This window comes from Aotus nancymaae, unplaced genomic scaffold, assembly GCF_030222135.1.
Source record: "Aotus nancymaae isolate 86718 unplaced genomic scaffold, 86718_ANA_hifiasm-v0.15.2.pri h1tg000021l, whole genome shotgun sequence".
NCBI lineage: Eukaryota > Metazoa > Chordata > Mammalia > Primates > Aotidae > Aotus > Aotus nancymaae.
In genome coordinates, this window is record NW_026988433.1 from 19,033,923 (window position 1) to 19,094,870 (window position 60,948).

Consider the following 60,948-nt stretch of genomic DNA (forward strand, 5'->3'; position numbering starts at 1 on the left):
CCTGGTCTTGTGACATAATGTTGTCCATGCTCACCTGGGACTCTTGCTGTTCCATATCCATAATTGGCCTCTTACCTAAATGGTTTTGGCTTATAGTAGGAAATGTACTTGGCAATCACAGGGGTACTAAGTGGGTTTAGTGCCCCAGGACCTATAATTTAATGGAACTACTGGTGATAAGTTAACACTAACCTGGTTTAAATCAAATAATTCTTAATGAGCAGGAACTTAACCCAGAAACATTCTGCCCTTCCTAGGGAAGCTTAGTTATTGGTCAGTGAAGGTCACTTGTTGCCATGGTAACTTAGTCAACAGACAGCATCTACTAGTCATACGGAGACCAAGATGGAAGATGTCTAAGCGTCGGTTATTCCAGCCCCCTCATTGCATAAGCCAGGGATGCGATCGGTGAGATCTCCCAAACTTGAGCCACTTAGTCAAGGTCTCTGGCACTGTTTGATCACTAATCCTAGATTCTAGTGTCTAACTTGTATGATTAGGTGAGCTGAGAACCAAGGTGAAAAGTTGCAGTATGTCTATCCTGAAAGTACATGCTAAGCAATTGTCAAATCTCAGGTAAACTGTCTTCACTATAGCTCTAGCTACAGTGTAAAATAGCTTTTAAATCTGAAATCATGGTGTCATTCTGAGATCAGGTGCTTATGTGAGTATGATTGAGAAAGAAACATAGCTGTAAAAGTGTTTCTGCTTGTTTGAAACTTAAAACATCCCCAAAGTATCATGACACTCTCCTTGGTGACTGAAGCTAGGTAGTATGGCCTTGCCACTTGCAACAACAAAATGGTAAATCCCTTGACAAACTTAGGACTATGTAGATGCTTAATTACTCTAGTCAGGCTTCCCTCATCCTGCATGTTCTGATCTTAAAGCTTTGGTCCACATGAGCTCATAAACCCTAGGGACAGCTCGCAAACATTCCATAAACCTTTCCTCAAATATGACCCTAGATTTGGAGAAGTAACAAATACCTGTCTATTAGATATGACACTGTCCTCTGGGTCTCCTAGTCACCTGGACCACTATTGGACACTCTGAACATTGGGAGAAACGTCTTAAGGGAAGACTTGGGATAGGGCTAAGAATACCACCAGGGCTTTGTCTTCACTGGGTTTTTGAACTGTCCTCTATCCCTGGAAATGTTGGCAGCTTGTGAGCTCAAGCCTTGTATGCACCCAAAAAATTGGACATCTGGAAAGGCACTTGAACAAGAAGTCCATGGGACAGTTAATTCCATGATAGACAACTCCAAGGGAAAATAAGAATATCTCCTCAAATACCAAGTATCCTGAGTGGAAACTTCTCCATTTTTCTCAATCTTTTGGCATCTTCAAAGTTGCAAGAATGGATTTTAACTTCATGAACAAGTAATGACACTTGAGATACATGGGTTTCAATTCCTTGCAACATAAACTTGGCTACCACCCTTGATTATTCAGATGACGCCTTTACCTGGTGAGAGGGCTCAGACAATACAGTAAGGACTCTCGGTGCAAGAGTTCACTTTGGGTGGGAGAAACTGCATCTGCTTCAGGTTTTACTAGAAAAAGCTGTTTAAGCTACTGCACATTTTGTCCAGCCCCTTTCTCTGGACATCCTGGCTCCATAGAGAAGCCTGGGAGATCATGGGAAAGGCCAGTATGAGCTGCTTCAGGCTGATTCGTGCTGAGCGTGTTAGAGGGGTTCATGGTTGGAGTATTTCAAGAATAAAAAACTCCTTGGTCTTACCTAATTCCTTTCGTTGCTTTTTCACAACTCATGACCATGTTAGAGGAATGTAGCTGTTCTTATTCCTTCATTTTTAGAAATGTAGCTGTTTATTTCTTAAACAACTGTTCTTAATGGAGAGCCCAATTGCAGCTGGCATCTGAGTGCGAGGACGCTGGGGCTCAGAAGGGTAGAGGGGTAGCATCTGCCCGAGACTTGAGTATGGGAAACTGAACAGTTCCTTTGCCTGGCTCAAGCTCAGAACCAGTTGTTCGTATAACTGTCGCATGGATCATTCCCCACCTTCTGTTCTATAAAACATCATTTAGTAATCTCAAGGCAACTTCAGATCCAAATCCTGACCTTTTAATGTATATTCCCAGAGATGGATTCAGACATAGACTCATGCCTGTTCATTAAACAAATGAGCATGACGACTGTGTCTGCTGGTGTCTGGGCCATGGGTATCTTCAGAAGACTGAAACCTGCTCAGGAGAACATGGGATGAAGCTGAGGATACCTCCGGGGCTTTGATTCTCTAGCTAACCTCTGCTCTGAGGGCTTAACTGGCCCTTCCACTGTCCTCACTGCTGAGATTCTTGTGGGCTTAGGCCCTGTGAATAACAAAAGAATCAAAAGAACATGCCAGACAAGCCATCAAACAAGAGGGTCACAGCACCGTTAGAACCATCCTTCCACGTGGAACCCCCAACTTGCAACATCCATGCCCACAGGTTGATGGCTCCCACCCCATTGACAGAACTCTGCCTCCTTTTTTTTTGGCCTCTTCAAGGTCATGTGAAGCCCTTTCCTAAGTTTGGGAGCTCCCAAATGACAGGGAATGACAATTCAGATGTATATGGTCTTGATTCATGAGACAAAAGCTTAGCTATGTCACCCTTGACCATTGTGGCACTTCTTCAGTTAAGATTCTCCAAATACTATCTCCTGGAGCCCCCTCCTTTTGGTATGAGTTTCTCAAGTGGGAGAAACTGCATTCTAGCTTTTGACTTAAAGCTGAAGCTGCACTTACTTTCTTCTCTGGCTTCCTCCTGGTCGCCTTGGCATTGAACTAAGCTGCATCAGGTTGGATGGGGTCACATCTTGTTACACTCAGTCTAGAAGGGTAAGCAATGAAACTTTTTACTCTTATATCTTCAATATTCTACATCTATCTTCTGTGCTTGTTAAATCCTGAAACGTAGTTGTGTCCTTAACATAGAGACTAAGGAATTGCTCTCGGCATCTAGGCACAGGCTGAGGCTCAGAAGGGGTAGCATCTGCCTGAGACCCCAACGTGAACCTCAGGACTCATAGTGCAGAAAAAGGGCTGTTATAGTCTCACCTGACCAGTCTCTCCGGGTCCCCTTGTTTCTTAGAAATCTTAAACTTAAGTAATTTGGCTACTAAGGGCATGAACATTGACCCACAGGAACTACAGGGCTCCTGTGTACTGTGCCTCTGTCACTGGGTACCACTGCTCTTTGCGTTCTCTCTCCCACTTTGTGGAATCCACCTGTGGGTACAGAATTGGCAGAAGCTACCTGTCGGGCAGGTCTATCACTTATGGCAGCACTGTTCAGGCTGGATTTCTCCTACATGAGGTAGGACACCTTGTCCTTACCACTGTGTCGGATGGGCTGGATGATGAATGTTCATGGACAACTCTTCTGGTTTGCTTTTGCTTTGCCAGCAGAAATGAACACCCATGAATAGGAGTCCCTATCTGATGCTCTGGACACTGTTAATAACAGCAAACAGTACTGTCTAAGGCTGCATTTTAATACAGAATGTCAATATTGAACTCGTGCAACACTGGGGAGGTGGCCATTTCCTTAAGGTTAATAGCAAAATAGATAAGTCATAACCTCAAGAAAGGCAATGTTCTGGGGGGCTTGTACAAAACTAGGTGGGGTTACATGATGCACTGGGCCACTGGGTGACCTGAAAAGGGTCCTGGGATGACTTGACATACTCTTGTAGAAGACATCAACCACATAGAACAGAAGCTCTACGCCTCAAGTGAGCCCGACTCATAGCCAGTGGTTGACTCATTTTTTTAATCTATTGTAAGCTGATCATAATCATAGTACCTTTTGGCACATGAAAGAATTTCGCTAACCTTTTCGGTATGAAATATCCTGTAAATAGTCAAATTGTTACAAGTGTAATTCTCCTGGACTACTTTAATCAGGATCTGAATTGCCCATATCTGTGGCTGGTTCCTATGACAAATGTCCCTTTTAAATCAGTTTTCATCTTGTTTCCTGGCTATGCTACTTCCTAAAAAAAAATGGCTGATACTCTGCAGATAGATCTCTCATCCCTGCAGTGGCCCATGTTCCTCTGCTCCATATGTCCCTCTAAAGATGTATCTTCACTATTTCCTGGAATAGGCAGGTGTCTTGCTCTGTTTCAGCTTTTTTTCATTTGAGAATATCTTCACCACCCAAAACTCGGAGGCTGGATACAGTGGCTCATCCCTGGAATCTGCTGCTTTGGGAGGCCAAGTCGGGAGAATTGCTTGAGCCTAAGAGATCATGATCAGTCTGGACAAAGTAGTTGAAACCTGTCTCCACCAAACACCTAGCTGGTTGTGATGACATGTACCTGTAGTCCCAGTTACTTGGAAGGCTGAACTAAAAAGATCACTTGAGCCCGGGGTTGAGGCTGCCCTAAGCTATGATCATGCTGTTACACTCCAGCCTGGGCAACAGCAAGACCCTATGTCAAACTTGGAGTAACACAGGGACTCCATCTAGAACCCAGACAATACTTCCTATGGACTTGTGGCACTGAGTACTGGGATGAAAATAGGATGAGTCACCAGGTACCATCTTTGCAAAACAATGAGTTAGCTGCAGGTGCTTCAATTGTAGCTGTGAACTTGGCTGCAACCTCAGTGCCCTTCTGACTGTCTTTTCCTTTCCTAGACCCTCTCAATACAGGAGGCTTCCCCTTAAATCTGACTCTTAATATTGAGCACAACTTACTGGCCTTAGGTAAGGGTGAGGAAAGTGTATGTGGAAACAGGAAAGCTCAGTCTCCCTTGACACTGACCTGATCATGTACCTGATACCCCTCAGGTGAGCCCCTCATCCACCTGTGACCTCTAGGAGACACGTGTAGTATCACATACTATCCTGAGCCAAATATTTCTGGAATCAAGACAAATAACAGCTGAGGATGCCACTGTAGGGTTTCTAATTTGTTCTCCTTCTTGAAGGTGATGTCTGAGTGGCCCTCAGAATGAGGTCCTTTCAACCTGGGGGTCAGGTAGGCAGCCGTTAGACTTCTTAGCCATCGTGAGCTTTTCAGAGCCAGTTTTTAATTACTCACCCCTAGGGCTGTCCCTGAATGGCCATCTCTAGATATATGGGGTATTGCTTTCAAATATGAATACTTAAATGTAATTACAACCGAGTCTTTCCAGCATGGGGGGTAGTCACAAGTCTGAGCACCTCCATAAAGATCCCCGTGTTAGCTCATCAGAACTGGCTAGAAAGGGGTATCTTGCAATTCAACCTTGCATCAAGTATCCTCTTATTTCCTGTATCTGCCATGGCCCTGTTCTTTGAAGCTTCCTGGAGATGAACTCTTCTGTTCACAACAGTCAAGATTCAAAAACTAAACCTCTATCCCAACTGCAGATCCCTGGAGACCATTTGGGGAGATCACTCTATGGAAGACAAAGTGCTGGAATGTCCACCCCTCCCAACCATGCAGGATGAAAATCCCAAAGAATGGATGCTACATCAGACACTGCCTCTCCTCCCTGTTGGTGGGGGAATACATTAGCTCAGGTGCTACTTAAAATTCTTGTTAGCCTGTCAAGGCAAGGCAAACAAAAGTGACACATCAGATGACTTTGATCTCAACATGAGGGCTGAGGATCTTGTGGTGAAATAAGCACTCACAGGCTTTATTGCTTGCTTCTCTAACAATGACATAAGGAAGCCTTGAAAGGCCAAACCATGATAGAAGGGCCTGTCTCATTGCAGCCTCAGTTCACAGTGGAGAATCTTTCTGAAGAATAGCAAGGTGCACTTGGGCTTGTTTGAGCTTGGAGCAGGATGCGAGGTTGGGGCCTTGGGCCAATAAGCCAACCCTGGCACTGCCAGAGTCTGGTCTTGGCTCATCATGATTATGTGCTCTGAGAATCGGATGATGGGGCCTTGAAATACCACAGCTGCCCCACAGAGCCCCATTATTCAAAATGCTTGGCCAATAAAAGGTCTTTTATCTGTATGGAGGTGGTATAAACAAGGCATACTGACTTCAGCCAGGTAGGGTCTTCACCTCTAACTTCCAAGCACTTCTGCCACCTATAAAAACAGGATTGGGTTCTGATGGTTGAATAGAATCTGACTTGGCACAGGAGAGTGAGTTCCTAGCGAAAGGACTCTGACCCTGGACTCCACTGGTTCCTTGAGTGCAGGCCCTGGTAGAACAGCAGCTATTAAATGTGTTCAAGATCGGAGTGAGATGAAAGCATCTAGCGAACTGCTACTTTCATAGCTCATATAGATGAGCTGGGTGTTCGGCCAGCCTTAATCGGGCTTTGGCATTGTCTGATCTGCTATCTAGGCTCTCTTTGCCCTACAGCATCCGGTATGGTGGCAGCCACATCAGAGTTGCACTAAGCATCCATCCTGAGACCGATGACTGAGAAACTGACTCTTAAAAACCTAGTCAAACTTCTGTTGACCCTACAGGCCTAGATCTGAAAAGGCCACGGCTTTCTCACCCACCTGTACCTGGGCTACGATTTTATGGCCTGGCGTTCATATGCAGGAAACCTTGCTTTGCACTAGCAAGAACAAGTCTCAATGACCTCAGCATTATTCCTCAGTAACATCAGCGAATTTCTCTGTAGGAATAAGCTTCCCTCGAATATGAGGCCATATAGGGTGAGGCTGGGTGTCCCTTGCCCGACTCGGGCTCAACCAGCTGGTGACATCAGACACTGTCATTTCCCAACTGCTATTCAAAACCTTGATCTGGGTGAACTAGGATGTATGAGCCAGAAATACCATCTTCTGTCTCAAGGGATTATATTAGACAAGTGCCTGTTTGCTATAGACAGCATGGCATGGTCCAGGTCCACTGGCTTCTTGGGTCGCTTGGGCTCTTTTTTTGAACACAGGAACAACTTGCTCAAGGAGAGAATCGGGATAGCTGTGAAGACACCTGGGGCTCCATGTGGCTGGTAGAGATGTGAACTCGCAAGGCTCAGCTACCTCCATGTTCATCCTTGGTGTCGGCTGCTGAAGAAGCGCTATGCATTAGGTTGGCACAAAATAGTCAGGAGTTTTGTCCCATTACTTTCAATGGCAAAAGCCACAACTGCTTTTGCACCAACTTGAAACCTAAATGGCCAAGAGACTCGGTCCGGACATGTAATGGGATAAGAGGTCCATGGGCCACAGGTCATCTTTCCACATTGAATTCCCAATGCAGGGAGCCTGGGAACCTCTGCCTAAGGGTAGAGTTTCCTCTTACATTGAAAGATGCTCTGCCTTCTGTGTCTCTATAGTCAGACCTGCAAGGTCACAAGCAGTCCTGCAGCTTTACCCATGTTCAGAGGTGGAGCTTCTGAACAAAAGGTAATGACAGAGCAGACACAGATCTTCCATTCCCTGCAGGCCAGTGAATTCTCTCCTGCCACCATGGCCACTGAGGAAGCCAAGGGTTTTCTCTAAAGAACAGAGATCTGGGAGACAAAGTTGAGGGACTTGGAAAAAGAACTTGCTTCAGGGGAACAGAACTGCCTGTATTATGATCTAGGTTTTGACTTAAGCTGCTATTCTACATCCCAGGCTTCTCTCGATTCCTCCTGGCTCCTGGAGGGTGAAGCCTTGGGAGCCTGATAGGAGGCCAACAGGGAACTTTTAAGCCAATCAAAACTGAGTCACGAGTGGGAGTTGTGGCGCATGACTGTCAGCCTAAAGTGTAGGGAATGAAGCATCTTGCATTCTTCTCTGTGCTTAGACGATCTTGTCAAAAACAGAGCTGTGTGCTTAGTAGAGGCTAGTGAGGAACTGCCCTTGGCATCTGAGTACAAGCAGAGGGTAGTGTCTGCCTCAGACCCCAGCAGGGGAAACAATCTCAGGCCCTGGAGTCCAAAATAATGCCACAGACTCATCTGACTGGTTCAGGAGGATCCCTCTGCAGTTCCTTCGGAGAAAATTTGAACTCCTTCCATAGGTAAGAGAGTTAGCAACTAGGAGTGAATGTGGAAATCTGTCACTGGAGTGCAGGGCTCCAGAGTCCTTCTGGACACCCACTTCCTAGGATGTCCTTGTGGGTGCCATTGCTTTATTCTTCACCTGGACTCTGGAGTCTCACTGGGTATGTGGACTTCATGGACACTTCCTAGTTTTGTCGGGCAAGGAGCTTGCTGGCTTAGCACTGTCGTCCTGGATTAGATTCCCCACCCTATTGGATACGAGGATACTTCTTCACAACCACTGTTGCCTGTGTCAGTGGACCTGCTGCTGAATGTCAGTGAAGTACTCCTGAGTTTGACACTGCTGCTCCCAATGTAAATGCAGACTTGTAATGAGTGGGAGCCTTTAGCTGGCCCTTTGGGCACCAATTAGCAAAACCTTCAGAATAAAGCAATATATTCATGTAGAAAGTCAATGTGACATTCTTGCTACATCCAAGATTTCCCTTTCCTTGAACTAAGTGACATGGACTAGTCAGTACCATAAAACAGTAAGACTTGCATAAAACTACGTGGACTACAGGGCACACTGGTCTTTTGAGTGACTTGGAAAGTGTCTCTAGCTCTTTTACAGAAAAAAACAGGACAGGAGCTTTAGTCTTCATGTATTCTACAAGTAACTCATGGCAAGTGTTACATGCTTCTACCCACTCCTATTCCTGTGGCATTTTTGCAAACACCTGACCTCAAATTTAGGAATGCATCATATGTACATGTGATGTTTTGAGTTACTAAAAGACAGCGCTTCGATCAAACTGAGCCCCATTATCACTAAACTTATGAGTCCTCAAACTTCCAATTCTCAAGCATCAGAACTCTTGACTACACAAATGAGGATCCAAGTGTCACAACATTTGTGGCTAGTCAGTATCACAAGTGTCCTTTAAATCAGTTTTTTTAATCCCAGTCTTATTCTTCCTATATAGGATGGGTGACATCGTACATATGCCCACAGCTCAGAGGCTTCCTGCTCCTGTTCACATGTCCTCCCAAAAGTTCTGTCTCCCAGCCGTGAACAATGGAGGATAAATACTGCTTCATACACTCTTTCCTCCAACCTCCTGAGAAGTATGTGATCTCAGTTACCACTCAATGCCTCTGTGGCTATTCCACCAATGCAAATTGAGAAGTAGCTGATGTGTAAAAAGATGAAATAGATTAACAGAACGGAAGCCTTGCAGTGAAATGAAAGTTCTCAATAGACTTCTCTAGTCTGTCCTTAACTTTTCCGAGAATTCTAGAAGGTAAAGCCAGGTGACAGCATGAAGACTAAAGCCTGCTGTCCTGATGTGGGTTCAGCTCAGAGGAGAGCCTCACTGTTCATGGTCCATCTAGGCTGGCTTTTGAGCCCAGAGTAGGCAGGCAGGGGGAGGGCTATGGCAGTGCCAAGGTTTGTGTATTGGCCAGAGGAGTCTGGTTTTTGTCACTTTGTGGTCTGAGTCAGTGGTTAATGGAACCATATGCCAACTGCCTCATGGGGCCCTCTGTTTGACTTTATTGGTCAATAAAGGGTCTGTTTTCATTCTGCACACTAAGCTGTTGTGAACGGAGGGCACTGATTTCAAGTGGAGTCTTCACCTTCAGGACCTGTAAGCATTTCTGCCACCAGGAAGGTAGGATCTTAGAGGTGGTCTATACCAGCCTTCTCAAACCATGTCTTTACATTTTTATGACCAGTTAACCCAGAATGGTGGATAACCTGCAGGACTCTGACCCTGGACTCCTCACTGGTTCCTTGAGTGCAGGCCCTGGTAGAATGCTCCTTGGCAAGAAGTCAGTGAAGAGCTTCTTGGGTGTCCTCTAGAGGTGCACGTGAGGGTGTTGCACTGCTGGGGCTGCTGCCTGGTGATGAGCATCTTTCCTCTATCGTGATTCTTCTCCCTGTTTTGTGTCTGAGGGGGATAAATGTATGAGACCCTTGAATGGTTTATTTGCTTCACTGACATGGAATCTAGAAACATCCACCTACAAACCCCATCCATAGATGTTAGGAAAACTTAATCTCCACTTATGAAGTTAACTTTTAAGTTTCTTCTATTCCTGGAAAACCGTATAGAGTTGTAAATTGTTCTAAATGTATTGTGATTTTTGACTAATCTAAATTTGCCTACACTTGATAGATGTTTCCTGAACTGGAACTTGGTTAACTTGATCCAAAACTCCATGCATTTCATTGCTTTAGGGTGAAACATCCATGCTTATCTAGCATCTTTCCTTCCCTGGAGGAACAACTAGACCCTTACCTAAAAGACATTTTGTTATACTTACTGGAGCATTCAAAGAATACAGATGCAATGTATTCTAGCTGAGTTCACTGTTCCAGGCAGTAAGTTTGCCCTTTTATTGTAATTCTTTGTATTAAAACTTTGTTTTCATAAGAAGTAAATATTCTTACCCAAGAGTAAAAGTTTTGAGCAACATTTGCCATGTTGGTGAAGAACCAGTGGTTTTGTCACTTCCCAAGAAGCTCAAGGACTGAAAGCCAAGAGGGAAGAATCCATTACTGTCCTGACTTACTTCAAATTGTGGCATTGGCAGTTGCTATACTTAAGGACAGATGCCGAATGGGTTCATGAGATGAGGGCATCTAGTGAAACAATCATTCTTATCACTTCCATGGATGAGCCTGGGAATTGGCCAGCCAGGGTTTCCTAAACTATCAGCCTTAATTGAGGCTCTAGCACCAATGCTTGGCCCTTAGCTTCAGGTTCTAGTGTTGACCTATAATCTCAGGTGAGGTGACCACACCAGAGGGCATCCATCCTGAGTGTGGTCTCTCAGATGGACATTCACATTCCCGCCCAAATCTCTAGCAATGGACTCTAAGTCTAGATTTGAAAAGGACATGGCCTTCTCAGACTGAGATGACTCTAAAACCTGGCGCTGATATCTTCCCAAGTGCGATCTGCTCCTGTAGGCATGTCAGTGACCTTAACTCTTAACTCTAGGTAAAACTCATAGTATTTATCCCTGAAAGTGTTACAGTTCTCAAGTATAAGCCTATATGTAGGGGGAAAGCTTGGGAGTTCCTTACCTGACTTGGGTTCATGAACCAACTGTTCATACTATTGCACCACTTATGTCTATTCACCTTCTGGACTTAGCCTCATCTGAGTGAGCTCATGATAACTTCAGAGCTGGAAACAAGATGCTTAATATGCCCCTGGCAATGGACCCAGGTATAGACCCATGCTTGTGGATTACTCAAGTGAGTATGACATCTTCTGTGTCTGGTATCTGGGGCCAGCCCCTGAATGTTGGGAGAACCTGCTTGCAGGGAGCATGGAATGGAATAGAAGACACCTCCAAGGCTTTGATTCGCCAGCTGCTCACACGTGTGCTTGCTGGGCTTGACTGGCCCTTTCTTCACTTTCCTTGATGCACATCCCTGGGGGTTCAAGCCCTGTATGCGACCAAGGAATCAGTTACTCCAGACAGGGAATGGAACAGGTCTAAGACCACTGGAAGTATCCTTCCACATGGAATCCCTATTCTTAGGTTGGGAAGAGAACCTAAGAATGTGGATGCTCACAGGTTGAGGGTTCCTACCCTACTGACAGAACTCAGCCTCCCTTTCTTGAATCACCTTGTGACCTTTCCAAAGTATAAGTTATCTAGTGGCCTTTCCTGACTTGGAGTGAAAGCTCCTGAATGATGTCTAAGGTACATACAGGTTCTGATCTATTGCCAGACAGATCAAGCTCAGCTACCAACCTTGGCCACTGAGATTTCCTTTCTCATGTAACTGGGAAGGGGGCTCTGGGAGACCCAATACTGGGGATTGAGAAGGAGTTGGACCACAAGTGTTCATCTTGGGCAGAAGGAAGTATATACCTATTATATTCTAGGCTTTAACTTGGAACAGCTCTTTAAGCTTTTCTTACACATTTCTCCGGGTTCTTGCTCATTTTTGGTCCTCTTAGCTAGGTCAGAAGCCTGGGAAAGGCCAAAAATGAGCTTGCTCAGGAGGAACCATGCGGATCCAGGTTGGAGGGATTCATGACTTACAATTCTTGGCATACTACTAGAAGGGTAAGCAGTGAACACTTACTGCATTTACATAAATTCCCAGCATCTAATTGCTCTGCTGACTAAAATTCTCACCATGTCTTCAAGGAAATGCATCTGTGTCAATGCCAAACCTGGCAAGAAACTGCCCTTGGCATCTGGGCATAGGAAGGCTGAGGCTCAGGACAGGGAGTAGCATCTACCTTAGACTCATATGGTAAACTGAACCTCAGGATTCCAAGTGTGGAGAGAAAGAATAGTCCACAGGCTCATTTGTCCCCTGCCCCTTAGTTTTGTGAGAATCTCAACATGTTTCTCAGATGAAGTACTTTGACAACTGAGGGTATGATGGAAATCTGTCCCCACGGGAGTGCAGGGCTCCAGTGTATACTTACTAGGGTGTCCCTGTGGATGCCACTGCTCCCTGGTTCTTCCTCACCTGGATTCTGGAGGCTACCTCAGTGTGCAGACTTGGTAGGCAAGACCCTTACTTGTATTGGCACTTAGATTCCCCACCATATTGGGTAGGGTGCATCCCCTTTCAGGAAGGGACCTGGCAAGTAGTCATGAAGGGCTGGCCCTTGTCTCAGTATAAATGTAGATTTAAGTCAACAGCAGACCCTTCAAACACTTCCTGATTAGCAAAAAGTAAGCAAAGAGCTTTCAGAATACTAAGGCAACACTTCCATGTAGAAGGTCAGCATGGAATTCCTGTGAAACCTGAGATTCTCCTTTATTTTGAACTAAGTGACATGGATAAGTCAGCCCCCTGGGAGAAGTAAAAACATCTGGGGACTTGTACCCTGTGCAGTTTCATGCACCATGCACTGATCTTCTAGTGACTTGGAAGGCGTCTGTTTTTAGCTGCTTCACAGCCTGTTACAGAAAACCTAAAAGGAGCCACACAGAATAGTAGTTTCAGCATTCAAGTATGACCCATCAACTAATTCAATACAACTCTTATGACTTCTATTTCTGCAGCATGTTGCCACATACATCCAAACTCAAACTTCATAGTGGTATCTAATAGTTATTAGAGAGATGACACTGATTGTACCTCTCAGTGCAGTGGTAAAGGAGTTGTGCACAAACTTCGAATTCTCAAAAGCATCAATTTTCTTAGATGTAAATCAATACAAATGGTGGCCCTATACATGTGGCCAGTTGATCACAAGTGTTCCTCAATCATAGAGTTGTTCAGCTTTTACTCTAGTCATTCATCTATGATTGACAGACATCTTACAGATGGGTGGAGCTCTGTAGAAGCTTTCAGTTCCTCTGTTCACACACCCCTCATGTTCTGTAGAAAATGGAAGAACAGACACTGCCTCAGACTACCCAACCCACCCCCAACCATCCCCAATTCCTGTAAAAACATGTGACCTCAGTCACTGTCTAATACCTTTTTGGTGATTCTGCCAAGGCAGAGCAAGAGAAGTAGCTGACATGTGAAGGATCAACTGAAGGAACTGCTAAGGTGTTGGAAAGCTTGCAGTAAAATCTCTTGGTTTCTCTAGGCCTCTGTATCTTCTGCGTTTTCAAAGGAGTCTAGAAGGTGAAGCCAGGTGATGGCAGAAAGACTGCTGTTGATGCCCTCTTGGCTCAGAGGGCCTCATTCCTCAAGGTGAAATCTACCTGGGCTTGAGACAAACAGGCAGGCGAGACCAGAGGGGTCTGGTTTTGCCACTTCCTGGTGACATGCTGAAAGTCAGTGCAAGACTCCAGAGCCTTAGGAGATGAATTGCACCTGCTGCATGGGCCGTACCCAAAACATTTCTGGTCAGTAAAGAGTTGGTCATTTTCCACATGTTCATACTGTTCTGTCCATGTGAAGGTGGTATGAATAGACAAGGTCCAACTTCAAGTATTCATCTTGATAACCTCTAATCACTTCTGCCCACCTGCTAGAAAAGAGCTACACTAACCCTACCCACCATGAGTGAATTTTTGACCAGCTAATCCAGAATCTAGGATAACCCATAAAACAATCTAGACTCCTCACTGGCTCCCCTCTGAGAAGGCTCTGGTATAAGAATCCTTGTCAAGAAGCCTGAATGTTGAGGGTAGCTGTTAGGTTTCTGATCAGAGGCACATGCCAGTGTGTCCCATCACTGAAGATGGCTGAGATTGCTATGGTGAGGCTGAGACTCTGCTTAGTCATAGTTCCTTTCTTTGTGGCTACCACGTGGTTTAAATGTTTAAGGATACTTAAACAGTCTTTTTTATTTCACTGAATTCTCTTAACATACTGAAGGGGCTTATAACCTGGCAATCTAATTCCATAATTCAGTCTATACTTAATGAAAAACTTCCAAGTTTTTTTCCCCACTACAAGCATTATAGACTCAAAGTGGCTCAGGTACTGGTGGCCAGAAAGGAATCTCTTCCTCCATGACTCTACACTGGACAGTGAATCTCTGGCCAAAACAGTGTTTTAAGGAGATGAGAGAGAGATAAAGGTATCTAGTTAAGTATCCTCCCCATAGCTTGTATGGATGAACTGGAGATTTGGCCAGCCGTGATTTCCAAAAGGTGAGCCAGTCTTGATTGGGTTCTAGTGTTGATGTTCTGTTCTAGGCCCTTGGTTAGGTTTCTCTTGTCCATCAAATGCAGAGAAAAATGCTAAGAATCCTACAATGGGAAGCCGGATGAAAAGTGGAGAGACCACTGTCCTAACGGTCTTGGCTCAAGAGAGCCTCACTCTTCAAGGTCCAATGGGGCTTGTTTTTCATCCAGAGCAGGCAACAAGGTGAAGCCTGGGATAGGGTCAGACTTCATGTATTGACCGGTGGGGTTGGGTTTTTGTCACTTCGTGGGCACCTGAGTCATATGGAGGAATCCTGGGGAGATGTCTCACAACTGCCCCATGGGTCTCCGTGTATTTGAGAGACACTTCTGGTTGATAAAAGTTGTCTTTTTCATACGTTCCAACTATTCTGTACATATAAAAATGGTATGAGTAAAAGCATCTGACTTCAGGTAGTCTTCATTCTGACTTCCAAGTCCCCTCCCTACCTGACAGGAGGGTGGGGATCTTAGATCTACACTAGCCCTACCTACCATGCATGTCTTCCTTGTCATAACCCAGGATACAGGATAACCTATAAGATCCAGAATCAGGACACCTCACTGGCTTTTTAAAGCCTCCAGTAGAATGCTTTTCACCAAGAAGCTAATGAAGTTGATGGGTATCTTAGTTGTTGTCTCTAGAGGCACATATGAGGGTGCCCCACTGCTGGGGATGCTAAGACTAATTGGTGACACTGAACATCTTGCCTTTGTCATGGTTCCCCTCCCTGGTTTGTGGCCACTGAGTAGGATAACTGTTTACAATCCTTTAAATGGTTTACAATCCTTTAAATGGTGTAGGGTTTGAAACCTGTCATCTTGCAAACTTGTGAATATTAGAGGAAGTGTCTCAACTTGACTGAAATATTCCTTCCACTTCTGAAAAGCACTATGGACTTGCAAATTTCCTCAGTGTATGATCCTCTTGATTAGTCTAATCCATCTTACATCTGGATGATAGATGCCCCCTTCAAACTTCAACTGACTTTAATATGTCCCAAAACCATGAATTCCATTGCCGTAGGGCAAAACACCCATGTTCTATTTTTTTCCCCCCAACCTGGTCATTTAGTTTTAGCTAAAACTTTGTACGTTTAGCAGGGAGTATTTGAACATCTAGGTGCCAGGTGAATTCACTGCTTATGGCAGTGAACTTTTCATAAAACTACATGGAATTACATAATCTGTGGCTTTCTAAAATAGATCATCACCCAAGATTGAAGGCTCACTCTGAATAATTATCTTACTAGGTCCCTACAGATCAGCAGTTCTGTTGCTTCCCAGGGAAGACTGGAGACTGGCAAAGGAAGAAAAATAAGAAAATGCCCACCTCTAAATGGCCCAAGGTGGGCCATTCTTCCCCTTTCTTGCAAGGAGGAAGAATCTGTGTTCCATGATCTTATATTGTGGAGTTAGCAGTGATTGATCCCCAATGAGTTTCTCCCCAAAGGTCAAACAGTTAAAAGGTGTCTAGTAAAATGCTCAGTTTATCTCCCTTCCAATTCCATGGATAACCCTGGAACTGGGCTTCCCAAAGTTGGGCCAGGCTTTAAGTAGGCTCCATCAGCATTGTTTGGTCTTTGGTTCTAAGCACAAGTGTTGCTCTGTATCCTCAGGTGAGTTGGTGACCAAGCAGGAGACTGAACATCTGTCCTGAAAGTATGGTTACTAAGGGACTGACTTTCAAATTCTAGCTGAGATCTCTGGGTATTGACTCCATAGGTGTGGATCTGAAAGGGACATGACCTTTTCTTAGACTATACTGGCAGAGAAAAACTTGACAGTGTCTGCCAATTCCAAGTCTGCTTGTGTAGGTGTACATTGGTGACCTGGACTCTAACTCTTAGTATCATCATGGAATTTCTCCCTAAGTTATGGTTCTCAAGTACAACACCCATGAGTTAAGTCTGGGCATCCCTTGTCTAGCTCAGGATCAATTGTTCATATAACTCTATCATATCATTCATCTCCACCTCTGGTCTTGGAACCTTAACTGGGTGTCAGTTTCGGGGCCAGAAATTTGACCTTTAACATGGCTGTAGAGATGTCAGATATAGACCTATACTTCTCTATTAGACAATAGAGCACAACTACTGTCTGGTGTCCAGGGCCACCATCTCCTCCTCCTCGTGATTGTGAACAGTTGTATCTCAGGAGAGCATGGGATGGAGCTGAGGACACCTCTGGGGCTTTGACTCTCTGTAGATAATAGTTCACTGGGCTTAACCAGCCTTTCATGGTTTTTTAATACTCATCCTTTGGAGGCTTAGCTTCTTGTGGGCTCAAGTTGTATGTGCTCACAAAGGCCCAAAAGAACATTGCAGACAAGCCATTGAACAAGAAGTCCAAAGACCATGAGAAGTATCCTTCCACATGAAATCCTTTTGCTGGTAAGAGCCTGGGAACGTCTATGCCCAAAGGTTGAGGGTTACTACCTTACTGGCAGAACTGATTCCCTTTTCTTGCTTGAATTTTCTTGTGGCATCTCCAAGATCAGAAGCAACTTTGTGGCCTTTCCTAGGTGTAGAGGGTGGGAATTTTATTTATTTATTTTTTTATTTATTTTTTTGTAGTGCTGGTTTGGTAGTGGTGAATTCTCTCAGCATTTGTCTGAAAGATTTTCTCTCATTTATGAAGCTTGGTTTTGCTGAATACAAAATCCTTGGCTGACAATTGTTTCAGGAGGTTAAAGATGGGGACCCAATTCCTTCTGGCTTGTGAGGTTTCTGATTAAATCTGTCAACCTATAAAGGGAAATGTATCAGATTATCAGATGCTTTTGTCTGGTAGTACTTAAGATTTTTTTTCATCTTCACTTTAGATAACCTGATGACTATGTGCCAACGTTATTTTTGTGATGAATTTTTCAGGTGTTTGAACTTGTATTTGGATGGCTATATCTCTTGTAAGGCCATAGAAGTTTTGCTCAATTATTTCCTCAAATGTCTTCCAAACCTTTAGATTATTTCTTCAGAAACACCAATTCTTAGGTTTGGCCATTTAACATAATCCCAAACGTCTTGGAGACTTTGTTCATTTTTTTTAAAAACTCCTTTGTCTTTGAATGATAATATCTGAAGTACAATGCATATTGACTCACAGCAAGACAAAGCTCAGCTACCACCCTTGGGCCAATTCAGGTGGGCATTCTCTTATGTCCCTGGGGAGAGGGCTCTGAGAAACTCAACAGTTGAGGTGAGGACTTCAGCCATGAGAATTAAGATGGAAGTGCATCTATGTTCTCAGCTTTGACTCAGAATGGCTGTTTAAGCTGCCATGGAACACTTTTCTGGGTTCTTGCTCATTCTTGGCCTCCCAGCACTGCTAGGGAAGTCTGGGAGCCTCATGGGAGAGACCAACAAGGAGCTTTCTCAGGCCAATCAAAGCTGTACCAGGTTGCAAAGGGTCATGATTTGTGACCAGTTACTTGAAGTGTAAGTAAAGAAACACACTGCTCTCATGTCAATCCTCTGTACTTATTTCTGCTTATTAAATCTTAACCATAATTTGAGAGAAATGCAGCTGTGTCCTTAATGTAGATTCTGAGAAACTGATCTTGGTATCTGGGCACAGGCAGGCTAAGGCTCAGAAGAGTGGGATCTGGGATTCAAATACAGAGGAAGGAAGAGCCACTACAGGCTCACCTGCCTGGTCTTCTAGGGATCCCCTTAGTTCCAAGGAATCCTGAAGTTTTCTCAGGTAAGAAGTAACTCAGTAACTGAGTGTAGAAATGAGACTGTCTTTGAAGGAATGCAGGACTAGAGGGTACCTCTCCTTGGTGTCCCTGTGGGTGGCATTGCTACTTAGTGAGTTGTCCTTTGCCTGGAGTCTAGAATCTACCTGAAGTTGCAGATCGAGTTGCCCAGCTGGGCAGACTGCTACCCAAGCTGTCCTACAGATGCAGTTGCTGATCATGAAGTGAGAAACTGAACCCTTCCCATCAATTGCTGGAAACCTGGCACTGGCCACAAGCTTCAGACTTTGTTCTGGTCTCAAGTCCAGATACACTTAGTTTAATAAACTAAGTATTAAATTGTCTTGGGTAGCGGGTTCTCTTCCCTTTGTGAAGGATGCCTTGTCCTTGTGACTGGGTCACATATATGAGATGGATGTGATGGTGAATGCTCATGAAGTGACCACTGTTTTCCTCTTCTGGCATAAATGAAGATCACTGTTGTCAGTGGGAGTCTCCGGCTGACCGTCTGGACAGTCTTGCAGTAAAACAAGCCTAAAGCAGAATTCCAAGGCAACATTCTAACGGAACGTCAATGTTATTCGTATAACACCTTGAGGTTCACTCTAAGTAGCACAAAGAATAAGTCAGGATCTTGGGAAATGTGAACTTCTGAGGGATCTCGAAATACTGAGTTACATTCAGCATGCACTGGGTATCCTGGAAAAGCACCGGTGTTATAACCTCTTAAAACTGCTCTAAAACTTCAGAAGCACCCAGAACTGTTCAGAGCAGTTGCTTCACTCCTCAAGCAAGGCTGACCCGTGTCTGGTTGCAACTCCTGGTGAAGCTTGCTTATTGTATGCCTTCCCCAACTCCTCTTTGCATCAGTTTGGCACAGCAAACCTCAACTTCATAAGTAAATACTGTGGTATGTACAAGTATCTTCCTGATCATAATCATACTTACAACACAAGAACTCAGTCAACTTTTGGTATCGACCTGTAAGCAATCTTAGACTACTTAAATCAGGATCCAAATGTTGCCCCCCACATCTTCTGGCTGGCATCACAAGGATCCTTTAAACTGTAGGGATTTTTCATCTCTTCCCTCAGCTATACATCTTACACAAGATGGCCAGTACCCCGACAGATATCCTAAATCCCATGGGAACCCTGTGTTCTGTTCCCATGTCCCTCTAGAGATTTGTCTTCACTATTTCCTGGAATACACAGTTGCTTTGTTCTTCTGTTTGGGTTTTCGCTTTTCCCTTTGAGATTCTTCTTCTCTTCTAATAACTTGGATGGTGTAGGGACTCCTAAGTCTAGAACCCAGAGAGCTTCCTGCATGTTTGTGGTGCTGAGAACTGGGGTTAAGAAAGGAGGGCATCAGTCACTGGGAACTACCTTTGGAAGACTCTGTTTAGTTAGCTGCAAGCTCTTTAATTGTGGCTGTGGACTTGGCTGTAACCTTGGAGTGCCCTCTTGGCTATTTCTCATTTTTCTCCCTTTGATCCTCTCTGAATACAGGAGTCCACCTCTTTAATCTTCCAACACTGAGATCACAACATACTGGCCTTAGCTTTAGGGTAAGGAAATGGTATAGAAGAGGAAGGTTTAGCCTTCCTTGACACTGACCTGGTTGGGTACCTGATAACTTACAGATGAGCCCTTCTTCCAGTTGTGACTCCTGGGAGATACTTAACATATTTCATGCTATCTTCATCCAAATATTTAAGTCAAAACACAAAGGGGAGGTGGTGCAAGCATTTGAAGAGGTCATTGAAGAGGACTTCTGACTATGCTGGAAGGCTGTATCTGGCCTTCAGAATAAGGGTTTCTTAACCCTGGGGTCAGGTTGGTAGCCATTAGACTTGGCTGTCTTAAGCCTTTTCAGAGCAGTGCTAGATTGCCTACCACTAGGAATCGCCCTGCATGAGTACTTCCTATCTCTAGGAATGTTACTGCTTTTTGAACTAGTATTTACACAACTGCTACCAAATCTCCGTGAGTGATAAAGTTACAGTCCTAAGAGGATCTCCAGAAAAATCCCCATGTGGCTTGTGAGACCTGGTTAGCAATGGGTATTTTGGGATTAGAATATTCGATGCAGGGTTGAGCATCTTATTTCTGCATCTGCCATGACTGTCATTCACAGCTTGTCAGGTAATGAAAGACAACTTCTGCCAACTTGAATCTTAGAATCCTGTCGTGTCCCAAGTATAGATCCCTGAAGACCACTTGGGATTTTCCTACAGATGAGACAGGTAAAGAAATGCTAGAATATCCACTCCTCCCAACCATGCAGGATGATAAACATCTTGAACTGATACTGGATTAGATACTCTTCTCATTCAAGGGAAAATTAGAATTATCTGTAACTAAAGACATTGTGTTTATCCTGTCAAGGCAAGCTGAGAACATAACTGACACATTAAGGATAACCTAGACTTGATGGGGTCGGAAGTCTTGCAGTGGAAAAAGTACTAGGCAGGGTTTTTCTTTTTTGTTACTTCTATAACAGTGAGACAAGAACACTAGAGGTCAAAACGGTGATAGCAAGAGGTCCCTGTCTCCTCAAAGAAGGGCCTTTCTCATGAAAAGCAAGGTCTGCCTGGGCTTTGAGTAAAGAACAGTCAGAAGAGGCCTGTGGTGGTCCCAAGGTTTGCATATTTGCCAGAAGAGTCTGGTTTTGTCACTACTTTGTCATCTGAGTCTAGATTAGAGCATTGGCAGGTGTATCACAGTTGTCTGGAGCCTCCATACCCAAAGTGCTCTTGGTCAATAGCTTCTCATTCCATATGTTCATGTTGTACTGACCACGTGAAGGTGGTGCAAACAGGACACATTGTCGGATTTCAGGTAGGGTTCTTCACCTTGGTCACCTCCAGCCATTCCTGCCAGAAAGACTCTTGGAGAAAGTCTATACCAGCCTTAGCCAACACATGTATCATTTTCATAATATTCTAATCTAAAATGCAGGATAACCTATAAATAAGACCCACAACCTTCTCACTGTTTCCGGTTCCTTCTGAGTTGACTTTGGTGAAATGCCTTGGTAAGAATCCCATGAAGGTAATAGGTTGCCTTCATATCCTGTGTAGAGGTACATGCCAGGGTCCCACAGCTGGGGAGGCTAAGATTGCAACTTGAACAACTTACCTTTGTCATGGTGGTTCTTCCTGCTTTGGTTACTCCATGGCATAAACATTTGAGATACATAATGGCATCAACCTTACCGAGTGCTTAACATGATTGTTATGACTTTCTAATTATATAATTCAGTCTATACTTTTACTGAAACTCTCAAGCTCCTTTCCAATTCTGGGCATAGACTCAGGGCCTTATGGCCAAGGAGAAAGAATCTGACTTCCTCTGACTTCGTGCTGTAGAATGAATTTTTGGCCAAAGGACAGCAGCTATTAAATGTGTTCAAGGAGATCATAGTAAGATGAATGCATCTACTAAAACCTGTTTTCTTCATAGTTTTTTTTGTATGGATCAGCTGGGGATTTAACCTTGATTTCCAAAGCTAAACCAGCTTCAGAGTCTGTTGGCATTGTTTGATCTTTCTGTTCTAGGATCTATTGCTGTCCTATGACCATTAGGAGGTGAGGTGGTGACCACATCAAAATCTCAGCCTCCATCCTGAGAATGGTCACTGAAAGGCAGACCTTCAAAATCCAGGTGGGCTGATCACCTCCATGAGACTAGGTATGAAAGGGCCATAGCCTTCTGTCTCCAATGTGTATCTGGGTGATTCTATAACCTGGAAGTCATGTACGTGACCGGGTTCTACACCAGCAAACACATCTTGGTGACTTCAACGTAGTCTATACTATGGGGAATTCCCAAGTTTGTTATGGTTCTCATGTAGAAGGTCACCTGGTATAAGGCTGGGGTTTCTTGCCTGGCTAAGATCCAATTGACATCATTTAAACATTCCAATTTTCTTCACTTTCTGGTCTTACTCATCTGGGTAAGCTGACGTAAAGGCCAGAAATGACTTTCATCTGTATTTCTAGGGGTATGTTACAGACATGTCTGTCTGCCAGACAGTCTAGAATGATGACTTTTGCTGGGCCTGCTGGTATCTTGGGTCACTTGGGCACTCTCAAATATGGTGATAACTTGCCCTCAACACTTCCAGGGCTTCATCTCTATGGCTGGTACAGATCTGTTCTCACTGGGCTTCAACAACCTCTTTCTTCACTGTCCTTGACCTCCATCCTTGGAGGACTTGGCTTGTGAGCCAAAGTCCTGTGTGCACCCAACCAATCAAGGCACTTCAGGTGAGTGATGGGATAGAAGGTCCATGTGACCTGTAGGAATCCAATGTGGAATGAGAATTCTAATAAGAGGGGAGAAAGTCTGTTGTGAGTTCTCCTCTGGAAAGGGGAACACTGTCATTCCCACTGGGTTACACCAATCAGAAAATGACCCAATAGTGAATGTTACTGAAGTCACCATCCTTGGTTTATCTCAACTACCCCATGTATATACAGACCCTCCCTGCCCCATGATTAGCAGGTGCTCTAATGGAAACTTCCTTTTGAAGTAATGTGTTGCTCTAATGGAAACTTTCTATTAAAACACATAAGGCATTCAGAATTTTGATCAATATAACCTTTTCATATGGAAAGGAAAATTCAGTTGTGACAATGACCATACCACATGGCATGTCCCTCTAGACAGGATATTATATTAGTCTGTTTTCACATTGCTGATAAAGATGTATCCGAGATTGAGTAATCTATAAAGAGGCTTAATGGACTCAGTTCCACATGGCTGAGGAAGCCTTACAATCATGGTGGAAGGCAAAGGAGAAGCAAAGGCATGTCTTACATGAAAGGCAAGAGATTGAGAGCCAAATGAAGGGGGGAAAGCCCCTTATAAAACCAGAAGATCTTATGAGAACTCACTGTCTTGAACAGTATATGGGAAATTAATGCTAGGATTCAAATATCTCTACTTGGTTCCACTTTTGAAGCATGGTGTTATAATTCAAGGTGAGATTTGGGTGGGGATGCGGCCAAACCCTATCAAATACCATACAAAAGTACCCAATGCCATCTGGAAGTATGAAGATGTACCCAGGCATATTCCACATGGTGCTGTATAAGCCCCCTGCCCCAAGTATGCTCCCAAAAGTCTCAATCTTTCACTAGCTTATTCAAGGAAATTCCCCATCATACATCATTCTGAAATAAACAACTTGTATGCATGCTCCTGAACAGCCACACTGAGTTCTGCTTTCTCGTGGCAGTGAAAAGCTCATGGGGAACCTTATCCCATGAAACTGGCAAAAATTTCTTAAATCCACTTAAGTCTCTGAAATGGCCCTAAGGTCATACAGTAAGAATTAATCTAAAACTTAAGAACTTGGTTCAAATACCACAAACTCAAGACCTACACATGCTTTACAGCTCGACTCAGTGTGAGAAAATAAACTCCAGCATGAGACAGCCAAAAGCAAGGGACTCCTTCGTACCCACCCAGCTCCCATTTGGAGGGCTATTTCTCAGGGAGGGGCAGAACATAAGGACTTCTTGTCCTGCTTCTAGCCTACCTGTTTGAGGCTAATCCCATGTGTGTGGCTGGAAGATAGAGCTCTTGTCTTCTATCCAGCTCCCATTTATGGAATAGAGGCTCTGTCTTGAGCTAGGTGTGGAGAATACTAGGACTCACAAGGCAGGGGTTTCATGCTGAGAGGAAAGCTGAGGAAACCTGGGGTTGCTCTTCCCCTTTCACCAAGCTCTCCTAAAAATAGGGGTGTCTAAGCTTTGTTATCCCTAGCAACAGTCATGGCTCACATTTCTTTTTAGTGTGGAGAGGAATAGGACAGAACTCCAAATCTTTGCTCGAAAGAACTGACTTCATATGCAGTGGTGTGAAGTTCAGGCCAAAGAGCACTCCCAAGCACTGGAGGCTACGGGAAAAGGTGCATTAGACACTAATAGCTTCATTGGAGATGCAGGCTAACCTAGACGGCTAGCTCTGAGAAAAACCAGAAGGCAGCTAGTGGAGGCCTTCTTGGGGTATGAACTCACTTCAAACATAGGTAACTAGAAAACGGATCAGTCTCACTTGAAGCAAGGTGGGTTAGGTACTTGGTTAAGTTTTGAATAAACCCAACCAGTTACATCTCCAAGGGATATCTACTACACAACAGACCATCTTGATTCAGATTAAGAACTCAGAAGGGATAGAATAGCTGAGGCTGCTGCTGTAGGATTTCTGGTCTTGTTCCCTTGCTTAAACCTATGCTTATCAAGCCTTTGGAGTAAAGGTTTTGGCTCAACCCCTAGAAGCCAGTAGGTAGAGACCATAAGTTCTTATTGTAAGATTTCCAGAGGCATTGCTAAACTGTTTACCATTCCAGCTTTCCTGGATGTATCTTACTCATCTCTTACAAAGGTACAAAGGGTAAACTTTGGAAACACATTTGTCTTCACAGTCCCCACTAAATCTATTTCTGTTGCTGCTCAAATAAGAGCTGGTATAAACCTAAATGCCTGCGTTTCATGATGAAGTGGACTGGTTGGCCATGGAAGCTTTGGGATTAGAGAAACTTGACACTAAGGAAGAACAGCTTTGTTTTCTGATGGTCTTAGAACCTCCTAGAAAAGGAGATCAAGGATGCTATCCTGTTAGTTTACATATCTTAGTCGATTATTCTGATGTACCAACTTAGATTCCTGGAGATCAGTAAGGGGATTACTCTGGAATGAAAGAAGCAGGGAAATGATGGAATGTTCCCTTCTCTGAAGATAAACTTCTCCTGTGGGACCTGTAAGAACAGCTAGCACAAGCCCTGATTTCTTCTAGTCCTTCCAAATTTATGGTAGTGCAGTTGCTATCTAATGCCTTTGTGGTTACCAGGCCACAGAAAAATCAACTTAGAGCTGATTTAGCATGAAATGGACTAGCTTCATGATCTGATGATAGGAGCATTACAGTAAAATTAGAAGCACTCAACAGGCTTCTTTCATTGTCTCTCAAGAAATAATTGAAGTAGCAACTTGGAATGTAAGATGGTAATAGTGGTCTATTAAGAAAGCTACTTTCTATTTCAATTGGGTACCCTTCTCGTTTATTAAATTAAGTGTACCTGGACTTGTTTCTGAGCCCAGAACAAAGTCTGAAGCTTGTGGCTAGTGCCAGGTTTTCAGCAGTTGATGGGAAGGGTCCAGTTTCTCACTTCATGGTCACTAACTCCATCTGCATGACAGCTTGGGCTCCTCTGTAGATCTCCCACATCAAAAGGCCCTCATCACTAAAGGTGAATATCGCCTGTGAACTTACCTTTCTCCATATGTTCTGGCAATCAGTCCCATGTGGAGGATGTAGTACAGATAGCATTTCCTCTTGAGTGGTGTCATATCCAAGCACTTCTAAGGTGTTGAAGGTAGGACCTTAATATCTATGCTAGCCCCTTCCATGCTTGTCACATTCTTATGACTAATCCAGAATGTGCAATAATTCAAGACGACTAGCCTGGACTTCTCAGTTACTGGTGGTTCTTGTGCAAGTTCAAGACTTCTTGGCAACACTCCTCATGGGGGTAGTGGGTGTTTAAGACATCATCTAGAGGCACACATCAGAAGCCCCGGTATTGATGAGGCGGAGGTTGATAACATAGTTGAACCTCTATCCATTGGAAAGCTGGCCTTTTCCTGTGATTATGTCTGGGAGGAATCTTGATCCTATGGCTTACCTAGTATTTTACCTATTCTCTATAATACTGAAGTTACTTTTCAGTGACATTGACTTAACTGGACTTAGATATTATAATCTTCAAAAAGGGTAGAAGTCCTTAATCCTAGCCAAACATGGCTTCGGGAAAGATTCCCCTTGCTGGGGAACATCAAGGGAAATTAACGAACAGAAGGTACATAAAACTTTGTCCCGTGTTTGGAAACTGGCAGTTAGCACTTAGGATGCTTTTCAGAATGGTTCAGTTTGAGTCATCTTGAAACCCAGTCATTCTCAGTTTAACTGTCAAAGTAATTCAACCGATAGCAATTTAAACTCCAATTATATCTGGTTGCTCCAGATACTTTAAAAGAACTTCAAGTGGATCATTAGATTTCATGTCTTTTTGTGGTAATGACAGCTCTATTTCACTAATAAAAGAATGAGTTTACAGCAGGTAGAATTTAGTGCTAGAATTTAAAGAGCAAGCACAACAGCTTCTGGTCCTTGCATTTTGTTCTTCAGCTGGTTCTATTTCACAAGTCTGTCTTTCCTAGCAAGTCTTGACTTGTTCTGAGGAAGCAAGCTAGTTCTATAACCTGTTTGGAACACCAGGCTGCTTTTGGCATCCAGTGTCCCCCTACTCCTAAGGCAGGGCATAGGTTTACATGACCTGGGGCTCCATGTTTAGCAGAATGAGGCCAATCTTTGGTTGCCACGTCCTCCAAGCAACTAGGGTCCTGTATTAGTCATAGACTGTCTATAGGGCAGAACTCCAAATCCTTCCTTGAAAGAACTGACTTCATATGCAGTGGGGTGAAGTTCAGGCCTAAAGGACACTCACAAGCACTGTGGAGGCTATGGGAAAAGGTACATTAGACACTGATAGCTTCATTGGACATAGATTCTCTATCAAGCCTCAAAACTCAACGTACGACTTGGGCAGCTTCAGGCTTTCCTGAGAAAGCTCTTTAGGAGCACAACAGCCACTCTCCCCATAACCAGTTTATGTGCTGCTGCTCCCGCACTTGCAGCCTCAGAGTTCTATCTTTTGTTCATCCCCAGCAGACTGGGATCGTTCAAAGTGATGCCTCTTCAGAGGTGCTGGGATGACAGCTTTTCTTTCCATTTTATCTTCCCTGGTAACTTTCTTGGTCATTGTTTTCTGTCCTCTGGACAGAAACTTGACACTAAGGAAGACAAGAATAAATCCTTATTCTTGTTCCTCCCCTTGTTTTCCCCAAGGGGCTTCTGCTGGACCTCAGTCACATAAGAGTTAGCAGTTCATTCCTCATCTAAGCATCTCATCCAGCTTCCATATCACTGGATCCAGTTCAGCAGTTTTTAGTTGAAATCGCCTCATCTTGCTTGTCCATATGTAGATCCTGGATGCCCATGAGTTACTTTATCTCCTGTTAAGAGGAACTTGAGACACATGAGTTTAACTGAACAAGGAATGATGTGCAAACTGGGCAGCCTCCTCAACCAGAGAAGGTTCAGAGCAACTGGTGCTGCTGTGTGGTCAAAGACTGAAGATGATGGGAGTGAGGCACAAAACAGACTGTTACAACTTGGCGTTTACCTTATTCCAACTGTTTGAACAGTTGGCTACCTCTGACCAAGTCTGTGATTGATACCAAGAGTAAGTTACAGCCTATTTACATGTCCACTTAAGTTACAGCCCATAATGCACAGAGAAACTTCTAGGTTGAACTTAAAACATAAGGAGGCAGCTCCAGGCTAAATAGCTGTACCATGCAGGAGCGCACTCAACTTACTGCTTGGCCTCTTTGGCCAGAATCAGCTTTTCATCCTCAAAGTTGCTTTAAATAGCTTCTGCGTTTGACTAGCCTGCATACCAAGTTCCTATTGCCAGAATTGCGGGGTCTTTCATACCTCCATCATGTGTTGTGCTCATGCTTGATGTACTGTGCCTTGTCCTGGTGTACCTGGTGGGGGTGCAATTTCAGCTTAGTCTTTAGAGATATTCAATTGCTGAGCAATCTTAGCCTGATGCTTGAGCAATTCTAAACTGGTTCTCAGATGAGAGGTGACTTGACACTGGCGGGAAGGTTGGGGCGGGGGCACATGAACATGGATATCTGTCTTGGGGAGGATGGGGTTCCAGTTGACATTTCCTTGGGCATCCTTTGGGTGCTATTGTTCCTTGGTTAAGTCATCCCTCACATTAGAATCTACCTGCATGTGCAGAATGAGTTTCAGGCTTCATTGGACAGGCCCCTTGATGGTATCAACACTGTCCTGAGTTGTAGCTTTCCCCTCCTGTTGAGTAGGGGTATGCTTGTCACTGCCATGGGACCACTTGTGCCAGAAATCTAACAGTAAATGTCAAAGTGACCAACTTTATTGGTGTCAACTTGCCTGATACTCAGTGTTGAGCACAAGAGCCTCCAATTGGCCTATGGATAAACTCTTAGCCAAAATGAAAACAAAAGCATTCAGATTTGCTCAAGGTGAGATTTTAGGTAGAATAAGTTCTGCAACTCCCTAGAAATTTCTCCTCGAACCAAGGAATGACACTGCTGTCTACAGTCCCCTAGAGTGTTTACCTTTCCTGTAGTCTCTGAACCTATGTAGACCAGAACTGCCCTGGCCTTTCAGGGAACCTGGAAGTCGTGTTTAAACTTAAGTCCTCAGACATGTCAAACTAGACAGTAGCTCTAACTTTCAAATGCTCACATCCAGCAATTACCATTCATGGCTAGTCTTGTTTCATCTGTGCTCCCACCTACTTTGCCTGAGTCATCTGAAGCCAATGTTAGCCCTCAACCTACTCAATATCTCTAAAGGATTTTTAACCATCATGTAATACCTCAATACCTAAAAACGAGCATAACCAGCTTCTTTGACACTAGATTTAACTCATCAGTTTCCAAACTTCAAATTCTAAGTGTCATACATGTCTTGACTTGATTTGAATCCTGATTCAACAACCTTAAAACATAGTTGGTTGCTGTCTTTCTTCCTCATGCTGCCTTATCTAGTAAGTTGCTATGTCTTAAACTTCAGGTTTTTTCTTCCCATCACATACTTCTGAAAAAGATAGCTGGTCGTCTCAGACTTGTCCCATTTTGTATATCTTTGATTGCATGCCCATGCTATCATTTAAATTTCTTCTACTTAAAAACTTCTGATCTACACTTGCAGAATAAGCGTATCTTTCTCCTTAACTTTCCTTCTGAGTGTCTTTGTCCTGGGTTCTGGAGCCAGAGCTACTATGGGGATATCAAGTCAGAACACAGAGAAGGTAAAGTTGGTTATTCTGTGTCTGTGGCAGTGAGCACTAGGCTTAGCATCAGGGCCCATCAATCACTGGGGCCAACTCTGAACAGATTTGACCTTGAAGATGCTGCAGTGGCAACTGAATCTGGTTGTAGCCTCACCAGAGTGCCCTTGTGGCTACTTATATGAGGTTCCTTCTCTATGGAGTCTTATCACTAAATCTTATTTCTGAACTTCAACAGCACAAACACTGTCCTTAGTTTAGGGAGTGAGGGACTGCATGTGGGTATCTTCTACAGAAATATCTCTCCCTTGATGCTGGATTGGTCTGGTTGATAGGTTTTGGGTAAGCCAATAACTATCTCTGTGAGACCTGTATCATGTAACACAGGCCATCTTGAGTCAAATACTGACTTAACCTCTAAGTTAAGTCAAATACTGACTTAACCACTACTATAGGACTTCAGTACTTTTGCCTTTTCTTGAAGGCAATGTCTGCAGACCTTTGGACTGAAGGGTTCATGAGAAACTTGAGTTAAACCAAGAGCCCTTGCTGTGTGTTAAGCATTTCTAGAGGCATTGCTGAATGACTCGCTCTTAAGTTGCTTCCTGAATGACTTTCATGTCCATCTCTAACATGGTGGATTACTTCAAGGAAATATGGTGGCAATATCTACATCTGCCTGTCTGTTGATCTCGATGCAGCTGACACCATCTCTTAAAACACCTTGTTGACTCATGGGGAGGCAGACTGGTTGGCTATGGAGATTATGGAACTGGAAACCTAACACCTGGAGCATCCTGTCTTATGGTCCTAGAGCTACATGAAAGGAGACAGAACTATTCTTTTAGCTTAAATATCTTAAAGGTCCAATTTCCCTGAAGGTCTTGGTGTAAATTCCTAAACACAAATTAGGGTTGATCCTATAGAAGGATACAAGGAAATTTTGGAATGTCCACTTGGCCCAGTGATGGAGGATGGCAAAAGTCTAAAACTGTGTGGGCCACATCTTATTTTTTATTATACTTTAATTTCTGGGATACATGCACAAATCTTGCAGAAGTGTTACATAGGTATACACATGCCATGATGGTTTGCTGCCTCCATCCCCTCATCCCCTACATTAGGTATTTCTCCCAATGTTATCCCTCCCCAATCTCTCCACCACTCCCATCCCTCCCCTAGACCCCCAGCCCCCAACAGACTCCATTGTGTGATGTTCCCTTCCCAACACCCACCTATGAGTGAGAACATGTGGTGTTTGGTTTTCTGTTGTGTCAGTTTGCTGAGAAGGATGGCTTCCAGATTCAACCATGTCCCTACAAAGGACATGAACTCATCCATGATGACTGCACAGTAGTCCATGGTATATATAGGCCACATTTCTTTATCTAGCATTGATGGGCATTAGGGTTGGATCCAGGTGTTTGCTATCATAAACAGTGCCACAATCAACATACATGTGCATGTGTCTTCATAATAGAATAATTTATAATCCTTTGGGTGTATATCAAGTAATGGGATTGCTGGGTCAAATGGTATTTCTATTTCTAGATCTGTGAGGAATTGCCACACTGTCTTCCACAATGGTTGAACTAATTTACACTCCCACCAAGTGTAAAGGTGTTCCTATTTCTCCACATCCTCTCCAGCATCTGTTATCTCCAGATTTTTTAAAGATTGCCATTCTAACTGGCAGGTGGTATCCCAGTGTAGTTTTGATTTGCATTTCTCTAATGACCAGTGACAATGAGCATTTTTTCATGTTTGGCTGAATAAATGTCTTTTGAAAAGTCTTCATATTCTTCAGCCACTTTTTGATGGGGTTTTTTTCTTGTAAATTCTTTGTAGATTCTGGATATTAGCCCTTTGTCAGAAGGCAAAAATTTCTGCCTATTCTGTTGGTTACCAGATCACTCTAATTGTTTCTTTAGCTGTGCAAAAGCTCTTAAGTTTAATTAGATTCCGTCTGTCTATTGTGGCTGTTGTTGCCATTGCTTTTGGTGTTTTGGTCATGAAGTCCTTTCCTATGCCTATGTCCTGAATGGTATTGCCTAAGTTTTCTTCTAGGTTTTTTATGGTATTAGGTCTTTAAGTCCTTAATCCATCTGGAGTTAATTTTAGTGTAAGATGCAAGGAAGGGGTCCAGTTTCTGCTTTCTGCACATGGCTAGCCAGTTTTCCCAACACGATTTATTAAACAGGGAATCCTTTCCCCATTGCTTGTTTTTGTCAGGTTTGTCAAAGATCAGATGGTTGTAGATGTGTGGCATTACTTCCAAGGCCTCTTTTCTGTTCCATTGGTCTATATCTGTTGGTACCAGTACCATGCTGTTTTGGTTACTGTAGCCTTATACCATAGTTTGAAGTCAGGTAGGGTGAGGCCTCCAGCTTTGTTCTTTTTGCTTAGGATTGTCTTGGCTATGTGGGCTGTTTTTTGGTTCCATATGAATTTTAAGGTGTTTTTTTCCAGTTCTGTGAAGATCAATGGTAGCTTGATGGGGAATAGTGTTGGATCTATAAATTACTTTGGTCAGTATGGCCATTTTCACCATATTGATTCTTCCTAACCATGGGCATGGAATGTTTTTCCATCTGTGTCCTTGACCAGTGGTTTGTAGATCCCCTCGAAGAGGTCCTTCACATCCTTTGTTGTATTCCTAGGTGTTCTCTTTGTAGCAATTGTGAATGGGAGTTCACTCTTGATTTGAGTCTTTGTCTGTTACTGGTGTATAGGAATGCATGTGACTTTTGCACATTGATTTTTGTATCCTGAGACTTTGCTGAAGTTGCTTAAGGGGATTTGGGGCTGAGACAATGGGTTCTTCTAAATATACAATCATGTAGTCTTCAAATAGAGACAATCTGACTTCTTTTCCTAATTGAATGCCCTTTCTTTTTCTTGCCTGATTGTTCTGGCTAGAACTTCCAATACTATGTTGAACAGGAATGGTGAGAGGGCACCCTTGTCTAGTGCCTGTTTTCAAAGGGAATGCTTCCAGATTTTGCCTATTCAGTATGATATTGGCTGTGGGTTTGTCATAAATAGCTTTTGTTATTTTGAGATACATTCCATCCATACCTAGTTTGAGAGTTTTTAGCATAAAGGGCTACCTAATTTATTGAGAGTTAGCATAAAGGGCTGTCGAATTTTGTTGAAGGCCTTCTTGCATCTATTGAGATAATCATTTGGTTTTTGTCTTTGGTTCTGTTTATGTGATGGATTACATTTATAGATTTGCATATGTTGAACCAGCCTTGCATCCCTGGGATGAAGCCTACTTGATCATGATGGATAAGCTTTTGCATGTGCTACTGCACTTGCTTTGCCAGTATTTTGTTAAAGATTTTTGCATTGATGTTCATGAATATTAGCCTGTAATTTTCTTTTTTAGTTGTCTCTGCCTGATTTTGTTATCAGGATAATGTTGGTCTCATAAAATGAGTTAGGGAGGATTTCCTTCTTTTTGTATTGTTTGGAATCATTTCAGAAGGAATGGTATTGGCTCCTCTTTGTACATCTGGTAGAATTCAGCTGTGAACCCGTCTGGACCTGGACTTTTTTTGGTTAGTGGGCTGTTAATTGCTGCCTCAACTTTAGACCTTTTTATTGGTCTATTCAGGGATTTAACGTCTTCGTAGCTTAGTCTTGGGAGGGTGTAAGTATTCAGAAATTTATTCATTTAAGATTTACTGGTTTATGTGCCTAGAGGTGTTTATAGTATTCTGATGGTAGTTTGTATTTGGAATCAGTGATATCCCCTTTATCATTTTTTATTGCATCTGTTAGATTATTCTGGATAGAGGTCTATTTTATTGATCATTTGAAAATCAATTTTTTTGATTATTTGAAAATGGAGGTCTATTTTCAAAACGGCTTCTGGATTTTTTTTTAAAGGTTTTTTGTCATTGTCTTTCAGTTCTGCTCTGATCTTAGTTATTTCTTGTCTTCTAGCTTTTGATTTGTTTGATCTTGCTTCTGTAGTTTAATTGTGAAGATAGGGTGTCAATTTTAGATCTTTCCTCACATCTCATGTGGGCATTTAGTGCTATAAATGTCCCTCTAGACACTGCTTTAAATGTGTCCCAGAGATTCTGGTACATTGTGTCTTCATTGTCATTGGTTTTGAAGAACACCTTTATTTCTGCCTTCATTTCATTATTTATCCAGTAGTCATTCAGTAGCAGGTTGAGTTTCCATGTAGTTTTGTAGTTTTGAGTGAGTTTCTTAATCCTGAGTTCTAACTTGATTGCACTGTGGTCTGAGAGACTGGTTATGATTTACGTTCTTTTGCATTTTCTGAGGAGTGACTTACTTCCCATTAGCCACATTTTGATTTCTTCTGTCCTTTGAAATACTTTGAGCTCCAGTCTGCTTACAGGATGCCTTTGGGGCTATACTTTCTAGCATGAGAATGCAGTTCACATACTGGATAAAGTAGAATATATTCCCTGATGTGGTTAGAAATCTTGCAATAAAATTAAAAGCACACTTTAAGAAACCTAAGTAGCATCCTAGAAAGTACTGTGCCGATAGAAGGGCTACTATCCCTTGCTTTATTTCAGGTCCGCTTTAATAACCAGCACCACCAGAAAATAACTAATACTTGTCAGTAACACGTTCAAGTTGACCAACTATTTCTAAACCTTTGTGTATACAAGTACAGGTGTCTTTTACACTACAGCCATGGGGCTCAGGTGACTGCAATAGATATGACAAGTGTCTATCCAGAATAAGCAGGGCACAGGAAACCCTAACATGGTAATGAAGGAATAGCAGACCCAAATAGCCAACCTTAAGGCCCACCTTTCTGATCCCCACTCATAAAGGAGATCCTTATTTCTAACCAGATTACTCACCTCAATCCTGGCTTTTCATAAGCAGGAAGGTTTTCTCTAGAAAAACATATAGCCACATGTTAATGACTTGTTTTTATACTTAAACACAACTCTTAATGGAAAAACCAGGCAATAAGATTCTCAAGAACAGGGATCAATCAGCTTATACTCTGAACTTTGCCTTCAGGCAAGGACATTATGATAGGACTTTATCCATGTTTCTGGCTCATAACTCCCATAGCCTTCACGCCAATGTTAAGGCATTTTAGACCTTAGATAGAAGCAGGCCTCAAAACAATCTTGTTCCCCTGCCTTTTCATTGCCTGTCTCTCCCAAGGTGGTAATCTTCCCCTGCCTTCCTGTCTTGGAGCTAGCCATAAAAGAAATCCTCAGACCTATATTGTCTGATTTGCAGATCACAAGGTCCTGTCTGAGAGGGCGTCCTGCCCCACACTTTGGAGGAAGGAATACTACAGAGGCAGGGAAGAATTGGAAGAATTCAGACTTTCTGAGTTTCCCTACTCAGGTAATCTTTATCCAATCACATTGCTACGTGGTTGTCAGTCACACCCATCTCATGATGTTGCCGTAAAAGGCCCAAGAGGACCAGGTTTGGGGAGCTTCTGGACAGCTGAACATGTGGAGTTCCCTGGAAGGTGGCCCAGGGAGGACATGGCAGCTCCATACCTCTTCTCTCATACTTATCCTATGTAATCCTATGTGTGTCTGTTTCCCTTGTAATATTCTTCATAAAACGTAAGTTTCAGTTCTCCAAGCTGCCCTAGCAACTTCACTGAACCCAATTCATGGGGATCCCAGTTGAAGGCTAGTCAGGAGTTCTGAGGGCCCAGACTTGTGCCTGGCAGGAAGAGGGGGGCAGTAGTGGGACTGGGCTTTCAATCTGGATGTGATGCTATCTCCAGGTAGATGGTGTCAGAATTTAAACTGGAGGATACTCTGCTGATATCCACTGCAGGGCTACTTGTTGGAGAAACACCTACACACTTGGTTACAGACGTCGTCTTGAGATAAGTATTGAATGGAAGTGTTTTCCCCAACAGAGGCACTTAGACTCAAGCATGGGAAACACAGCAAGAGATCCCTTGTTTTCCTCAACCTCTAGCTCTCCTTTTCCCCTCAACAACTTTCTACTGAACAGAAAGTATGAACCCTTAAGAAATAGAACTTTTAAGATAAATCCTAAACTGAGTAAATCAGATCCTCCCCTTTCATCAACATCAAAGAAATATCCTCCAGATATAGTTGTCTGGATAGCTACATCTGTTGGGCAAACATACCTGATTCCATGGAAGCAGGGATCATTTTTCTCACCTCTGTCACTAATGAATTAGAAAGCTTCCGTGATTACAGGGAACAGGTGAACGTGAGATTAAAACATGTTCCCTCCATCCTGGCCAGCTAAAGCAGGAGTTAACAACTGGGTGTGAAAAATAGACCTTGATGTTCTACCTTTCACCTAACAGCAACTAGGACAATTGGGAGAGTTGAGAGTAAGATGAAGTAGGAAGACTTTGACAGATAGTCCACTTAGCCTTCAGAATTGGAAGGGCTCAATGCTGGCTTCACTGTCATGTGTAAATGAGGGCTTCAGTCACTGAAGAGCTCACAAATGTGACCTACAGATGGTCTTCAAACTCCAGGTCAATGGCCCAGAGAATAGGGAAGTGGCCCCATGGGTGACCATGCCAGCAGGGAAGTTAATGGAGGTTTTGTGAATCTGGTATTTGGCATCGTCCAGGACCACCTTGGGATCATAAACCTGAATCTGGCACTGATACCAGTGGCATAGTCTTTCAATGGCTGCCTCCATGTACTTCAACCTTCTCTTGCATGCCCTTGGTACTGAAGTTGGGATGATACCTGCACCATTCTAGTTACCAAGAATAAGCACCTTTCATCCTAATCTAGTGCTCCAAAGTCTTCACACAATGCAAGATGAAATGGATTACCCTGAGAGGATCTCACTATGTCAATTGTTCCACGTTTCTCTATCTAGTTCCCGCTGGGCTTTCATGACCTTGGCATGCATCCTTGCCCTGATGTCCATATATAAATAGACTTGATAGTGAGCCTCCATATTCCTGCTGCATGCGTCTATTTCTGCATCACAGCAAGATGGACCTTGGGGCCCGGGGAAGTCGTTGGAAGGCAACTTGAAGGGATGCCTATCTGCTTTGAAAAATACATTCCTGATCCATTACAAATCAGGGATGCTGGTTGTTCACCATGTTTTTATCTATATACAGGTGTGCCTTAAACTGATCTTTATATTTTTGGGGATATATTTACAGACTTCACAGAACAGCAGCTGGCTGAGGTCCTTGAAGTGTCCCAAAACAGTAGCATCGCTGAGCTGTAACTGTCAGAGGCTTCAGATTGAAAAGCACTAGAGCCATCAACTCCACTCACTCTACACACTTGGGCCTACTGTTCTGGGTGTGGACCTTACAGCATGATTCTCTTCTGATACCATCTAATCCAAACATACATGCCTTGGTCTTTCCCACTTAGTCCTTTTTGTCTTGCTGTAACAGGGTGTTTTAGACCGGATGACTCAGGACAGCTTTTTATACAGTTCTGGAGGCTAGGAAATCCAATACCAAGGAACCGGATTAAATTGTATGAGAGCTGATCTGATTCCAAGATGGTGCCTTGTTGTGTCCTCGGTGGGCAGAGCAAAAGAGTCAAATCTCATATAAAGCCCCACTCAGGGCCTGAGCCCTCATGGCTAAATTGCCTCTTAAAGGCTTCAGCTCGTGGTACTGTCTCAGACTTGTCTGTAAGTTTCAATACCCAAATCTTAAAGGGGGCATAAACCACAGCACCGACCCTGAAGCAGGAACATGTTATTTGACCCCTCTGTTCAAGTGGGAACTTGAAGTGACTGTGGTGGAAGGAGTTCTAGATGGCAACAGTGAGGAGAAGCAGCCTGGTATGCTCCTCAGTACTCCACTTCCCTCCCATCCTCAGCTCTTGAAGGGATACTACCTAATGAAGCAACACTTCCATGTCTCATCTAAGTGCCTTTCTCAAAAGCAGGGTTCATTTAGGCTCATTCCTGTGTCTAGAGCAGATAGGTAAAGACTAGGGCAGTACCTGCTCTTCCCTGATTGGTAGGAATGGTCTGGTCTTGTTACTACTTGGCCACCAGCTCTGAGACTGTAGAGGAAAGAACCTTGGTTGAATGTGTCCCAGCTGTTTCTTGGAGCTCCCATATTGAGTGTCATGTTCATTAAGAGACACAATAGACTCATGGGGGAAAGTCACCCTCCAGGTTGTATGAGGTTCGTGAGGAGGTGTTAGAGCGAGCGTGGCATCTGCTTGCAGGTGGGGGTCTCCACCTTGGTCCCTTCTAAGGCTTAGAGCCACATGTATGGATTGGAAAGTAGGATCTTAAAGGAGACTGATGAAATACTCCCTCCACATGGTTTTTCTAAGACTTAAGTTTTTGAAGAATCCAAAGTCATTTCAGCTTGACATACGAAATTGTCTCCTTGTTTTGAGCTTATCGAACACCTCTGTAGTACTCCTACCAGAGGGCCTCTCTAGAAGCAATGCATCAGATTGTTACAAGTTATGCCGAATGTGGTTAGGAGGAACACTTTGAAGCCAGCTATGCTCTCAGTGTTTATCTTCACGCACTTTTCTCGTAATTTTATTCACCTTTACCATTTTTTAAGCTGTCCTGGTTCCTTTTTAGAAGAGAATAACTTGGAAATGAGGATCTTAGTGCTAAATATCATAGAAAGTTATAACTCTTTGTTCAAAATGCGCCTGTCAATAGCAGAAAACCGTAAGTACACGAAATGCTAGTTCTTAGCTATGGTGAGGGAAACCTGCCTCAAGTCTTTCCAATCCCTTTAATCTTCAGTTCCAAGTATAACAAATATTGTTGGCTGATGGAAAAGAATCTGGCTGTCATTGTACTGAGAGAAGTCTTAGGACCTGGAGAAGATGCCAGCTCCAAGATAACCTTGTGGTTATCATGACAAGGGGACAAATTCCAGGAATATGGTCAGGTATTCCTTCTGTAGCCTCCTGGAATGGTCCAGGAATTTTCCAAGCATTCATTTAAGCTGAGTAATCCTGAGCAGAGGACTCCACCCTGCAGTGTTTTGGGTTCCAATTCCAGCCTGAAATGTCACCTAAAGTGATAAAGTAATAAGGCAAAAGAGCAAGCCATAATAACTCTGGCTATTACAAATCTGGATTATGAACACAGAGCAATTGTTCATTCCCAGCTAAACCTTCTTATGTCATGGTCTCTATAGCCTAGGTCTAGAACTAGGTCTGTTACTCAAACTTCATAGTTTATCCTGAGAACCATTCCTGTTGAAAGGATCGGGCTGAGAATGAGTCAGAATGCTTTATAATTCTGTGATGCCTCAAATTCACTGCCCAGTATGGTCAGAAGCACTTTCCTAAGTTTCTTTTTCCCTGCAGGGATAGGCTAAATAAAGCACATAACATTATCACTTCTCTCTTCCAGAATACAACTGTAGGTTCCTTCATTTGCTCAGGATCCAGTGTCTCCTTTGGGGGAGGGTCAATCCATCTAAAGTCTTACATTTGCCCACTTTTTCCTACCTTTCTGTTCTTGTTCACATGTGGTTTTGCTTGAACTTAGGTCTAGAAACTAGATTATCTTGACTCGGTCAGAGTTAACCACAGAATCAAAAACTAGTTCGTTCAAAATGTATGTAGCTCACTGCATCTGTTGCTTCAGTATTGGCCACTGGGCATCAGCTTCCCCAATCGGACCTCAAGGGAAATCCCTGAACTGGGCTAAGGAGAGCAGTCCTAAATAAATGCTTACTGTAGATCTGTTCTAGATGCTTCCCCTGCTCTTAAGCTATAAACTGGCTGGTATGAAAATCCCACCTCCTACATCTAGAAACTTAAGCTTTTAGGGCTTAGAATCTGGTAAGTGCCACATGATACATGTGGAAGAACCAGGGTTTGCACCTGAGTTCAGCTTCCAGGGCCCGTCTTCTACTCTTGACTGACAGTCTCTTGGCTAACAGGAATCTCGAATTCTACCAAAATCCAAGACTGAAACCCAAAGCAGTGGTCAGTCTCTTGGTGAGCCTGTAAGCTTCTTGGCAGGTCTATAGACAACAGGGTTACGTGAGGAAGGTGCCTCTGAGAACGGATTGTCTCTTACATTGCCAGTGGGAAACACATGCCCTGTATCTGCCTAGGCATTTGTCCTTTTCATTGGGAACAGATTGTAAAACCTGGGAACTTCGATTCCAGAAACTCCTCAGAGGCCTTCAGTGTGACCTCTTGAGAGAAAGTTGCCAATAACTTTTGATTAAAGTTGGTGTTGGCTCCATTCTGGAACAATTCAACTTATTGTGTCACTGTCCTTAGAATTTTGCTTTCTGTTTTTGTCTGGATCATAAAAGCAAAGGATGAGTCTTGCAAAACAAGAAAAAACTAGTCTCTAAAATGGTTTCTGAATTGAGGAAGACAGTACTTAAAAGAAGAGTTATTGACCATATAGACAGGGAGTCTGACCATATGGAGCTTTTGAGAAAGTTGGGATGTTGTCTGAGAACCCTTTGGAAGCCGCTGGAAACCAGGAACTTGTCTGGTATTGGAAGTCTCAGACTTGTGGGAACTCACGTTTAACAGCTCAGCTCTAAGAACAGTCAGACGTAAACACCATATGCTAGAGGATTTTTGCCCTTAATAGTCACTCGTAGCTGAGACCCAGCAAGAGGTTGGGATCCTCAGGCTGGTTTCAGAAGAGGGTTTCTTGGAGAACTGGACTCGAATCCAGACTTCCTTGAAATAGCAGGTAAATTTTCAAGGCATCCTCTTTTTACCTAATGAATGACTTTCTGGCACTTGAAGCCAGGAAATCCGCAGCAGGGTATTAACAGGCAAAGCCAACTGGCCCCCATGTGCTGTTCCCAACTGGGGCAGGGACTGGACAAGGCCACGTCTCAGCCCAACTTAATCTGGGCTCCATGCTGGGACTGCTGCTTCCCAAGAAGGGGAAAAGATCAAATTTTCAGTAGATGTCAACTTAGACTGAGTATCTACCTGGTCTTCACAATATTAAAGCTGTTCTGAAAGACTAGAACTGTTAAGGCCATCACTGTATCCAAATCAAGACCTGTCCATATTCTCACTGCAAATCCAGTAGAATCATGGAAGAACTATTACTCAAAAAATAAATGCTTACTATAGATCTGTTCTAGATGCTTCTCATGCTCTTAAGCTATAAAGTGGCTGGTATGAAAATCCCACTTCCTACATCTAGAAACTTAAGCTTTTAGGGCTTAGAATCTAGTGTCACATGATACATGTGGAAGAACTAGGATTTGCACCTGAGGTCAGCTGCCAAGACCTGTCTTCTACTCTTGACTCAGCTTCCCTTGACTAATAGGAATGTTGAAACCAGCAAGAAGTTTTCGTACTGAAATTACGTCCTAGCGACTGTAGGCCTACGCCCACGTATTTTCAGCAGCTGCAGAAAATTGTGATTCTGGGATTTTGTTTGTGGTATCCCTCCTAATGATAGGGGAAGGATTCTGGGATTTTGTTTGTGGTATCCCTCCTAATGATAGGGGAAGAGGGGGCAGAGAAATTATAGGTGGAAAAGGAGTGGGTCCCCAACAAACCCCACCCTCAAGCTGAAAGGCCTGAAACTACGGCCAGAAGTGAGAACTTCTATCCCCGTTTTCCAGCTTGAATGTTGCCTTTTCCCAAACTACCCATGGCCTGCCCTGCCCCCAATCCTGTGCCTGTAAAGATCCCAGACTTGGCTGGCAGAGAGAAGTAGCTGGACATCAGAGACTATGGCTGGACATCAGAAGTGGCTTGGCTTCAGAGGGATAGCTTGATGGTATAGCTTCAGAGAAGAATCCAGCCAGAGACGGCCAGACTCCAGGGGAAGATTACCAACCCGCCCCATCCCTTTTTCAGCTCCCCTTTTGGCCGAGAGCCACTTTCATTGGCAATAAAAATCCCCTGCATTTACCATCCTTCCTTCATGCAATCTCTTTTTTCCTGGATGTCAGATGAGCTCAGGAGCCATGAGTGTGGATACAAAAGGCTGTCATCCCTTTGCCTTCTCTGGCAGAGGGCAACTGCCTCATGTGAAAGAGTGGAGGGGCCCACTGAGCTGTTAAGACTTTCCACAGATGGCAGCGCTAAGAGCACTATAACAAGCCCCCTGGCTTTAAAGTCACAGGCACCCTACCTGGATGCTGCCGCGGAGCCTGCACAAAGTTAGCTCCTGCCAGTACTCAAAAGTGCTTGCTCTGGCTCTTGCACCCACTCACCTGCACTCTCCCTCCCATGAGGGGTGGAATGCAGTGGGTCTGAGTAAGTGGAGCTTGATCCTGCTGGCACTGAAGTGGCCCGTCAATTCCAGTGCTCCTGCACTCCAGTTCCCACCTTGTTCACTTGCGTGCTCCCTCCATCGAGGACTTGAGAGGGGCAGGCTGAGTAAACAAGGCACACCCCTGTCGTGAGTCCCACAAACAGGTCAGGGAAATACCCTGCTTCGATAACTGATCTAGGGATGAATGTCCTCATGGTCACTCTAAGCAATGGTAGACCCAGCCTTGAGTTCAAACTGCTGCTGAGAACTTAACACTCGGGGAGCACAATTTGATAGGCAAGACTCAATGGGTGAGAATCTTAGTAACTCGGCAAGATTGAGCCTTCATTTGGGAGTTGAACAGAAATCGGTGATTGAGTCAAAAACAGTCTCATTCAAAGCTTTCCATTATCACTTACCTTCAATCTTTAGTTTTAAGTCACTTCAACACAAACGACAGAAGTATACAACTGACAAAACCAAAAGCTATCACAACAGCTGGAACTGTGGCTGTATTTTGGCACCAAACTGCTTAAAGTTCCTGTGTCTCCGTAAGCCCGCAGTTCTTGGTGTCGTTCTTAGACCCATCTAACCTTGTCCAGATCATCTTCTCACAAACATCCTGACCTTGCCTACTGAGAATGTGTAGTCACTCCTTTTTGATAACTGTATATATAAAATCTTTATTGGAAAATTTCAAAAGTCACTTAAGCTGTCGATCCAGCAACACCCTTTGGGATCTGGGAGGACTGTGTTGCATTCTGCTTCAGACGAATCCAGTGGCGAGCTCTGCAGGGCGGGGGTTGTCTTACCTATGATTTCAGGGAGTGATGATCTAGTGCAATAGTCTCGAGCAAGACTTAGATGACCTGTGAGAGCTCTTAGAAACAAATTCGAGGGCAGCTGAACCTGCTTTGGGAAGATACCTAAGAACTGCTGCCCATCTTCCTCCAGGTGGCTCAATCTCCCAGGCAGTTCATGCCTGGTGTCCAGGGCCATGGTGAACATCTTGTATTGATCTTTAAAGGGTTCAGTTACTGCCTCAAAGGGCTGAGCATCTAGATTTGGTGGCTGAGGATGTCTGCCAGCTCCCACTACCTCTGGCTGAAGCCTGTGCTTCAGCCTTTTTTTTTTCCCCCTGTAGCTTCTGCTGCTCTGCCTTTGAACTAAGCAAGACTGTTCTCCATCTTTACAGTTAGCAGAGTCAAAAGTAACATTTGGGACTCTACTTCTATTACTTTGGAAAAACTTGGGCTCTGAGGGGCAACAATGACGTGGACTTGGTTTTGATATTCCTTTCTAACTGGTCTTACCACATTTGCCATGAATGGCAGAGCCAGGTCGGTGGAGTGGGGCTGGGTTGTGTCCTAGACTGCAGGTCATCCTTTCTGAACCCACTGCCATCTGCTCTGCTTTCCTGGAGCAGGTTGGATTTCCTCTCACCTTCAGATACCTTCCCACTCCATGGTACTTTAGTGTGGTGTGTTTCTTTTTAGGCAGTGTCTCTGTTGCCCAGGCTGGAATGCAGTGGTATGTTTGCTGCAGCCTCAACCTCCCAGGCTCAAGTGATTCTCACCTCAGCCTCTTGAGTAGCTGAGACTGCAGGCGTGCACATACCTATGCCTGGCTAACTTCAGATGGTCTTTAACATCAGGTGCAGGAGCCTTTTTCGTTCTTATGCTGCGAGTATCTAGACTCAATTACTCTTCAAATTTGTAATCTTCTCACTTTCACTTTGGTACCTCTAGGATCATTGGGACAAGCTGCAGAAGGCTTTTTACCAGTTCCCTGAGAAATGCAATTTTCTTCCTGCCACTCCAAGGCTGGACCTGACCCCTCACTTATGGGTTGGGCCATGTTGTAGAGCTGCAGAAGGAACAGCCATGGGCTAAATGGGTGCATCTCCCCACCCTAAGATGTCTTATAGAGAATACAGTGTAGAACTTCATTCAGCTCATCTGTTTTGAATTTCAGAGACAGCAGTCCTGGTCAGTGAATTCTTGTTCTAGATAAGTTCTTAGGAGTTGAGCATGAATCGGAGTTGGCCTGTAGATGAGAGGCTTGGAAAGAATGTTTTGACCCAAGATGACACCAGCCCTTCTTGAATGGGGCCTTCTGAGTGTTCATGTAGAAGACATAGACAAGACCTAGCTGTTCTTTTGCACCTGGACTCTATCAGCGCTATCAGCGGCATTCAAGGAAGGGCAGTCATGAGTTTTCATAAAGAACTCAGAGCTAGATGCTGTAACCTTTTCAACCATGAATAAGAAATCTCAACAGTTGAGTCCTCAAGTAGAGGTTTTTGTTCTGTGCTATCCTACAGAATCTCAGGAGTGGTCAATGTCTCTGGGACTTAGGTTGGAGCCATGTGGCATGTTATGCTCTGGTTGCCTAAAATAGATTTGGATGGACACTCTAATGCCTTCATGAGTACCAAAGTAATGAGACTACTGTGGACAAGAAAATATTAAAATGACTTCCCCCACCTAAAAACCACACCTTGAAATTGCCCAAGGTATGCCTTAGTGTTTCTTAGAAACAAATAGGCTGGATATGGTGGCTCATGCCTGTGATCGGTGCTTTAAGAGGTTGAGGTGAGAGGATCACTCAGGACCAGGAATTTGAGACCAGCCTGGGCAATGTAGTGAGACCCCATCTCTAAAACACAAACACATGTTCAAAAATATCAGCATAGGCCAGGTGCAGTGGCTCATGCACATAATCCCACCACTTTGGGAGGCCAAGCCAGATGGGTCTCTTTGGGATCGGGAGTTTGAGACCAGCCTGGCCAACATGGCAAAACCCATCTCTACTAAAAGTACAAAAATTAGCTGGGCTTGGTGGCACAAGTCTGTGATCTCAGCTGCTCATGAGGCTGAGGCAGGAGAATCACTTGAACCCGGGAGGCAGTTTCCAGTGATCCGAGATTGTGCCACTGCACTCCAGCCTGGGCAACAGAGGGAGACTGTTTTAAAAAAAAAAAAAAAAAAAGTGTAGACACTAAAAGGTGATGGTATATTCTTGTGGCAAAGCACCCCTCTCATTAAAACCCAAGGCCCAGCTGAGCCTCTCCAAGAGCAGGCAGGTGAGCAGGACTGGGAGCAATGTCTAGGCCTCACCAGCTAGCAGGAAGGGGGCCCACATTTCCCTTTCCTAGAATGAGAGGCTTTGAAGGAGCAGAATCCTGGCTGAAATTTGTTACCCTGTGGAGTCTCCATATGCAGAATAGCCCAGCCTTCACAGGAACCCAGAAGGGAGGACAGAGCTGAAGGTGCACTTCCCAGGTCCATATAGAAGTGGTGCAATTAAGAAACAATTCTGCTTTCAGAAAGGACTTCTACTTGGGTTATCTCCATATGCCTTTAGATCATTTTGTCCTTGGGAGGCAGCGTTGTCTTGAACTGGGTCAGTGGTAAAAAAGCTTAAATATCTTTATATGCAGTATTACCCCAGTGCTATGGTTTATCTGAAGTGTATCTATAGCCACACCTCTAAAGTTCTATACTGGGAATCTCCCTTACCCCTCCACAAGATGTACATGGTAGAGTAACCCAGACCCTCATCCTTGAGCAACTCCAACCATTGCCTGGCAAACATGAGGAAATCAAGGGCTAAGATTCAATGTTCTCCCTGGGTGTGAAAGTACCAAGTGGTGCCCCCAATGACTTCCTCAAGCTCCAGACACCCTTTTCCAGATGCCCTCATGATACAACAGTAGCTCATGCCTCATAACCAGATTCGGCTGCCCCTGTAGGTATAACCCCTTCTGCCTGCCAATCTACTGGCAGGAACCTGGTCACTGCTACAGGCTGAATATCCCTTATTCAAAATGTTTGGGAACAGAAGTATCTTTAGGGTTTTTTTTTTTTTTTTGAATTTGAGTATTTGCATTCACATGAGAAATCTTGGATGGGACAATCTAAACAACTTCATGTATACTTTCACCTAAAGGTTACTTTATATGATATTTGTGCTTGAAACAAAGTTGATACAAAACCATCAGGAAGTAAAGGTGTCACTATCTCAACCACCCATGTGGACAATCTATAGTTTAGTATCATTCTTGACTTTGAGTTTGTATGCCACTGATAAGCGTGATTACTTTCCTATTCATATGGCATTTAACAGTGAAAAGACATACAACTGATATAATGAAAAGTGCTTGGGGTAACTAGGCCCAGTAGCATCACCAGAATACCTGCATCAGCTGTTAACACAAGTGGGCTTTTGGTCTACCTACGATGCTGTTTTTGATTAAAAGGTTACACTACATTTTTTTTACATAAGAAAACTTTAGGCAGTTGAAGGACCAGGAAAATGGGCCCTTTAGGGATGAGACATTCTGCTGAATGGCTTTTTAATGCTTCCTCGAGAGTCATCTACCTCATTTAAACAGTCATTTTTATTGATAAAATAAGGAGACTGATACAACTTAAGAGCAGTATCTAGAGGGAAATTTATAGCAACAAATGCCCACCAGAGAAGTAAGGAAATACCTAAAATTGACACCCTATCGTCAAAATTGAAAGAGCTAGAGGAGCAAGATCAAAAAAAACTCAAAAGGTAGCAGAAGCCAAGAAATAACTAAGATCAGAGCAGGAGTGAAGGAGATAGAGACACAAAAAACCCTTCAAAAAAATCAATAAATCCAGGAGCTGGTTTTTGAAAAGATCAACAAAATAGACCACTAGCTAGATTAGTAAAAAGAAAAGGGAGAAGAATCAAATAGATGCAATAAAAAAAGATAAAGGGGATATCACCACTGACTCCACAGAAATACAAACTACCATCAGATTACTACAACTCCATGCACATAAACCAGTAAACCTGGAAGAAATGGATAAATTCCTGGACACTTGCACCCTCCCAAGCCTAAACTAGGAAGAAGTTGAAACTTTGAACAGACCAATAACAAGGGCTGAAGTTGAGGCAGCAATTAGCCTACCAACCAAAAGTCCAGGTCCAGATGGGTTCACAGCTGAATTCTACCAGATGTACAAAGAGGAGCTGGTACCATTCCTTCTGAAACTATTCCAAACAATACAGAAAGAGGGAATCCTTCCCAAATCATTTTATGAGACCAACATCATCCTGATACTAAAACCCAGCAGAGACTCAGCAAAAAAGAACTTCAGGCCAATATCCATGATGAATGTAGATGCAAAAATCTTGAATAAAATACTGGCAAACAGATTACAACAGCACATCAAAATTCATCCATCACGATCAAGTAGGCTTCATCCCAGGGATGCAGGGCTGGTTCAACATACACAAGTCTATAAATGTAATCCACCACATAAACAGAACCAAAGACAAAAACCACATGATTATCTTAATAGATTGCAGAGAAGGCCTTTGACAAAATTCAACAGCCCTTTATGCTAAAAACTCTCAATAAACTAGGTATCAAAGAAACATATCTCAAAATAAAAGCTATTTACAACAAACTTACAGCCGGTATCATACTGAATGGGCAAAAACTGGAAGCATTCCCTTTGAAATCCTGCACTAGAAAAGGATGCCCTCTGTCACCACTCCTATTCAATATAGTATTGGAAGTTCTAGCCAGAGCAATTAGGCAAGAAAAAACAGCATGTGAGCATCTGCTATGCTGGGTTCCTTTTGAAAACCTACACCCTGCCTCTGTTAACAGCTGCTAGCATGCTGTTCAAAATGTTTTACTCTATTGGTCTAAGGCTATCCTAGTCATGTGGCTGAATTAATGCAATTGCGTTGTGAAAGCACATGGCATAAACACTATTTTAACAACTTCAGCTTGAAGATTAACAGAACAGTTATCAAGGAATAACAATCTGGCTGTTGTCATCCAGTCTAGCTTCCCTGTAGTAAGTACAAGTTACTGGTACAAAATAATAAACTGGGGAAGAGATCCCTATGCCCTTTTGTTAGCACAATAATTGGACTTGTAGGAAATGTCTTAAACAGTGAGGACACAAGCTCTTGGCTACCATGACAAGTTTACACTGTGTCTTCATTAGCACATCCCAGCATAGTTACTGTTCTTGGCAACCTTAATTTCTGTAGGCTTTTCCGTCGGCTGTAGTCATTCAGTGGCAATAATGCTGAAACAGTATTTTGTCAGCATCATTGAGCTGTCCTGGCATCAGACTTTCACAAGAACTGACCTTGGCAGAATGACTAATGAAATTCTTCACTGCTTCGTGATCAGATGTCTTTATAGCCACAAATTTTTGAAAACTTACTGCCATGTCTTTAAAACTTCTGCAGAATGTGTAGGTTTGTTATGCATGTGCCATGGTGGGTTTGCTGCATCCGTTACCCCATCTGTTACGTATTTCTCCTAATGCTATCCCTCCCCAAGCCCCCTCTATCCCTCCATCTATCCAACCTGTAACTCATGATTTTGTTCTAGAGAATTTGAGGAATGCTAATTTTCATACTGCTGAAATTTCTATGAATAAACTTTTGAACATTTATTGTTTCAAAAACTTCTGCAACCAGCCTGTTGAATATTCAGTTTCCTCTAATTTTCAATCCCAGCCCACTTTGGGCTTTGTGATCTTTGCTTGTTTCATAATTGTCACATGTGTTCACTGCCATGCTGACAATCTACTCTTGGCCACGATTACCTTCACTTACAGCTTTATTTAATGTTTTTCTACTATTCACTACTTTCAGCATGAACTTCATTAGCTTTTTTTCTTCAGGTCACATGGTGATAATTCCATATGGTGGTCAATGCTATACTCTTTAAGATGCTTCCCACTCTGCTGTTCAGGTTTTCCAATAGCTTGACTTTCTGTGTTACAGATAAATATAAATCCTGCCTTTTTATCACTGTTATCCACGAGGCTGTCTATAGGACTTGACTCTTCCAACAGTATCTCTATACCAGAGCTTAGAATAATTTGTGATATACATAGCTCTATACATAGCATAGGGCATCATGGGAAACCTGCCATTGGTATGCCCAGCCTGCACACGTGCCATCTTATTACCCTTTGTGGCATGCTTGTATGGGGGAATCTGCATGTGCAGAAAAGATGTATCACAACAGCTAAAGGGGCTGGGAGGGTCTTTTTTCCCTCTTGGAACACAAATGGTGTGCCTGTATTTCGACCTGACACATGGGGTCAGATGTAAAATTTTCAACTTGTATCATGTCAGCACTCAGTTGTGGATTATGCAGCTTTTTAGGTTGCCCAGCCTATATGTGCTTGGTCACTTTGAATCTGACCTCAAATGCCCTTAGTGTATATTGGAAATCTCTCCTACCTTGTTCCAGAGCCAGGACCTTTCACTTAACCTAAGCATGCAGGGATGGGAAGCACCAATTCTGCTAGTGGGTCCCTGGAAGAGAAAGTAATGAGCCAGCCCAACTCATACCTATGGTTCCTAGACCCCTAGACAACATCACAAAGGAATAGGAGAAATAGAGCTATAGACTCTAGTTGGAAACTTGACACAATAGAAACATGGCTTTCTATTAAACAGCAAGCTGCTGAGAAGAGTGTAATGTGCTATTGCAGGAAAAGTGACTGCTTCCTTGAATCATATTTTCTAGTTGTTAGGGCTTAAGTCTCTTAACACTGAGAGCCCATGATGTGACCAGCCTGATTTTCTGACATTGAGGGCCAGCCTCATGAGAAGTCTGCATCTGGTTTTTGTCTTTTCCAGCTTCAAGAAGTATTTGAAAACGACCTGGCCTGCTGCCTCACCTAATCAAAGAACTGTGACAAATGTAAAAGGGGTATAGGCAGGGGGAGGTGATCATCTGATGGTTCTGGTCTGCCCTGAGATGTTTGTAATGACACCAAAACCTGGGCTACTCGAGTATATAGGATGACCCTAGGACTGAACATGGGTTAGAAACACCTTCAAATAACCTCTACTTGATTTCCCAATTTGGTCAAAGTGGCATCCCTCCAAAAGTGTTACGACTCTTCATGAGGAGCCAAGTGGTGTCAAATCTAGTTACTCTGGGATAGGCGTTAGGGATGAGCTCAATGGATGGGACCTAGGGTCAAATTCCTGCGCACTCAAACTTCGTGTTGGTTAAGTCTTTATTATGGGGGCTTTGGGCATCTGTTCTCAATGTGTCTGAGCCTGCTATTTAGTTGGATATAGAGCTCCTGGTCTGGCTGTATTGGCTAGCTTGCCCAACAACCTGTATCACATGAGTCCATGGCCTCTAGAATTTTCCAGAACTCCAATTTGTTGAGGTAGATAGAAAAAGAATGATCAGTTTTTACAGTAAGACTTAGCCTCTCAGGCTCTTGTTAAGGTGTTAGTATCTCTGAAGGCCAAGTTGTAACCTACCGAATTGAAGATGACCACCAAAAAGCAAAACTTGTCTGTTTAAAACTGGAACCATCTTTATATATTCAAATGAATACATCCAGAAATACTATGACCATCTGAAAAAAAGACCCTCTGAGCTCAGAAGACAAGTTGGGCACTTGGTCATTCTAACTTTCTAAAGTTAGAATGACTCCAAGAAAATAGTTTAAACGTTTTGTTTCTGCTTTTTCACTGCAAGGGAGCAACTTTGAAGGCCCAGCTGGGCTCATTCTTAGGAAAAAATATTGTGAAGCAGGGCTTCATTAGCAGGGCCTTACTGCAAGAAGGGGCCAAGTTTTTCCCTTGGTGTATGATCCCTTCTGAAAGGCATTAGCACTAAACGGTATGCCCAGAGCTGGAGATAAGAGCTGCGCCCCTATAGCCTACTGCACTCCAAACCGCCCCACAAGTTGGCAAACATGCATCAAAGAATCTGTAGCTAACTGTGCCTGGTGGCCATATTAGCCAAGAGGCCACCCAGTGCTCTGCAGCCTTCAGAGCTGCGGGACAGACTGGCTACCTAGGTGGGCTGAAAAGCCCCCATGCTGGGTGAGGTGCTGTCTTGGCGTGCAGGCCCACACCTGTGGCATACAGCCTTGAGGATGTGCCTGTGCTTCTAGTCTCCAGCAGCCCTGTGACTCTTGAAGTGTGTCCACCTAAGTACTGTGCAGTCTGAGGGACCTATGCTAGTCTCACGTGGTGCTTACACAAGCATGGATGCTGCCTGCCTGCCCCAGTCTCTGGCCTGTGCATGGGTCAGTCATCTTAGTCCCATGAGAGAGAGATGTATACCTTGAGGAACCCAAGTTCCAATCTTAATGTGCTAAACTTCTCCATGGTATCTTTGTGGACTCAATTCCCCTGAGAAAGGGTTTAATTTCCCCCACAAACACCTTGTAGCTGGCATCCAACAAGATATTCTTTATGGGGTTTGCTTTCAAATGCAGTTATAGGTCCTTCAACTTGTTGAGGCTCAATTTTCAGATGCGTATTTAACCAACATGTGTATGGACTCAGCCAAATGTAGTTTTTGTTAGCCTCAGGTCTAGAAAATAATTTTGGGATTAAAAATGACTTTACAGAAACTTAGACCTTCCTTTGAATTGCTGTTGATGAAAGTCATGTTGGCTCACAATAGATGCTGTCTGTAGCCACTGGGATTTATCCTAATACAGTTCTGAGACTTCCAGTTACCATAGAGCTTTAACCTTTAACTGCTTAAATTGTGGCTTTCCAGTAGCCTTTGACTTACCAATCACCCTACTTAAGGTGGAGAAAGCAGTATGGTAAAGGGGCAGAAGGAAGCTATAGGTATTGTCTGAGTTCCTATGAAAAGGATTATTGGCATGTGCTATAAAATTATCTTTGCAATACTGATGCCATCTTCTGACAAGGAACATCTCATGCTAACCTTACCAAAATGAGTCTGTATAGTTTCTTCCTTTTATAAAAGTTAAAATATTCAAAGTGATGGAAGCCACATTACCTTATGAATGTCTCCAGCTCATTCTGAATCAATTAACCACCATGTGGGTCAATATGGTGGCCTTTGTGAGCAGCCTGGAGACTTTTCAAGGCTCTGCTAGTCATGTAAGCGTGTTAGCATTCAGCCCCTGGTTCAATGTTGACTAAAAGGATTGGCTTCCTCTATAGCCTTATTCTCATGCTTGTGACAAGTATAATTCATAATGGTACGGTCTTGTGGCTTAGCTGGGATTGGAAAATCTTGTGCTTCCAGTCTCTGTAGCCCACAGCTGGTACTGAAGATGCCTTTGACTTCCCAGCACTAAGTGTATGGGATCCTGAGACAGGGCATTTGTGTGAACAGGACCAGCCTACAGATGGTGGGACTCCAACTCTACTTCTGCACAGGATGGCCTTTTCCCAAGAATTCTTTGCTTTAACAATTTTAGAACATGGCCATATGAAGCTGGCATTGTCACTTCCTAGTGCCCAATGTAGCTGCAGATGCTGAGACAAGCTCTTGGGCTTGCTTTTGCCGGGGTAGACCACCCCAGTTGAACTGCCTGAATCTCACGGTGAGTGTCCACTCTCTTAGAAATTCAGATTGTCATTTTTTGTCACTGTCACTAATAAGACTTGTTGAATGAGTTAAATGACAGCAGTTTTAGTGACAAGCCCAGATAGAGGGTGGTTTTTCTTATCTGCAGGTGAACCACTAAGGCTCTTACCTTGGATTCAGATCACTATTTCCTCAGATGACTTCAGAGCCTTCCCCAGACTCTGAGACTGATTATAGCAGCTCTCTAGCCTCCAGTTCGCCATTTGTTTTCATTCCCCTCCTTTCCATGGCTTCTGTTAGTTTCTGAAATCCTAGGTTGATCTAAAGTATCCTGAAAGCAGAAACTTCCATGGCTGTTGCTGGTGAGATTGCATCTTTCAGTCTCTGGTATGATACTGTTGACATATAGCAGCTTCCCTGGAAGTAATGGCTGTTTTCCTTGAAGGAAAGGTATTGCTTTTATCAGAGCTTATGATCAGCCAGAAAAAATTTTAGATGCTTGCTTCTATTGAAATGGCTTTAGGTATTGTCTCTAAAGATCAGATTAACCTCTTGTAACCAGGAACTTCACCCTGGACAATGTTAAAGTTACTAAAATGTGATTTTAGACCCTGTTTGAGTATTCTATGCCATTGACCTTATTCCAGAATTAAAGCCTAAAAGAAAAACACTTCATAATTTAAGGAGAAAATGACAACTGTCCTTTTGCTAACCACTCTGCTTTTAAATCACTTGGTTTCACTTTCATATGGAGTTTTGAGCCACAGATAAGAATTTCTCAGGCAGTAAACCCTTCTAAGCCAGGGGATTTGGGAGTCTAGGGTTTTGAGCTGGGCATCACTAGGACCTTATAGGTCTGGGTTCATTCTCTAAGAACCTGGAGAGACAGGTATTTGATAACAATTTGGAGGAACACTGATAACAAGAGTCTGCTGGGCTGCACAGGTCTCGGATTTGTGGGCCTATCACTGCCTGGCAGTCTGCTGCTTGCACTAAAAGACCAGGGACCATCAGATTGATCCAAAGGCTATGCGCCTGTAGACTGGAAATGTATCTAACAGCTGAGATCTAATCAAGGTGTTAAGTTTATCCTTCACACCTGAGTCTAAGAGCTACTTGATAAATACCTACCAAAAACCTGCCCATCTTCATACCACCATTCTTGAAGCAAGTACATAACTGTACTACTGCAGTGATAGTGACCACTGGTCAGACTAGAAAGTCTTAATGACCAACAGCTACCCCCGTGAATGATTTTTCAAAATACTTGAGACAAGCGTAGGCTTCTCCTGGCCAAGATAGAATTACAGGACTAGACTTCCGGCCTGAAACAACTAGAAACAAATACAACATATCAAGAGTCTGAAAGCTGTTCTCTATCAAGAACACAAGACTGATGCCTAAGAGGGGAAATAAAAAAGGTGACCCTGTAACTTGCCCAGCTTATTGGCTGGAGAATGTCCAGAATGCAGCCCAGGCAGAGGCAACACAGCCTTGCAATCTCCCCAAGTTGAATTCTGCCCAGCCCAGGTAGCTACAATTAGGGCAGAATGCTGGAGGGGATGGTCACACATAGAACCCCCCAGAGACCCACAGAAGGTCCCCACTGAATCTTCAGGTGAATGCTGAGCTCCAAATGCATGTGAAGAAACTACCAGAGGCCAGGGAAGAACCACCCAAAGGGACTTAAAGGAAATGATCCTTGGAACTCACATAGCACTTGGAATAATTCTATTCTTAGCCAGAATAGAAACCTAACTCATGGGACATAGGCCAAAGTACTCAAAGGTTTTGTCTCAGTAATGGAATAAGTCCTGGACTAGAGCTATCTTAATCTTGACAAAGCCTAATAGCAAGGCTCAAAAGGATCTAGCTGACCAAGTAACTATCCTAGAATAAGGTACAAGAATAATTCTAGAAATAGAAAAATATCCAAAGTCACAATGTCGGGCATCCAATCAAATGTGCAGGCATACAGAGAACACATATAACTCGTGACTGGATGTGTTGGCTCATGCCTGTAATCCCAACATTTTGGAGGCTGAAGCAAGTGGATTGCTTGAGGCTGAGAGTTTGAGACAAGCCTGAGCCAACATAGTGAGACCTCATCTCTCCACATCTTTACAACTTAGCTGGGCTTGGTGGTATGTGCCTATAGCCCAGCTACTCAGTCTGAGGCAGGAGGATTTCTTGAGCCTGAGAACTTAGAGAATACAGCAAGCTATGGATTGCACCACTACACTCCAGCCTGGGTGACAGAATGAGACCCCATTTCTAAATTACAAAAGTACATCTCATAAGATCAATAAAAACAGATCTAGAAATCATAACTAGAACAGGAACACGAAAACAGATACCTATATCCCGTATGTTTGAGAAAGTAGAAGACTGAACATGTTAAATGGAGGCGTGAAAGATTTGAAAGACAAGATTAGTGACTTCCGAGAAGGTACATGGTATAGCTTACTCATACCTAGGTTAAATGGTGTGGTCTACTGCTCCTAGGCTACAAACCTGTGTGGCATATTACTGAACACCATAGGCAACTGTTAACACAACAGTATTTGCATCTTAAAGCATAGTAAAAACAGGGTGGAAAGGATAAAGTATACCTGCATGGGGCATTTCCCATGAATGGTGCCTGCAGGACTAGAAGCTGCTGTGAGTGACTGACTGTAAAGACCCAGGATGATACTGTACACTACTGTAGACGTCATAAACGTCATACACTTAAGCTACACTAACGTCATAAAACTTTAGTAGTGAGTTACCTTACTGTAACTAAAACTCAACTGTAACTGAAATTTTGGTAATATTTAGCTTAAAACACTGTCCATAATGTTACAAGAATGTCTTTATCCTTATTCTATAAGCTTGTTTCTACTATACCTTTATGTGCTTGTGTCTTAGTTTAGCAAAGTAGCCTTGACCTACACAGGGTCAGGATCGCCAATGGCACTGTTCCCTACTGCTATACCTTGTCCCGCTGGAAGATCTTCAGAGGCAATAACATGGATGGGGCTGTCATCTCCTGTGATCACCATGCGTCATTCTAGAATGCCTCCCGAAGGACCTGCCTGTGGCTGTCTTACAGTTAACTTTATATGTAGAAGGAAATACTTGGAGTAGACAAACCAATAAGCAGTCACTTAAGTATCATGTATTGCACAAAACTGTATGCTATACTTTATGTTAGGTTTGTTCACACCAGCATTGCTTCAAACATCAGTAATGCATTGTACCACGTTATGACAGCTATGACATCACTAGGCAACGGGAATTTCCAGCTCCACTAATCTTACGGGAACATCGTTGCATACATGGTCCACTGAGTGGAGCACTGTGCTATGACAGTAACTGGAGTCCCCAAAGGTGGGGGACAAAAACATGGCCACAGTGTTCCAAACTTCATAAAAATCACAAACCCATAGATCCCAGGAGCTCATTGAACTTCAAGAAACATGACGAATTGTTGCTTGCTTTTAAGCAGTCTTATTTAAAATGATGCCCAAGGTCTTCTGGCTTGAATTGCTTCTAAAGAAATGTTTCTCATTCTTCACATTATACTTTAAAATTCCCTTAGCTAAGGTATACCATGAGGTATTGAGAAAATCTGGCAACCTACTTACTCCTAGTGAATCTTATGCAAAAACCAAACAATTCTTACAGCTTCTGTTTTTTCCATCTCTAATCATCAGCAGACTTGTATTATGGTATAAGAAATGCTAAAGAAATTCAGGTAGGAAAATGCCAAGTAAATCACCAAATAGTAAATGTGTAGGTCAATACTTCATCAATTTATTTTAAAGATAACTCAGTTTAAAACAATGTATCACAGGGTCTATAACATGTAGAAATAAAATGACTATAGCACAATGGCTGGGAGAAGAGAGAAATACAGCTTCTTGTATGTGAAATGGCATAAAATAGGTAGACTGGGAGTTTAAGCATACTGTAATCCCTAGAGCAACCAAAAGTTACACTAAAAAGTAGACAAAGGAGATAGAATAATGAAAGCAGGCAGAAAAATGAAAACAAATTACAAAAAATGACATTTAAATCCAAACACAAAATAAATGTCTCAAATAACACTACTAAAGTGTATGGATTATCAAAGTTCATAAGAATGTTTCTTGTAGACAGCCTATAGTTGAGTCTTTATCCAAAGACACAAATGGTTAATGATGGGAAGATATTCCATGCTAACAGAAGTCAGAAGAAAGCTGGAGTGGCTATATCAATATCAAAACATCTTGGAGTACGGAGTGTTACCAGGCATGAAGCCACTCTGTGATGACAGTATTAGACTAGATATCTAACACTCAAATTTGGAGTTGATACACTCAATTTCCTTTCGTTACTGCTTACAAACCAGCTGTAGCTGCAGAATTTTTTCCAATGTGTCAGAGCTGAGGTTAGAGCAGCTAACAGAACTAGCTCATCTAACAAAAATGCTATGTTAAATGGAATAAGCTAGTCTTTGGTTAAGCACTTTGCCTTTTAAACATGAAGAAAAGACCAAAGTGAACACTTGGCTTATTAGTGGCATTAAGGGAAAAAGATAGAAAAATGTACAAATAGGAAAAATTTGAGACAACACAAATAGACAGCAAACACAAGGAAATGCATGTTCTCATACAAAACCTTGGATACATTTGTCACACTGACTTAAAAAATCCAGGTTGGCAAGAATGGGGAGGGGCATCTTACACAAACAAACATGAAGAAATGATTTCCTTAAACAGGGATAGTAAATATTTAGATACCAGAGTCTTTAGTCCTTCCTGGTTACACATTGTCTATACTTACCCAAACTCATGTAGTCTTTTAGAAATTGAGATTATGCTGTTTCCAGGCCAAAATTAGGTATCCACTGTGTTGGGATCTCCAAACAATACCTAGTGTCAATGATTGACAATTAGGACTCACAGTACAGCCATGGCTGTGCTCATGGCTATTGTTTACACGATGAAAGATCCAAAGCACAATCTGCTAAGAGAAAAGGCACTGGGGCAAGTTCTGGAAGAAAACACAAGCTTGAGTGCCCTCTCCCAGTGCAGTCACCCAGCATGGGCTGAACTCCCCCAGCTATGAGTACAACTCATGATGTGTCTTCTGCCAGGGAAGCCTGTTAGAAACTCAGTGGCTAAGGTTTTAATTGAGGTCTAGCCACAATAGGCATCCACTGCTTTAGTACATATTCAAATCCTAAAGTCCAAGAAAAGGTGTTCATCATATGCCATATTGATTGCACGAGTGACTTACGCACAATGAATCATTCTCACCAGGGAGTGATGGGAACTTGCAAAAAAAAACCCAAGTTCAAGTGAGCATCCTGCTATGGTCACTCTTCAATGCACCTGCCTTCCCAGATTGGGCCACTTCCCTTTCTCTGCATCCTTAGAGTCCTTTTGCTGAGAATCTGTTCACTGAAAACCTGTCTTTTGGATGTGTTGTTGCTGTTCCCTTGTGAATTCCGGGTTCTACAAATAGAAATCCCCACAGGAGCCCATTTTAGTAGTCTCTAGGATCAGACTTATGATTAGTACTTCACTTTGTAGTGTAAGTTGTCAAGGAGGTACCTCCTTGGGATAGTGTTCAACTTAGCTATCAAGTCATGCTAGAAGAATGGGCAATGTGGCTCTGCCACACAACCTCTCAGTAGCATGAAATTTCCTAGCAGAAATCTAGTTCTAGCAAAGCCCTATGCTTGTAGCAGAGCCTAAATGAATTGTAAGAATTGCTGGAGCTTAGTCCATGAATGTGATCCTAGGTTGGAATTGGTTATGAGGAATTTGACATGGTGGTTCCATGCATGGTCAAGAAGTACTGTGTGTATCCTATTGGGAGAAGGCTGAATAACAAATCTCAGAATTGAGAGGACTATCAGCTTATGAAGACATGGCTATGGTAGAGATCCACGTTTGAGCTTCTATATGAATATTGCCTCTGTTTCTGTTCATAAGCAGGTACTATAAGCATGCAGAGTAACTCAATGTTGTTCTATGCACCTAGCTGTCCTAGAGAAGATCCCGTTCAGACCAATAACTTGGGCAAACACCTTTGCCTACTGAGGCCTTTCCACAACAAAATAAGAGAATCACACTGTCCTTTTTCCCCTGAGATGTGCCCTTTGAGCCAGTGGCCCAGAAAGAAGCTCTAAGGAATGATGGGCACAGTCCTCAGCCTCTAAAACATAGCTGGAGACTGACTTGTTCAAATCCAGAATCCTTGGCTATGTGGACCCCTGTAAGGACAGATGTGCTGCCGTACTTGTCACTTCCTTATTCACTCATAGGAACTCGTACCTCTAGGCATGTTCAGAACTGAAGCCAGTTCTAAGTTCTAGCTCTCAAAGAACAAATTTATGCTCTCTAAACCTGGCTCTGTCAATGTCTCAATCTGCCAGCTTTGCTGTTACCTGTGTCCCCTTAATATGGGCCTATCCATCTTAAGATTTCCAGGGTGGACCCGGACTCTTTCCTCACCTGTCTTATTCATGAAACAGCCAAAAAAGCCCATTGAATCCCCAGAGGAAAAGCATGATGCAGGACTGTAGCCGAGGTCCATTTCGCCAAGTTCTTATGAAGAGACTTGACTCAAGATGCCAAGAGAACCAAGTTTTCATTTACCAGCTTGGTATCCTTTTTGTGGAGAAGCTAGTGCCGACAGTAATTGGCAACATCCTTCACCCTCAGGCAGCAGCATGAATCCTAAAGAGCCTGTGCCAAGAGAACCAAGAGTTCTTTTGGTTACTGAACACCTAAAGAGCGAGCAACAGAAGGGTCTTCCCTCACCAGGAAGAGCATAGCTCTCCAACAGTCCTGTGAGTATACCCTCAGACCAAAGTTTTCTTGGGCTGGAATAATCCTCTTACCTATACCTAAGGGGAAGATGAAGATGAAGTTAAGCATTCCGTCATGGCTTGTACAAATGTCAAATGTGTTTAAATGTACATGTATCTCTTCTGATTCTAAATTATCCCTGAAAGTGGGATATGGACTCCTGCTATCCATAGTTTTAGATGGGGAAAATAATGCAATCTCAGCCACCCTAAAACCCCAATCAATTTCCCCCATGTAAAAAACCCTCTTAAAACCCCTAACAATCTAAAGAACTCAAAAAAAAAAAATGACCATTGTTTTTCTAAATAACATTTAATGAACTAATTAGGTATCTGTACAGTACACAATGGTATTATAGACAGTACAGCATGAATTATGACTTGCTTCTACATCACAATAAATACTACAAATAGTGATGGTGTGAACGCAAATGCTAGCATACTTCAAAGTGAAACTATGGGCTTCATCAATGGAATGTTTAGTCACTTTGCTCTTCAGGTTGAAGGGGAATGAGAGTTCACTAGAGAACAAATGAGAAAGTTAGCCAAGAGTCGACCACCTCTGAAGTCGAGGAATGGTGGTCCTGTGGCCCGAAGTGGATGAATGTGGTCTACCATCTGAAGTCATAGAACAGGAGTCGTAGGGTATGTTATATTCTGTTTGCAATTATGTGGCTTGAGACTTTGTGTGCTCTTGCAAGTGAGTAATCATGACAAGAGAAGCATTCAAACAAGTTATGATTGCAGTTCAAGGATTTTAAGGGTTTGGCATTATCTAGCCTCTTTTTCTAGTGATAAGTATCAAACTGAATGTATTCTTCAATGGCAATTTCTTGGCTCTTGCTAATGAAAGTGGGTTTAGTTGACTATAAATGTTAAATAGTCACTATTTAAAATTCTGCAGTCCTAGAAGTTTCTGCGGGGGTCATAATTCTCTGGAAATAGGGAGCTAGACATTGCTTAAATAATTATTGGTTCCTGTGTCCTAATAGATGGAACAGAAATAAAAACCTTAGGTATAGGGACTTCAAGTTCTGGTCATCCCTACATGAATGCAGTGGAATGAGCTCTGAGATACTCTTGAGACTATACAACTAAGTTCCTAGTAGTGGGATTTTTTTCACCTGAGAAGTTAGCTCCACCCCCTCTATGGAAACCTGGGCTGTCTTCTATCCCTGTCCTGTGGGGCTCTGGAATGGCCCTCGGTGGGTCTGAATGTAGATTCTAAGCAAAATGCTCTAGTTCTGCCCAAGGGCCTTTCCAGGATGGATTACTGGGATTGGTGTGGTCAACTTGGTTTTCCCAAAGGGGCATGAATGTGAACCCTCACTGGAGGGTCAGCCCTTCCTTGAGAACTACTATCAATGTCCTTTCTTATAAGGACATCTCCAGTTTGATCTGATGCCTGTACTAAAGCTTATATCCTAGTTGAGTGGGAAGAAGGAAGCTTTGAGTTCCACTTACTTCAAGCAGTGCTATTCTATTCTTCATCGGGAAGTCTACTGGCCTGTGAGCTGACCTTCTCATAATGGTCAACTCACTTTGTGTCTATCTTCTGTCTACACACCAGCTGCCTGGAATACCCCATACAAATATCTCTATCAGGATCCTATCTGGATCAGATGGAGATAGAATCCATCTGATTACCCATAGGCCTGGGCAAGGTTGAGGAAACCAGCAAGAGAAGTTGGTGTGTCCCTCTGCTGTCTCAGGACTTCATGACCACCCCACCCCTCCCAGAGCTGAGAGGATGGGGGAAGTAACCAGTGCTCCTGGGCCTGACTGTGAGCTGTTATGGAAACCGAGGTCATAAAGGGAAGTGGCCCCTAGCTGGGGGGAGAAGGTGATGGACTACCTAACCTCCCTTCACTTGTCTTTCCATCCCCTGCTGGTACCTCACTGACTGCATTACTCACTCTTGCCCTGTCTTCCAGGTGAAGACAAACAGGTGATCCTCTCTGAGCACAGGACATGAAGAAGTTCTCAGGGAAGGGCTGACCCTCTGAAAATGTTTCTTATGAGGACATCTTCACTTCAATCTGATACATGAAGTGATCTCTCTCCTTGGATCTGATTCCTAAACACTGTCCTTGCGTACCAAAGCTTATATCCTGGTCGAGTGGAAAGAAGGAAGCTTTGAGTCCCAATTACTTCATGCAATACTGTTCTGTCCTTCATCAGGAAGTCTACTGGCCTGCAAGCTGACCTTCTCATAGTCAACTCACCTTCTGTCTACACACCATTTGCATGGAATCCCCCATACAAATACCATGATCAGGATCCTAACTGGAGATAGAATCCATCCCTTATAACCCATAGGCATGGGCAGAGTTGAGGGACAGCAAGAGAAGTTGGCATGTCCCTCTGCTGTCTCAGGGCTTCATAACCACCCCACCCCTCGCAGAGCTGAGAGGATGGGAGAA

At 43.3% G+C, this 60,948-nt stretch overlaps 1 long non-coding RNA gene across 1 annotated transcript; it reads right to left on the reverse strand.

The window, feature by feature from the left end:
- Positions 1 to 22,806: 22,806 nt before the first annotated feature.
- LOC135276223 (uncharacterized) lies at positions 22,807 to 60,301 on the reverse strand. Its single transcript, XR_010343771.1, has 4 exons — positions 60,067 to 60,301; positions 57,042 to 57,928; positions 34,001 to 34,089; positions 22,807 to 22,955 (listed from the first exon to the last, which is right to left on the reverse strand). It is a non-coding gene; the product is annotated as an uncharacterized LOC135276223 (long non-coding RNA).
- Positions 60,302 to 60,948: the final 647 nt, after the last annotated feature.